Source organism: Phyllobates terribilis, unplaced genomic scaffold, assembly GCF_046119375.1.
Source record: "Phyllobates terribilis strain yellow unplaced genomic scaffold, ASM4611937v1 Scaffold_8__6_contigs__length_399053987, whole genome shotgun sequence".
In the NCBI taxonomy this organism is placed as follows: Eukaryota; Metazoa; Chordata; class Amphibia; order Anura; family Dendrobatidae; genus Phyllobates; species Phyllobates terribilis.
Genome location: NW_027362768.1, coordinates 121,343,183 through 121,415,271, shown reverse-complemented (window position 1 = coordinate 121,415,271; position 72,089 = coordinate 121,343,183).

Here is a 72,089-nt window from a genome sequence, read left to right as displayed (position 1 = left end):
CTGCAACCAACTGCAGGGCGACTGTCTGTCACTTCTGACACACCCGTGACATAGTGCTCCAAGCCTGCACAGAGGTACATAGAACTATCATTGGTGACTCTCTGGAGAAACTGAGAAATTTTAACTACCAAGCAAGGGTGTGTCAATCAGCAGCAGAAGGTGGAGGTTGCTGCTGGGTCCTAAAGGAAAAAGGATTTAATTATACTACAGAGATGAAAGGATCAAGAAGGTTCTGCAATGCGAAGCGCAGTGACCTTCTATACCCAGAGCCAGAGCGACTGTCTGTCATATCTGACACACTCGTGACACAGGGGTGCTGAAGGAAGAAGAGGCTGCCCACACTGCTGTCCCCCATGTTATTCTGATCTAATACTGGAGATACTCAAAATGCTGAGGTAAGAATAAACTGCTCTTCTCCCTGTCTATCTAATCTAATACTGGAGATACCAGGGGTGCTGAGTTGAGAAGAAACTGCTCAGTCTGCTGTCCATGCTGTCTAGCCTGTCTATCTAATGTATTACTGGAGATACCAAGAGTGCGGAGGTAAGAAAAGGCCACTCATACTCCTGTCCAACCAGTCTATCTAATCTAATACTGGAGATACCAGGAGTATTGAAGTAAGAAGAGGCTGCTCACATTGCTGTACACCCTGTCTATCTGATATAAAACTGGAGATACCAGTGTGTTGAGGTAAGAAGAGGCTGCTCACACTGCTGTCCACCCTTTCTATCTTATTCTTATCTAATACTAGAGATTCCATGGTGCTGAGGTAAGAAGGGGCTGCTCACACTGCTGTCCACCCTGTCTTTCTCAATGCTGAGTGACTGCTGTGACAAGGAGATAGCCTTACCTGTGACCTTTACTATCAAACTATCTCCTTGTCACAGCAGCAGAGTTTCTTATTGCACTTGTCCTATTAACATTCTAGGACAGATTTCTGCCAGTGTAACAATACGGCAAACAATTTAATGCACTATAGTGATTACTTCCCTAGACAAAACAAGTATGATCCTTTTCTACTTGCTTCTGTAGAAATCCCCACTATCCTTTCAGGTCTGACAGAGTAGGAATACACTCCATTGGCCAGGTATATGGAAGCATCTAGTTGTTGGCTTTGGTTTTTTTTTTCAAATATAGTGGAAATGACGGAGGGTCAGCACAATATAAAGTTCTGAAAAATATACTTTAGATTGTTAATTTTTGAAAAATGAAAGTAATTATTAAACTAACAGGGCCTCTTTAAAGTGAATTTGCAGTCAAAATATTATGTAAAGTCTAAACTGCCCCCATACACAATAGGTAATAGTCAACTGAATCAGCGGTTGGCTGATGGTTTGGCCACCAACTATCTCTTCCAGTTACCCCATACACAGAAGCGCTTGGCTGACTGTGCCTATCAGGGAGCTCCTGCCAGAGTCTTCCGGTGGCAGCTAATTTTCTGGCCAACAGGATTGGTGGTCTGAAATCAGACATGCCAAATCCTTCTCTCACTTCACATCACCTGTTTCGGGAGTGTCAGGAGCCCCCCATACACATACACATGATGGTCAAAAGAAGCGCAACACATGCGACTGGATGTCTCCATTCACATTACAGGTCTGCAGATCTAATTTACATTACCGCAACTCAGGTGCAGAAATAGTGAAATACAGAAGACAGCAAAGGATGCAATTCTTTATTCCGGGCAGTAGCCATTTGGGGATTTTAAAGCTAGTATTGATTTCAATGGGAGTTGTGTAAATCATTGTGCTACGAGTTCCCTAATGGCAGCTAAAAATGTTAAAATGTATGAAATATACAACAGAGGACTATTATTTAATATGGCTGTGTGAAGTTAGAAGAATTCCAACCAATATAAATACATGTTATAAAGTAGACCTGTTTAGATGAAATGCAATTACACTTTTGCCTATAACCAACCTGGACCCCTGCAGATAATACTGTTAACTCCGGCATTAGATATTAACCTTGAACCCACCCTGGACCTCTAGATATTAGCCCATTATCGCCCCAGAGCACCGCACATATTACCGTTAGCTCTTTTAATGTTGAAGAGACCACCAAAGGTATTAGATATTAACCCATAAACCTCCAAAGATATGAGATTTTATCAGAAAAATCCCAATGTAAAATCGGCAATGCATTACATGTAAAAGTTTGACAAAATGAGTATAATGGGGACTGGGTATGTTGTCATCTAAACAACAGTTTTAAAACCTTTTTTTTAAAAAAATAATCCTTCATTTGCCCTTGATTATCACTAATCTTTTAGGTTTGAAAAGCACAATAGTACACTCAAGAAGCTACTATATCACAGCGTAGTGATAATACACAGCATGATGTCACAGCAGAGAGATAATACACACAGTAACGTCACAGCCGAGAGATAATACACCCAGTGATGTCATGGCAGAGAGATAATACACACAGTGATGTCACAGTACAGAGATAATACACACAGTGATGTCACAGCAGAGAGATAATACACACAGCGATGTCACAGCAGAGATGTCACAGCAGAGAGATAATACACCCAGTGATGTCACAGCAGAGAGATAATACACACAGTGATGTCACAGCAGAGAGATAATACACACAGTGATGTCACAGCAAAGAGATAATACACACAGTGATGTCACAGCAGAGATAATACACCCAGTGATGTCACAGCACAGAGATAATACACACAGTGATATCACAGCAGAGAGATAATACACCCAGTGATGTCACAGCAGAGAGATAATACACACAGTGATGTTACAGCAGAGAAATAATACACACAGCGATGTCATAGTACAGAGATAATACACCCAGTGATGTCACAGCAGAGAGATAATACACCCAGTGATGTCACAGCAGAGAGATAATACACACAGCGATGTTACAGCAGAGATTACACATACAGTGATGTCACAGCAGAGAAATAATACACACAGCGATGTCACAGCAGAGATAATACACCCAGTAATGTCACAGCAGAGAAATAATACACACAGCGATGTCACAGCAGAGAGATAATACACACAGTGATGTCACAGCAGAGAGATAATACACACAACGATGTCACAGCATAGTGATAATACACCCAGTGATGTCACAGCAGAGATAATACACACAGCGATGTCACAGCACATAGATAATACACACAGTGATGTCACAGCAGAGAGATAATACACACAACGATGTCACAGCTGAGAGATAATACACACACCGATGTCAGAGCATAGTGATAATACACACAGTGATGTCACAGCAGAGAGATAATACACACACCGATGTCAGAGCATAGTGATAATACATACAGTGATGTCACAGCACAGAGATAATACACACAACGATGTCACAGCTGAGAGATAATACACACACCGATGTCAGAGCATAGTGATAATACACACAGTGATGTCACAGCAGAGAGATAATACACACAACAATGTCACAGCAGAGAGATTATACACCCAGTGATATCACAGCACATAGATAATACACACAGTGATGTCACAGCAGAGAGATAATACACACAGTGATATCACAGCACATAGATAATACACACAGTGATGTCACAGCAGAAAGATAATACACACACTGATGTCACAGCAGAGAGATTATACACCCAGTGATGTCACAGCAGATAAATAATGCACACAGTGATGTCACAGCATAGTGATAATATGCACAGTGATATCACAGCAGAGAGATAATACAGTAATGTCACAGCAGAGAGATACTGCACACAGCAATGTCACAGCAGAGATGATGCACCCAGTGATGTCACAGCAGAGAGATAATACACAGTGATATCACAGCATAGTGATAATACACATAGCGATGTCACAGCATAGAGATAATACACACATCAATGTCACATCAGAGAAATAATACACACAGTGATGTCACAGCAGAGAGATAATACACATAGCGATGTCACAGCGGAGAGATAATACACCCAGTGATGTCACAGCAGAGAGATAATACACCCAGTGATGTCACAGCAGAGATAATACACCCAGTGATGTCACAGCAGAAAGATAATACACACACCGATGTCACAGCAGAGAGATTATACACCCAGTGATGTCACAGCAGATAAATAATGCACACAGTGATGTCACAGCATAGTGATAATATGCACAGTGATATCACAGCAGAGAGATAATACAGTAATGTCACAGCAGAGAAATAATGCACACAGTGATGTCACAGCAGAGAGATACTGCACACAGCAATGTCACAGCAGAGATGATGCACCCAGTGATGTCACAGCAGAGAGATAATACACAGTGATATCACAGCATAGTGATAATACACATAGCGATGTCACAGCATAGAGATAATACACACATCAATGTCACATCAGAGAAATAATACACACAGTGATGTCACAGCAGAGAGATAATACACACAGCGATGTCACAGCGGAGAAATAATACACCCAGTGATGTCACAGCAGAGAGATAATACACCCAGTGATGTCACAGCAGAGATAATACACCCAGTGATGTTACAGCAGAGAAATAATACACACAGCAATGTCACAGCATAGTGATAATACACACAGCGATGTCACAGCAGAGAGATAATACACCCAGTGATGTCACAGCAGAGAGATAATACACACAGCAATGTCACAGCATAGTGATAATACACACAGCGATGTCACAGCAGAGAGATAATACACACAACGATGTCACAGCATAGTGATAATACACCCAGTGATGTCACAGCAGAGAGATAATACACACAGCGATGTCACAGCACATAGATAATACACACAGTGATGTCACAGCAGAGAGATAATACACACACCGATATCACAGCAGAGAGATAATACACCCAGAGATGTCACAGCACATAAATAATGCACACAGTGATGTCACAGCATAGTGATAATATACACAGTGATATCACAGCAGAAAGATAATACAGTAATGTCACAGCAGAGAAATAATGCACACAGTGATGTCACAGCAGAGAGATACTGCACACAGCAATGTCACAGCAGAGATGATACACCCAGTGATGTCACAGTAGAGAGATAATATACACAGTGATATCACAGCAGAAAGATAATACAGTAATGTCACAGCAGAGAAATAATGCACACAGTGATGTCACAGCAGAGAGATACTGCACACAGCAATGTCACAGCAGAGATGATACACCCAGTGATGTCACAGTAGAGAGATAATACACAGTGATGTCACAGCATAGTGATAATACACACAGTGATGTCACAGCAGAGAGATAATACACAGTGATGTCACAGCATAGTGATAATACACACAGTGATGCCACAACAGAGAGATAATACACCCAGTGATGTCACAGCAGAGAGATAATACACCCAGTGATGTCACAGATGAGAGATAATACACCCAGTGATGTCACAGATGAGAGATAATACACACAGTGATGTCACAGTACAGAGGTGATGCACACTGTGATGTCACAGTACAGAGGTAATGCACATAATGATGCCACAGTACAGAGGTAATGCACACTGTGATGTCACAGTACAGGGATAATACACACAGTGATGTCACAGTACAGAAGTAATACACATAATGATGCCACAGTACAGAGGTAATGCGCACTGTGATGTCACAGTACAGAGGTAATGCACACTGTAATGTCACAGTACAGACAGAAATAATTCACACTGTAATGTCACAGTACAGAGGTAATGCACATAATGATGCCACAGTACAGAGGTAATGCACACTGTAATGTCACAGTACAGAGGTAATGCACACTGTAATGTCACAGTACAGAGGTAATGCACACTGTGATGTCACAATACAGAGATAATACACACAGTGATGTCATAACATAGAAATACTACACAGAAATGTGATGTATCACACAAAGAGCAAAAGAAGTAACCACTGGGTTCCATATCAAAACTGGGACCCATTGACTTTTCCATGACCTCATTCATCATCCATAATCACCATTTATTGTAACTTACCTCTGAGGTGATTTGGACGCCTTAGTTGTTGCACATAGAAGTTGTTCCGCCCTCTACCATGGTAATTGCTCACATGCATTTTTTTTGCTGTGCAGCAGACGAGCACATTCAGTCTGTAGCTTTACAAACACTAAAGCCAGAAATGTAATCGTTTGGGAATGTGAAAGTCTAATAAATAAATAACATACAATAACATGCTAACAAATAAATACATATAATAACATGATAATAAATAAATAAATAACATACAATATCATGCTAATAAATAAATAACATACAATAACATGCTAATAAATAAATAACATACAATATCATGATAAGAAATAAATAACATACAATATCATGCTAATAAATAAATAACATACAATAACATGCTAATAAATAAATAAATAACATACAATAACATGCTAATAAATAAATAAATAACATACAATATCATGCTAATAAATAAATAAATAACATACAATAACAGGCTAATAAATAAATAAATAACATACAATAACATGCTAATAAATAAATAAATAACATACAATAACATGCTAATAAATAAATAACATACAATATCATGCTAATAAATAAATAACATATAATAACATGCTAATGAATAAATAACATACAATAGCATGATAATAAATAAATAACATACCATAGGATTATAATAAATAAATAATAATGAAAGCTGAACTTTGCATTTACAAAGTGACATCAGAAAGAATGCTTTTCTGAATGTTACTAAAAAAAAGCCGCACGTCTTTTCCTGAAATTTGTTAAACAATAAAAATATTTTACAATTTAAAGACTCCTGGCGCCCCATTTGCCTTATTCTGCCCCCTAGAAACAGCACCTTATATGAACCTTGATTTTCTGCTTCTTTGTGAACCCTTTGGATTATCTTTATAAACTGACCCTAGAGGGTCCCAGGACCGATCTGCAGCCCCACTACCACATAGTGTTATTGTGTGCGCTGAATCCCATCAGTTGAGTATCGGCAATTCTCCACCCAAGTTGCAGTAATCCACAGCGAGTGCCCGATGCTGCGCTCTCTTCCATTTTTATTATCAGAAGCCCCATTCTCACGTGGCTGCCCGACACACTCTGTATTCAGAGATTTCAGCTCCTCTCTTTCTTATTATCAGACTTTTCATATTTACTTTGCCCTTAGCAGGAGAAATTGTGTATTGTATATCAATATGTGGAGATCTCTAGTGAGGTTAGCGGAGGTCAATATGTTCAGAATCCACAGAAATTACTGCCACTGGTTGAGGTAAAAGGTGTGTTTTGCAGAGGTGTCATGATCCCTTTAAGTCAAACAATACATTGAATGCTGCGGTAACACACAGTAACAAGCCTGCAGGTACAATAGTCTATTGTCTGCAGTATTCAGCCAGATAAAGTGAGTAATGTTCCGCAGAGAATACAATGAGACTCACTAACAAAGTAAAGGTACATACTTTTTCTTTAAGTATCAATGAGACTTTTTTTTTTATCCTGAGCTCACTTTGAAAAAAGCTTTTAAGCTGCTGGAGTATATTCATATCCTTGAGTATAGTATTCTGTCAAAGCTTCTCTTTCCTTTCCCCCATTCACTGCCTGTAGAAATAAAGTTTTTACAGAGCATGTAAACGAAGTGGAAAAAGAACGACCTTTCATCATTGTCTAGGTTTTTTTTTTCTTTCTCCCTTAGGCTCATGATTTTGCGTAAGAAACAAACACAACTTATATATTTCTGCTGGCAGAGTATTCCTGGCTGAACTGTCTCCTGTTGTGTGCTTTAGGACTAAAACCCCCTCTGTATAAAAGTTTTCCGCACATTCAACTAATAAAACATAAGTTTAAGACTTCTATTTACATACAGCAATGAGTCTCGGGGAAAAGGTTTAGAATACAAACCGTTCAGTGAGTTTTATGCTCAGTTATGGGTACGGAATATATATACAGTATATATATCTATATAAATGGGTATATAAAGACATGTTCTCAGATTTTGGATGACTATTCCAATACATATTCAGCATTCAACCTTTTTTCTGATTAGGGCATACAGAACTGAAATTTTACTAGAACTGGAAAGTGCCTATTGTTGGATTATTAAAGAAGCACTCCTCCTCCCATCAAAGTTTTTATCCTATTAATATATTGCAGTCATCATATTATACAGCACTGTGTACTTACAATTGCTCATTTTGCCCTTCTACCCAGATAATTCTTCTCTTTTCCCTGCATTTATCATCCCCTTTTCAACTCCTGACCCAGCTGCTCCTATCTTCCCCATGTCAGGGACTTTTGCAGTGACTCATGACTCATGGAGGGAAAATAGACTTCCTGTTTCTACATAGAGCTTAGAAGGATTCAGCTAGTCAGTTTTTAATCACATGATGTCATAGATCTAATGCAATAGAAAAGGATTAGGGACTGACACACCCGTGACAGTCCCTAGTCTATTGTGCCCCATGTCGTTCTCATAGTCTACTATGGTAATAAATACGTGTAAAGTTTCCCGAACAATATAAAACTTTTTCTTTCTCTCCAAACTTTTTCATTCTTTTTCAGAATTTTTTTTCTTTAGTCATATTCTGTGAATAGCTAACATTATTTTGTTTCAAAAGGGGTATTTTAGAAAGATTGCTTCCCTTCAATTGTTTAAAAACAGCAGACAATTTCATATATATTACAGATTCTGCCAGGGTAAGGGCTCTTATCAGCATTTTTGTAAATGTTAGAAATCCTCACTTGACCTAGAATGTTACGATTCAAAGTTGCGATAGCCTCTATGCAATCTTTAGGTGATAAAGGAATAGACAAAAGCGGACATAATTGTAATAACTATTCAGGTGACATATAAGCAGGAATGTACAATATCTCTATGTCTGGTAAATGACTTAATAAGCTCCTTAAATGCAGATGGAGCTCATATTAATTAGATGAATGACACACTCAAAAGTCTACCATATGGCACGTCATATGTAATTTTCAGATACACAACTGTGCTTGTAAGAGGGTTGAGAAAAGACTCCGTCAACCTCAAACACAAAAAAGACTCAAACATTACGTGGACTGTACTGTTGTTCCCAGGACCACTATAATATTTATCATGCAAAAAATAGAAAAAATGTCAATTCAGCTCACCACTTATGTGTTGGAGATAAGTATCCCAGGAGACTTCAGGGTAGACCGTCTGTGGTCTTGGTGTGGTGCACGGAGTATGCACTGCTCTGGCTTCCAGGTCAAATAGCTCTCTCAATAGTCTAAAAGGGATGTTCTCCAGCACCAAAGGGAAGTATTTTAAACCTAGCCTTTAAAGGGGTTATCTACTATTTGGATAACCCATTCTTGATCTAAATGTTTGGCCCCGATAAAATAAAAAGCCTATACTCACCTCCGTGATAGCGCCATTCCCGTGGTGTTGGCACTCGCTCTCCCCGGGGTTCTCGTGCGGTTGTTGTGACACATGACCCCAGCTGGCGTCACTGTCTCCGCCATTGGACAAATCGAACACAAAGAGGAAGTCCGGGCTGCAGCTGATCTCAGACTTCCTCTTCATGTTCAATTCGACAGGAGGTGGGGACAGCGAAGCTAGCGCTGACTGGGCACCGGTGTCACGTGTCAAAGCAACAGCATGGGAGCCCCAGGGAGAGCAAACAGCGCGGCACGGGAGGTGAGTACAAACTTTTTTATTTTATTGGGGCCTAGTGTGGGGTATGACAAGGAGTTGTCCAAGTAGTGGACAACTTCTTTAATCATATAGGATAAAAAATGGGAGAATGAGCACATATATATATATAAAAAAAAATAAAAAATGCTTACGTGTTTTGGGTAGAAAACCCCTGCGAGGATCAAAGGTTTTTCTACCCGAAACGTGTAAGCATACATTTTTTTTATAGGTGCACATTCTCCCACATATAAAAAGTAATCCTTAATCGTTATGATTAAGGTTTTTTCTCCCGAAACACGTAAGCATTTTTTTAAATATGTGAACATTCTCCAAATTTTATTACACTATATGATTAAAGGCTACATTCAACTACTAAAACATGTATTGTTTGCCATGGGTCACCATTAATCATGTTGTAGTGGAGATGTCACCATATAAGTGATTTTGTGGTTATGCAAATGCCACATCTTTTCTCATTTAAGAGCCATTATAGGCCATATGATGTAATTTTGTGTTTGCTGTGTACCACTAGCAAATATAGTTGCTAGAGAATGTTATGCCCTTTCAGTTAGGTATGGTGTGTTAGATTTGCAATAAATGTATGACCTGAGTGCATGATAGGTCCTATAAGAGATTATTATATGGGAAATACTCCCCAGATCAAGAAGTGCCTTTCACAGGGTGTTGCTGGGTAGTGGTTTTATTGCCTGAGGTTCCAGTAGTAGGAACAAGGATTTTGCGCTGTCAGTAAAAGAGCTAATGTGCACTGAGTTGGTACTGACATGACTGAGTCATGGGTCAGCATGGAGTCAGCACCACAAGCAACCTTAATCCCTCCTGGTAGCATTTTTCAGAGCATATAAGATAGTGCTTTTCTATCATTATAAGTCAGACCCATGCAGACAATCAGAAGTAGAAGCTGTACAGCATGGAGCAATGCCTGCACTATAGATAGCTGGCAGGTAGGGGTGAGTAACCATTTATTAATAGGGAGTGCCATCCTAGGGCTTAGTAAGGGTCTCAGAGGAGGATAAAGATGATCCAGTCAAAGCTGGTTTTAGTAATGTTTGTCCATAATGGCAGAGACCTCTCCACTTGTATTGTAATTATCATTATTAGGCTATGTTCACATGGCAGTATTTTGGTCAGTATTTCACATCAGTATTTGTGAGCTAAAACCAGAAGTGGGTCAAAGCAGCAGAAGTGGTGAACATGTTACTATTATACTTTTTCTCTAATTGTTCCGGTCCTGGTTTTGGCTTACAAATACTGATGTCAAATACTGAGCAAAATACCGCCATGTGAATGTAGCCTTAGATAAGTAAGGTATACTGCAGCAGAATCATGTCTCCCTGCTCTACCGCAGATCTTAACTACATAGTTAAGAGTGGCAGTAGCTTTTGGCTGATTCATTAATTTCTTCTTTTTTAAAAGTTGTAAAATATTAGCGGAAAATATGTTAAAGAGTATATAGGCAAGAATAAAGAGCATGTTTGAGTTTGCACAAAATGTATGAATTACTGTATGTGTTCCACTCTGAAAAATTTGTCTTACAAAATGTCAAGGAATACTACAAGACAAAAGAAAAAAGAAAAGTGGCTTAAAAAAACCCAAAACCTGTAAATAATGAATGATGAATGGGGGGGGTCATAATGTTTTGGGAAGATACCCTTTTGTTGTTTGCTGGCCTATTGACTAATATAGGCACACTGTAAATGCTCGTCGTAAAATAGTGTAAATTGAGCTTTAGTTTATGTAGAAGAGAGAAAAATGTTATACTTGAAAATACAATATAATATTTGAAAGAGTGACGGCTCTTCCTAGCCACCCGCCGTGCGTGGGTTGGTAGAAAAAGTAAACTAATATGTAAAATATTTAATCAACTTTCTCTTGGGAACGAGCTGAGGAACATGTTCTGAGGTTAATGAAGACCTTTGTGTTGCTGTACACCTGGATTTTCTTCTTTATGCACAGTATAATAGGTAGCGACACTTTTAAATGATATGCTTCACAAGATGTAGTGTATTTAACGTATTTTTAGAACAAGAAGAATTGCTTTACATAATGAGAAGATACTTAAGCTCCATGCTGTTTTTTAGATGAAATAATTGTCCCTACCCGTGATCTTGCTGAAGAGTAAGTATGGGCTCAGATAAAAATGATATGGTTTCCTAGATACTGCATTTCTTTGGGCCATACTTTGCCATTTTAGTCACATGCAAATTAATATGACAAGGTCAGATATGAAGTCTGTTCTATCAATGTAGGCGGGAGAATATCAGGGAATATATAAAAAGCCCGGTCTGGGTCAAATGCTTTACACCTGCTTCTGATAATCGCATCGTGTGACAATTTACAGCCTGTGGTGACTAATTTTCAAAACTAGGAATAAACTTTATTTTTGTAATTAACGGCACAACACGATATAAACAAGTAAAATATTAGAAAAAAAATATTAGAAATTGACTCAAGGACTTTTAACTGGAAAAGTAACACACACAACGACAAGTAATAAAACTGATGCATATGGTCCCTACAGGCCCCCAAAAATCCACGGGAACTAATATGATCTGCAATTTCATCAAGCCAAAAATTCACATATGTGTTTTTGAATCCTAGACTGAAAACTAGACCTCCTAACTGGACCTCGCCATGTTATACATAGCACTATACACTGCCCATGTGATAAACCATGGGGAAAAATAATGGCAGGGGTGTTGAATCCTAACAGGCATGGTCGCAGAAGCAGAATCCATCAGCAATAAAAGCTTAAAGCTAGGGCTACATGGCGACTTTCACTGTGACACCTGTTGTGCGGCAAAAGTTCGCTATGTGCTGTTGCTACATCACAATGTAACACTAGTGAATGGGGTCATATTATGAAACTGAGGGTTCATGCAATCCCAGCAAGCAAGTTACAAAACATCCAACCAGGTACAATTTTTTGCAACTTGCTTGTTGCGGTAACCTCAAGATCATCATGGGACCCTATTCACTTGTATTGCACAGAAACACTTAGCTAATCTTTGGCCGTGTGACATGTGTCACTGCCAAAGTTGACATGTAGTCCGGCCTGAAGGTTGCACTCAGTTGGGCACAGACACTTTAACAATGTTATTTCCTTAACGACTTATGGTGTACATTTTTGTCATTGGTCGATAATGTATGAAGCAGGCTCAGGAGCTGAACCTGCTTCAACCACTCAGACGCCGGCTGTGTTACATCGCTGGCATTGGCATATAACTACAACGGTCAGAGTGTGCTCCAAACCCTGTAGTTTAACCACCTAAATGCAGCGGTAAATCTCTGACAGTGGCATTTAAATTACATCAATGCCGATGCGTGCGGAGAAGGAACCGAAGAATTTTCATGGCCTCTGGTGGCTAAAGTCCTTGGGTTTCATAGTAAAACCACTATTTCCCTATATACTGCACTCTATAATATATGTGATCGAATGAAAATAAAAAAATATAAAAATTTTAATCATCCTGCCTTTTTTACCAATTAAAAATAAAGAAATGAAAAAATAAACCTATTTGGTATCATCGTGCCCGAAAAAGTCCAGTCTATCAGAATATTAAATTATTGAAACCATATATGAAATTCTGAAAAGAAATGAAGAATCAAAACTCCAGAGTTGCGCTATTTTTCCTCACTTATCAAAAAAATGACTGTAAAAACCGATCAAAATGATATCAATAAAAATATCAGCTCAATGGGCAAAGAACAAGCCGTCATACAGCACTGTGGACGGAAAAATAAAAAAGCCACGGGTCTCAGAAAATGGCGACAAATTTCAGAATTTTTTTCACCACTAATATAACAAAAAAGTTGGACAAGTTTGGTATGACCATAATCGTTAATCACACTGACCTGAAGAATTATGTTGCCAGGTGACTTTTATCGCACAATAAACAGCATAAAAGCAAAACCCAAAAATCAATGCAGAATTTTTTTTCCTTACAATTTCACCCCACTTGGAATTTTTTTCCCATTTATTAGTAAATTATATGGTAAAATTAATTATGTCAATTAAAACTGAAACGTGTCATCTTTGTCAATGATAAAATCAAAAAGTTATGTCTCTTGAAAGAAGGGGAAGTAAAAAAACAAAAGTGCAAAAACTAAAAATTCCTGGGTTGGTAACTGGTTAAACTTCAAAGAAGTTCAGCTTACAGAGCGTTAACAATTGGAGTTTGCTGGCTCTCTTGGGAAGTTGTGCAATAGGAAAACCAGAATTCATGGCAAAAGTTGCACTAGAAACAAGTTACTGGTGCAACAGACTGTTGTTGTCACAAGGAATGTGGAAACGAGGTCATGGCAGTCACAGTCTCCTGCAAGAAGACCTATTCATCTGGTGGTACATTAATGATAATATACATTTTATTTAAATAGCACAAACATATTCCGCAGCACTTTACAATAAAGTGGGGACATGTACAAACAAAAAAGACATCACAAAGTAACACATAGTTCATCAGATACAGGAGAAGTGGGGGTCCTGCTCACAAGCTACAATCTATAAGGAAATAGGGGGGACACAATAGGTAGAACGTGCTTGTCATGTATGGTCCAGCCATCATTATAATAAATACAGCATTTCAAATGAAGCTGCATGATCCAATCATCAGCCAGTATCTGTCTAAGTGATGTTACCAAGTGTTATTGGGTGCAAGGAGGATGTGGAGACAGATGAATAGAAGGGACCAGATTCTCAGGAAAATTTACAAAGAGAAAACAGGGTAGAGTTAGGTTAGGGAAGTGAGGTGATAGACCTGTCTAAAGAGATGTGTTTTCAAAGCACGCTTAAAAATGTGGGGCTAGTTATTAATCAGATCATCTGGGCTAGTGCATTCCAAAAAACTGGTGCAGCACGAGAGAAGTCTTGGAGATGGAATTGGGAGGCTCGGATTATGGAGGTTGTTAGTCTTACTGTAGATCAGTTGCGGAACGGAGAGCATGGGTAGGGTGATAGACAGAGATGAGGGAGGAGATATAGAGTGGTGCAGAACTGTGGAGGACTTTGTGGGTGAGGGAGATAAGTTTGTATTGTATTATGTACCGAATAGTCAACCAGTGCAATGACTGGCACAAGCAATGACTGGTGAAGTGGCTGGACAGAAAAACAACTTTGGCTGCTGCATTCAGAACAGATTGGAGAGGAGAAAGTGTGGTTAGAGGGAGACTGATCAGTAAAGAGTTGCAGTGGTCCAGATGAGAATGAATAAGAGCAACAGTAAGAGTTTTTGCAGTTTCAAAGGTAGTAGGATCATATGCCAGTCAGTAATGGGTGGTGCAGTTGAAGGTCTCTGTGCCATGCAGAAGTAGTGCTGTTGCTTCAAAAGCATCCAGAAACTATTAGAAGTAACATAAGCACAGGAGACAGGAAGTGTTGTGCTCCAGAAGTGTGGCGCCCCTGCAGGTCCAGTTGCCACAAAGGTACTGCATCTGAGCCAGAGGTGTGGTACCCCACTCTCAGGTAAGGAGGGAGCACCACCCGGAACCCACACACTCACACCCAACGCTACACCACTCCTGAGGGAAGGTCCAGATAGCTCCTAAGGGAGAGCACAGACCTGGTCCCTGTCAGGAGGGTGGAGCTAAGTAGAGGAGGTGGGTGGAGGAAGTAGCTCAGGGGAGCACTGAGAGAACAGTATAAAAGGCAGGGTGGAAACATCTAGAGGGAGTCTGGTCCTAGGAGTGAGAGAGGAAGGGAGGACCATGGAGGAATACGGCCCAGTAACAGGGGCCCAGTGGGAGAGTGAGGAGAGAACACCGGAGCAGTGAGAGGGGCTCCAGAAATAGAAGGGATCCTAGGGGCACGGCGAGTGCCACTCGTGCGCCCGAGCTCACGCTGATTGTGGAGGGATTAAGGCCACAGTAGGGGACCAGCCCCAGACTAGTGGAGTACTTTAAGGCTCAGCTAGAAAACCAGAGGTGCGGTATCTTCATGTGCAGTAGCCACAATCCACACATAATCGCTGAAAAGGTGGCCATATAGGACCAAGGGGACAGACCGGACGTCGCCCAACAGGGCCCGCGGCCACTGGCTCGGGACACTGTATGTGAGGCGCAGGGCAGGATGGCGAGAGCCAGCACAGAGAAAGACGACTTGGAGAGGTACATAGAAAGGGGTCCCGTTCAAGTGCACCCAAATTAACTGAGAGTTGGCTGGATCACTTCCCCAGAGGACACAGGATGACATGGGCGATTACAATCTGGCCATTGTAACCTGGAGCAGCATGACAACTGTGAGTAAACACTTGAAGACTGCACCCCACTGTGTCCTTGACTAATTGCTGCGCCACCTGCCATGCACTACGCCAGCAACATCTACTTCAGCAATCATCATATACTGCCCTGGGGCCTAGCTCTGCCCGTGGAGAGCTGCACTATCTCAGCTGCGTCACCATCAGCCGAAGTGGATCGCCACCGCAGCGGCGGCCCGTTATAGCCGCATACCACGGGTGGCATCACAAACTTTATCCCCAAACACTTTATTTCCCCAATTGACTCTTTCACTTTTTTTTAATTGACTGCCCTGGGCCACGGACCGGGTCACTGCCACCTTGACTACCCCAATATTAAAGGACCTGCCCGGCTACCGAGTACCCCACGGCCCAAGGGGGCGTGTCAGAAGCATCCAGCAACTAGAGGGGTTAACACAGTCACAAGAGACAGGGAATGTTTAGCAGAGCCCCAGGGGGATTGTGGGGGAGTTGTTTACTGTTCTGGCTGGAGCCATAGAGAAAGGTGGTGTGTGATCTGTATCTGACAGAAGACAAGGAAACAGAATTCAGGTCAGGAGGGGAAGCTAAACACAGGTCAGATAGACTCCCTGAACTAACAGTGCAGAGTATTATCGGACAGAAAGATAAGGACTGGAAGGAATCCTGTCATAGGGATCATCTCCCTCATCAGACGCCCCCTCTCCATCTCCATGCAGGATAAAGAATGCTGTGTACTATTGTGTCTTTGTGAAGGAAAAGCCTGTGGTTGTGTATGCATTAAAACTGTGCTGTACTGTGCAACTGGATAAACTGTGTACTACTGTGCTGCGAAGGAGATTGTACTGTTGTTACTGGAGCCTGTTGCTCAAAGAGACACTTAAATTGCACTGGCCGTGCCTCATTAAATGTTACTGTTCTACCGTTTCTGAGGACTCTTGTCAGATGTGTCTGGTCAGCAATTGAATCTATCATGTGCCCAGGAGAAGCTGCAGCCAATGGTCGCCCTGATAACGGTTCCCCCAGGATTCCAACAAATTCATGTAACCGGTCTCGCCCCTATCTGAACTTAGGCGGCGTATGTGTAACATCTCTCCTGGAGATCCATGTGCACATGACATAATAGTGCATCAGTTTTCTTTTTTTGCTGGGTTACTCCCAGGAGACCTGACAACGTCTAGAAGAATTGGGCACAGAATAAAGATGTATGCTTTACTCAGAATCTGCCAGCAACCAACCTGTATAGATAAAGTCCCGAATTCCTAACCCAGCACAACATCTATGAGCCACCAGTATTTTACAACGCATCCACAGAGTACCCACATGACTCTATTCCCCCCATTAGAATATTATCCTACCGCCATTGTGCTGGACTCAATCAGGAGGCTTCAGCGTTGACCCACAACTCGTCCTACCGTGGTCACTCAGGAAAGCCTCCACCAGGTCACAAAACTATAGTTCAAGGCACAAAACACACAAAATAAACTTGGTATACCCCTGCCCTCAGATAAACTCTTACACCCACATACACTGCCCAAATGTTATAGCACTCAGCGTCATGGCTTTAACTCAAATAATAGATTTAAACTAGGCCACCTGTGTTTTGAATTGTGATCAAGGTCTCTGGGAATTTACCTGGGAAAATGTATTCATATACAGTATATCTGTATGAACAGTACTGTGCAAAAGTTTAAGGCAGATACTTATCCATTATGCAATACCATCGGGGAATTTATTCTACAGCAGAACAATGACCCCAAACATACAGCCAATGTCATGTATATTCTGTGTAAAGAAAAACAAGGCGTCATGGAAGTGATGATATGGCCACCGCAGAGCCCTGATCTCAATATCATTGAGTCTCTCTGGGATTATACGAGGAGACAAAAGGATGGCCGATAGCTAGAAGATCTGTGGCTATTTCTCCAAGATGTTTGGAACAACCTTCCTGCTGAGTTCCTTCAAAAACTATATGCAAGAGTGCCTAGAAGAATTGATGCTTTGATGCTGCTTTGAAGACAAAGGGCGGTCACAATAAATATTGAATATTCTTTTTTGGTAGATCGGCTCACTCGGTTGCTTAATGAGGTAGTCAAAGGAATGCTTTTCGACATATTCAGTCTTGTTGGCCTAAATAAACAGCGTACATTACAGTCCATATAACTGCAGGGTCCGCCCTCGCAGAACTCAGGGTTCATCTCTATTAACCAAGAGCCCAGCTCTTTAGGTCAGCTCTCCTTCAGAGCACACAGAACAATCATTAAGTCTAGAGGCTTCATTTTTATCTCCTGGACCACACCCTAGGGTGGAGATATGGTGAACAGCCTTCCCGCCCAACTCTTTAGCTGTTCACAATAAACTTTGCCCTGTGATGAGTGATTAAAACCTCTCAGCACATAACTTAACATGCTGGAGCAAGCTTCCAGGTTTATATCACTGAAGTGAAACATATCTCCCCATCCAGCACATTACCAGTGACCCTCTTCCAATGTATTATACATATATGTCATGACTGTAGAAAAAGATATGGACCAAAAATCACACATTGATCTTTTGCAGCTCAGCAAAAATATACAAAACTAAACATGAGGTTCTTAGTTTAACATTCTGACCAGACTGTATGAAGTCCACTACCACATCATGGCAAACCTCTCAGTGGGTCCTTGATTTATACATATACAGATATATCTCAATGTCCGGGGCCGGTCAATGTATTTCTGATATTCTGATAATTAGATATGGTCATACTGTAGAAAATAAGTAAGCATAAAATTCCAAGGTTTCAGCTCACCAATATACCAACATACATTAATTAGATGGTATCAATTTTGCACTTATAAATATAAATTATATTAATTAAAATAGCTAATTATGATACCAGAGCAACAGAGATGAGCATATAATGAATATTTTAGGCCCGCTTCTCTATCCTTGCATACCTGTTTGCAGTATTGCATTAAAAGAATCTGAAAACTGAGCCAATTATCATAATCTGTGGAAGCTTAACAGAAACATGTTCTACATCAGACAGTTAAAAGGTTTTTTTACGCCATTAGGAGCATGGTAATGCTCTTAATAATGTCTCTGCTTGCTTTGTAAAGTCTCTCGCTCAAGTAAAAAATTCTTTTATCTCCTTATTACATTATGCAAAAAAAAAGAAAAAAAAAACCTTGAACTGAAAAAAGTTATTTGTAGGAGCATTTAAAGGAGAGCATCAATCAGTTCACAAAAAAATGAGCAAATTTTCACGGAATCGTTTTTAAAAGGATAAATGGCAGTTTCATTTTATGGGAACAAAGACGCCAACATAAAAGCGGTGTTATTCTACAGACACACTGAGCAATTCAATAAATAAATTGTATACATGTAATGAGGAAAGCTTAATAATTTTCACACAGCTTTTGTGTCACTATCAGTAGTTCTTTACAGCAGGATTACCTAGTAGGGCGCCAACCTGTTCCTTTCAGCCCATGTATAGTCTCATCTGTCTCCATAATAGTGAGCTAGCTCAATGTTCATATTTCTTTGGGAATTTTTCTATGAATATTTTAATAGGTGCTATTAAAGAGGCTTCTTAGAGATTATTATGTCACTGTACTTTTTGTGTTATAATCATTTTTTTTTTTGGGGAAAAAAAAGGAATAATGTAATCTATTGTGATGGTCCATAGGAAGACAAGGCAAGTAGATAATGCCAAGGTTCCAGAAGATTATAGGGTCATGTTTACTTTCTCTAACATGATAATCAATGCTGGAAGGAATAAAATTTGGATGCAAAAAAAAAAGATTCACTGCCTTTATTTCAAGAACATCGGCAATGTTCATAAGTGTATGAACGGGCGATCCGAGGGGGGCTGTCCCCATTCCTGTATAATGAGTCCAACAAGAGAAAAGAGCAGAGGTAGAAGGAATACACTACACAAACTACCATAATAATAATAAAAAATAAGCATTACTCAAAACAGCGCATACATTATACATCATACATACAAACACAGTGCAAAAGTTCAAATGAAACCAATGGGCTACGACCTGATAAGTGCCCTGCCCAAGATACCCACCCCACCAAACACGTACAATAAGAAAAAGACTTGGACCCCCTAAAGTTGTATAGTTAAAGAGGTTGCCCACTACTTTTACATTGATGGCCTATCCTTAGGATAGGTCATCAATGACTGATCGGCCGGGGTCCGACACTCTGCACACCCGCTGATCAGCTGTTATTGGTGTCCGCGGCCCAGAAGGGCTTGCTTGCGGAGCTGGCCATCTACTTGTGGTGGCCGGGGCTTGGTACTGCACATCCGCCTCCCATTCCAATCAATAGAAGGCAGATGTGTAGTACCCTGCGGCGGCCACTACAAGTAGACGGCCAGCTTCGCAAGTAAGTACTTCCGGTCGGCGGCTGCCACCGCCAGCACCGATAACAGATGAGCAGGGCTGTGCATGACCTATCCTAAGGCTAGGCCATCATTGTAAAAGTAGTGGGCAACCTCTTTAATAAGATAGCAAAAAAGAGCACACAAGTATGTCTGAGGAATAACAGCAAGTGAATGCAAAAATGAAGCCAATGCCATACAACCAGACTAAGATGTCTCCAGTCGTGGAGGTGAAGGTGTCACCCCACATGTTATGCCACGACAGTGGCTGACTTGATGATACATTTTTTTAAGAACATAGGCAATGTACATAAGCTAGGCTATTCCTGATGAAGGAGAACAAGCTTCTCGGGAATGTGTTGGATTTTTGGTGTATGCTACGTACAGGGTTGCCAACTTGATTTTTCATATTTTTTCTAGACAGTTTCTCAAAAAATTTTCATGCACAGATTATATGACCATAATAAATCATAAAGATTATAAGCGATATATGTCCACAGACCATAAATCCTATATGCAGACATCAGCTGCATTCACTGTGAACTTTAAAAGGGTGATAAATACAGTCATAACATCTGTACAAGTTTCTCCAGTTACAAAAAAATCCCGGACACATCAATTTTTTTTTTACAGGAAAAAAAGTGCCCTAGTTTTACGGACAGTCTAGGAATTTATTGATGGTTGACAACCATCCATTTTTGAAAGGATAACACTTGTGGAAAGTGCCACCAGCTGGGGCACCATCCACATGCATTATGTGGACTTATATGGTGGATTACAAATATTGGAAACCGTCACCAACCATAGTCCATTTGGACACTTACAGGTTGGTTAATCCTTGGTTTCATGTGTTTATTAACTTTATGTGCATAACATTATATTAACCTGTATTGTCAATTTACGCAAATAGTTTTTTAACTAGATATATTTGCAATTCTCTGGTAAAATGAGAATACTTTTCAGCTGCAGGTAATACAAATAGGTGTATATTGTTAGTAGCACCATTGGATAAAATATAAATGTTTTTAATGTTCATAAGCTTGTAAACAGTTGCTCTGACAGGGACTGTCCCTCTGCATAATGTATCTTTGAACTGTGGATCGCCAGTGCAGTAACTGGCGGCCTCTGCCTTATGTCATGTTACCTTGTGCATGATGATATGTGCTATTTCATGCTATTTTATTGCAAGCACTTCACTTTAAATACAGTTATATGAAAAAGTTTGGGCACCCCTATTAATCTTAAGCTTAATGTTTTATAAAAATTGTTGTTTTTACAACAGCTATTTCAGTTTGATATATGTAATAACTGTTGGACACAGTAATGTTTCTGCCTTGAAATGAGGTTTAGTGTACTAACAGAAAATGTGCAATCTGCATTCAAACAAAATTTGACAGGTGCATAAGTAAAAAAAAAAAAGCGACATTAATATTTAGTAGATCCTCCTTTTGCAAAAATAACAGCCTCTAGTCGCTTCCTGTAGGTTTTAATGAGTTCCTGGATCCTGGATGAAGGTATTTTTGACCATTCCTCTTTACAAAACAATTCCAGCTCAGTTAAGTTTGATGGTCGCCGAGCATGGGCAGCCCTCTTCAAATGATCCCACAGATGTTCAATGATATTCAGGTCTGGGGACTGGGATGGCCATTCCAGAACATTGTAATTGTTCCTCTGCATGAATGCCTGAGTAGATTTGAAGCGGTGTTTTGGATCATTGTCTTGCTGAAAGATCCATCCCCTGCGTAACTTCAACTTTGTCACTGATTCTTGAACATTATTGTCAAGAATCTGCTGATACTGAGTGGAATCCATGCGTCCCTCAACTTTAACAAGATTCCCGGTGCCGGCATTGGCCACACAGCCCCAAAGCATGATGGAACCTCCACCAAATTTTACTGTGGGTAGCAAGTGTTTTTCTTGGAATGCTGTGTTTTTTTGCCGCCATGCATAACGCCTTTTTGTATGACCAAACAACTCAATCTTGGTTTCATCAGTCCACAGGACCTTCTTCCAAAAAGAAATTGGCTTCTCCAAATGTGCTTTTGCATACTTCAGCCGACTCTGTTTGTGGCATGCTTGCAGAAACGGCTTCTTTTGCATCACTTTCCCATACAGCTTCTCCTTGTGCAAAGTGTGTTGTATAGTTGACTGATGCACAGTGACACCATCTGCAGCAAGTTGATGCTGCAGCTCTCTGGAGGTGGTCTGAGGATTGTCCTTGACTGATCTCACCATTCTTCTTCTGTAACTGGCTGGTAACTGGCAGGTAACAGGCAACGGGACCTGAGGGCTGAAACAGAGTAGTGAACAGTGCAACAACATTGCTCGGGCACCTCCATTTTGGAGGAGGTGCCTTATATATGGTGAAGTCCTCCGGCCATTGGCTGGGGACTCCTTAGGACGGCGCGCGCGGCCCCTTTAAGAGGGGGGGAGCGCGCGCGCGCGCCCTAAGCACCGTGGCCGGGAAGGAGCGCGCGCTGCCAGCAGAGCGGGAGGAGGACGCCGGGCTCGGAGCGGAGAGGTGAGGGGAACAGCGTCCCTGCCTAGCAGGGGGCAGGGACGCTGACACTACAGTACCCCCCCCTTTAGGCCCCCCCTTTTTTAGGCCAGACAGAAATTTAGCAAGGATGAGAGGGGCATGGATGTTCTCCCGGGGCTCCGACGTTCTCTCCTCAGGACCAAACCCCTTCCAATCTACTAGAAAAAAGGTCTTTCCTCTTACCCTTTTGGTGGCCAGAATGTTCTCTACCTCAAACTCGTCTTCAGCAGAAACCGGAGCAGGAGGCGTACCTGTAGACTTGGAAAAAGAGTTAAGTACCACGGGTTTGAGGAGAGATACATGGAAGGAGTTAGGGATCCGTAGGTTGGCCGGGAGTTTCAATTTATAGGCCATCGGGTTGATCTGACTGATAACCTCCAGAGGACCGATGAACCGAGGCCCTAACTTATAGGAAGGAATCTTGAGCCGGACATACTTGGACGAGAGCCAGACTTTATCCCCAGGACGGAATTGTGGAGGATCCAGACGTTTTTTGTCAGCGTGTCTTTTCATCCGCTCGGACGACTGAAGGAGTGCGGATCGGGTACTCTCCCAAATGGAGGAAAATTTGTTAACGAGAGATTCCGCAGCCGGATTATCCACCGAGGTGGAGACGGGAAATGGGATCCGAGGATGCTGACCGAAGACTACAAAAAACGGGGATTTGGAGGAAGATTCGCTCTCGTGGTTATTGTACGAGAATTCAGCCCATGGCAGGAGATCCACCCAGTCAGAATGGTGGGCATTAACGAAGTGCTGGAGGTAACTGGTCAGGTTCTGATTGATCCGCTCCACTTGACCATTAGACTGTGGGTGGTAAGCGGAGGAGAAGTCCAGGGTGACGTCTAGCAGTTTACAAGTGGCTCTCCAGAAGCGTGAGGTGAACTGTACCCCACGATCCGACACGATGTGGAGGGGCAGGCCATGAAGACGAAAGATGTGGCGGATAAAATCTTTAGCCAGCTCGGGTGCAGACGGGAGGCCTGGCAGGGGAACGAAATGAGCCATCTTGGAAAAGCGGTCAGCGACCACCCAAATGACCGTACAACCAGCAGAGACGGGGAGATCAGTTATGAAGTCCATAGCTATATGCTGCCAGGGGGCAGCAGGTACAGGAAGCGGAAGGAGGCGACCGGCTGGCAGATGTCTCGGAACCTTGTTGCGGGCGCAGGACACACAGGCAGAAACAAAGTCAATTACGTCCTTGTGCAGGGTAGGCCACCAGTAGTGCCGGGTAATAAGCTGGAGGGTCTTTTTCTGACCGGCGTGGCCAGCTAGTTTAGACGAGTGACCCCAGTGTAGGATCTTCTCCCGATCAGGTACTGATACGAACGTCTTACCGGGAGGGAGACGATTTAGACTCACGGGAGCCACCTGCATTACTCTGGCGGGATCGATGATGTGTTTAGGTTCCTCCTCGAGATCAGACACCAGAAAGGATCGGGACAAGACGTCCGCCTTGATGTTTTTGTCAGCCGGGCGAAAATGAAGAACAAAATCAAAGCGAGCAAAAAACAAGGACCACCGGGCTTGGCGCGGGTTAAGTCTCTGGGCATGCTGGAGGTAAGCCAAGTTCTTGTGGTCAGTGTAAATTATTACCGGGTGAAGAGCCCCTTCGAGCAGGTAACGCCACTCCTCCAATGCCAGCTTGATGGCCAATAACTCTCGATCTCCTATGGAATAGTTGCGCTCCGAAGGGGAGAAGAGTTTGGAGAAGAAGCCACAAGTTACCATTCTCCCGGAACACGATTTTTGGATAAGTACCGCTCCGGCTCCAGAGGAGGAGGCGTCAACTTCCAGGAAGAACTGCTTGTTGCCATCTGGGCGATGCAGCACCGAGGCGGAAGAGAAGGCCTGTTTTAAGGAAAGAAAGGCCTCCTCTGCTTCGGGCGGCCACTCTTTGGGATTAGTGCCCTTACGGGTGAGCGCAGAAATTGGGGCAGTCCGGGAAGAGAAGTGCGGTATGAAGAGGCGGTAGTAGTTGGCGAAGCCCAGGAACCGCTGAATGGCCTTCAACCCCTCCGGTCGAGGCCACTTCTCGATGGCAGACAGTTTCTCAGGATCCATTCGTAGGCCGGTCTGAGAAATTATGTAGCCCAAAAACTGAAGCGAGGTCTGCTCAAAAAGGCACTTCTCATATTTAGCGAAGAGGTGGTTCTGCCTGAGCCTGAGCAGGACCTGACGAACATCCCTCCGGTGAGTCTGGAGATCCGGAGAGAAGACCAAGATGTCGTCCAGGTACACCACCACGCAGGAGTAGAGAAGGTCCCGGAAGATGTCATTGACCAACTCTTGAAAGACGGCGGGAGCGTTACAGAGACCGAAGGGCATTACCAGATATTCATAGTGGCCGTCCCGGGTGTTGAATGCCGTCTTCCATTCATCCCCCTGACGGATACGGACCAGGTTGTACGCCCCACGAAGGTCCAGTTTGGTGAAGATTCTAGCCCCCCTCAGACGATCAAATAATTCCGGAATGAGCGGAAGGGGGTACTTATTCTTCACCGTGATCTGGTTTAGGCCTCTATAGTCTATGCAGGGACGGAGAGAGCCGTCCTTCTTTTTAACGAAGAAGAAGCCTGCTTCCGCCGGGGAGGTAAATTTCCGGATAAATCCCCGGGCCAGGTTCTCCTCAATATATTCGGACATAGACCGGGTCTCAGCAGCGGACAATGGGTAAATACGCCCACGGGGAGGAGTAGTACCGGGTAACAGGTCGATAGGGCAGTCGTATGGTCTATGAGGGGGTAGTGTCTCTGCCTCCTTTTTATTAAAGACATCAGCATATGACCAATAAGGAATCGGAAGTCCAGGTAGATTAGCTGGGGTAGGAGAAGGACGGACGGGATGGACGGGAACCAAACAAGTCTTATGGCAGTCCTGTCCCCAGCGAAGGACTTCTCCGGCCTGCCAGTCAAGCACGGGTGCATGTCTCTGGAGCCAAGGTAGGCCTAGCAAGAGGGCATGAGAGAGTCCAGGCAGAACATGAAAGGAGATCAGGGTCGGTCCGGGCTGGCGGGATACCGGGAAATTTCCCGGTGGGCCCCGCCCCTGCTGCAGAGTAGAGGGGGGAGAAGAAAACAAAAAAAAATCCTGCGGTTTTAAGGGGCACGGGCCCTTTAAAAGCGCAGGCACAGTGTATGCAGGGACGCGCGCACGCAGCGTTCATTACCTGAACCACCGCGGCGCACGTCCCAGTGAAGCAGCTGAAGCTGCGTGTCTCCCTTCGCCGGCCGGCGTATGACGTCATCGTCATGCGCCTGCTGTGAATGAGGGTCGCAACTCAGGAGAAGGAGGACACCGCACGGGATCGCAGGAAGGTAAGAGGTGTGTGTGTGTGTAATGGTCTGGACACACAAGGCGGGGGCCAGCAGGACACACAAGGGGGGGCCCAGCTGGACAGACCCACAAGGGGGGGGCCCAGCTGGACAGACACACAAGGGGGGGCCCAGCTGGACAGACACACAAGGGGGGGCCAAGTTGGACAGACACACAAGGGGGGGGCCCAGCTGGACAGACACACAAGGGGGGGCCCAGCTGGACAGACACACAAGGGGGGGCCCAGCTGGACAGACACACAAGGGGGGGCCAAGCTGGACAGACACACAAGGGGGGGGCCCAGCTGGACAGACACACAAGGGGGGGCCCAGCTGGACAGACACACAAGGGGGGGCCCAGCTGGACAGACACACAAGGGGGGGCCCAGCTGGACAGACACACAAGGGGGGCCCAGCTGGACAGACACACAAGGGGGGGCCCAGCTGGACAGACACACAAGGGGGGCCCAGCTGGATGGACACACAAGGGGGGCCCAGCTGGATGGACACACAAGGGGGGCCCAGCTGGACGGACACACGAGGGGGGGCCCAGCTGGACGGACACACGAGGGGGGGCCCAGCTGGACGGACACACGAGGGGGGGCCCAGCTGGACGGACACACGAGGGGGGGCCCAGCTGGACGGACACACGAGGGGGGGCCCAGCTGGATGGACACACGAGGGGGGGCCCAGCTGGACACACGAGGGGGGGCCCAGCTGGACACACGAGGGGGGGCCAAGCTGGACACACGAGGGGGGGCCAAGCTGGACACACGAGGGGGGAACCCTGGCTGGACACGCAAGGGGGGGGCCCTGGCTGGACACGCAAGGGGGGGAGCCTTGGCTGGACACGCAAGGGGGGAGCCCTGGCTGGACACGCAAGGGAGGGGAGCCCTGGCTGGACACACAAGGGGGAGCCCTGGCAGGACACACAAGGGGGAACCAAGGTGGACCCAGGCAAAGGGGGGTGGGCAGGATGGGTATATGGGGGGCAGGCTGGACACATGGAGGCCAGGATGGATATATGGGGGGCAGGATGGATATATGGGGGGGGCAGGATGGATATATGGGGGGGCAAGATGGATATATGGAGGCCAGGATGGATATATGGGGGGGGGCAAGCTGGACTTATGGAGGCCAGGATGGATATATGGGGGGGGCAGGCTGAACACATGGAGGCCAGGATGGATATATGGGGGGGGCTAGGATGAATATGTGGGGGGGGGCGGGCTCGATACACATGGGCTAGCATAAATATATGGAGGGGCACGCTGGATATATGGGGGGTGTCAGGATGGATATATGCAGGGGGTAAGGGCAGTATGGATATATGAGGGGAGAGGCTGGACACATGGAGGCCAGGATGAATATGTAGAGGGCAGGCTGGACACATGGAGGATATATGGGGGGGACATATGGGGGCGCAGGCTGGAAACATGGAGGCAAGGATGGATATGTGGGGGGGCAGACTGGCACATGGGGGGGCTAGGATGGGTATATGGGAGGGGGCAGGCTCGATACACATGTGCTAGGATAAATATATGGAGGGGTCACACTAGACAAATGGTGGCCAGAAGGGACATATGGGGATGCCTGGCTAGACAAGGGACTTAATTACTGTTTGGGAGCCAGATTGAGGAACATACTTTATTAGTTTATGGTGACCAGTGGGGAACATTATTACTTTAGATTCCAATTATTATTACATTATTACTTCTGTAATATAATTTACTTTTTAGGAAATTGTTTTCCATGGGATGGGACAAAAGAGAGGTCCTGTTACTGTGCAGGACGGCACTATGTTGCTTTTTTTCTTCAACTGGTGTAGTGTAGAGGTCGGGGGGGGGGAAGTGGGAATATTCTCTAGAAGAGATCAGTTATTAATAACTGTGTGTTATTTTCTGCAGAGATGATTCCTGGCTGGAAGAAGTGATGGCTGTCTGTGCCAGATGAAGAAGAAAAGCGAAGATGAAGGACTTCACCTAGAGACATCACTGGTGAGTCAGTGTATTACATGTACACTTACACTACACACGTGGTCAAAATTGTTGGTACTCCTCGTTTAATGAAAGAAAAACCCACAATGGTCACAGAAATAACTTCAATCTGATAAATTACAAATTTTTGAAAATGAAGAGATGAAGGTCAGACATTGATTTTCTGCTTCCACAGAATTTAAAAAAAAATTAACCTCATGAAATCGGCCTGGACAGAAATGATGGTTCTTCTTCTTAACTTAATATTTTGTTGAACCTTTTGAGGCAATCACTGCAATCAAACGATTCCTGTAACTGTCAATGAGACTTCTGCGCCTCTCGACAGGTATTTTGGCCGACTCCTCATGAGCAAACTGCTCCAGTTGTCTCGTGTTTGAAGGTTGCCTTTTCCAGAATGTTTCAGCTCTTTCCAAAGATGCTCCATAGGATTTAGGTCAGGGCTCATAGAAGCCACTTCAGAATAGTCCAATGTTTTCCTCTTAGCCATTCTTGGGTGTTTTTAGCTGTGTGTTTTGGGTCATTATCCTGTTGCTAGACCTGCGACTGAGACCAAGCTTTCTGACACTGGGCAGCACATTTCTCTCTAGAATCCCTTGATAGTCTTGAGATTTCATTGTACCCTGCACAGATTCAAGACACCCTGTGCCAGGTGCAGCAAAGCAGCCCCAGAACATAACAGAGCCTCCACCATGTTTCACAGTAGGGACAGTGTTCTTTTCTTGATATGCTTCATTTTTCCATCTGTGAACATAGAGCTGATGTGCCTTGCCAAAAACTTCAATTTTTGTCTCATCTGTCCATAGTACATTCTCCCAGAAGCTTTGTGGCTTGTCAACATGTAGTTTGGCAAATTCCAGTCTGGCTTTTTTACTATTTTTTTTTTCAACAATGGTGTTCTCCTTGGTCGTCTTACATGAAGTTCACTTTGGTTCAAACAACGGTGGATAGTACGATCTGACACTGATGTTCCTTGAGCTTGAAGTTCACCTTTAATCTCTTTAGAAGTTATTCTGGGCTCTTTTGTTACCATTCATATTATCCGTCTCTTTGATTTGTCATCAATTTTCCTCCTGCACCCACGTCCAGGGAGGTTGGCTACAGTCCCATGGATCTTAAATTTCTGAATAATATGTGCACCTGTAGTCACAGAAACATCAAGCTACTTGGAGATGGTCTTATAACCTTTACCTTTTAACATGCTTTTCTATAATTTTCTTTCTAATCTCCTGAGACAGCTCTTTCCTTTGCTTCTTCTGGTCCATGTTGAGTGTGGTACACACCATGTCACCAAACAACACAGTGAGTATCTGTAGCCCTATATACAAGCACAGTGAGTATCTGTAGCCCTATATACAAGCACAGTGAGTATCTGTAACCCTATATACAGGCACAGTGAATATCTGTAACCCTATATACAGGCACAGTGAGTATCTGTAACTCTATATACAGGCACAGTGAGTATCTGTAACCCTATATACAGGCACAGTGAGTATCTGTAGCCCTATATACAGGCACAGTGAGTATCTGCAGCCCTATATATAGCACAGTGAGTATCTGTAGCCCTATATACAGGCCCACTGACTGATTACAAGATTGTAGACACCTGTGATGCTAATTAGTGGACACAACTTTATTTAACATGTCCCTTTTGTCACATTATTTTCAGGGGTACCATCATTTCTGTCCAGGCCTATTTCATGAGTTTAATTTTTTTTTAAATTCAGTGGAAGCAGAAAAGCAATGTCTGACTTTCATTTGTTCATTTTCATAGATTTTTAATTTATTATTACTTTTGTCAGATTCAAGTTATTTCTGTGACCATTGTGGGTTTTTCTTTCATTAAACGAGGGGTACCAACAATTCTGACCACGTGTGTATATAGTATATACAGAACTCCTGTGTATGTCACTGGTGATCACTATATTATGTATACACTATATACAGAGCTTCTGTGTATAATGTCACTTGTGACCACTGTATTACCTGTGCACTATATACAGAGCTCCAGTGTATAATGTCACTGGTGATCACTGTATTACCTGTACACTGACACTATATACAGAGCTCCTGTGTATAATGTCACTGGTGATCCCTGTATTACCTGTACACTATACACTATATACAGAGCTCCTGTGTATAATGTCACTGGTGACCACTGTATTACCTGTACACTATATACAGAGCTCCTATGTATAATGTCACTGGTGACCACTGTATTATCTGTACACTATATACAGAGCTCCTGTGTATAATGTCACTGGTGACCACTGTATTACCTGTGCAATATATACAGAGCTCCTGTGTATAATGTCACTGGTGACCACTGTATTACCTGTACACTATATACAGAGCTCCTGTGTATAATGTCACTGGTGACCACTGTATTATCTGTACACTATATACAGAGCTCCTGTGTATAATGTCACTGGTGACCACTGTATTACCTGTGCACTATACACTATGTACAGAGCTCCTGTGTATAATGTCACTGGTGACCACTGTCTTACCTGTACACTATATACAGAGCTCCTGTGTATAATGTCACTGGTGACCACTGTAATACCTGTACACTAAATACAGAGCTCCAGTGTATAATGTCACTGGTGATCACTGTATTACCTGTACACTGACACTCTATACAGAGCTCCTGTGTATAATGTCACTGGTGAACCCTGTATTACCTGTACACTGACACTATATACTGAGCTCCAGTGTATAATGTCACTGGTGGTCACTGTATTAAGTGTACACTGTACACTATATCCAGAGCTCCCGTGTATAATGTCACTGGTGATCCCTGTATTACCTGTACACTGACACTATATACAGAGCTCCTGTGTATAATGTCACTGGTGATCCCTGTATTACCTGTACACTGACACTATATACAGAGCTCCTGTGTATAATGTCACTGGTGGTAATAACAGTGTTGTTAGTATTGTGGTTTGTATTCATGATCAGTATTGTAGTATTTGGTCACTTTGGGGTGGTAATATGTGGTCTGGTCATGGTGTGGCCGTATTTGTTCCTTGTATGTAGTATTATTCGGTCACTATGTGGTGGTAATATGTGATCTAGTCATGGTGTGGCGATATTTGTCTCTTTTGTATGTGGTATTATTGGTGTTGATATAGTGGACTGTGTTGTGTATGGCAGTCATTTTGTTCTTGCTGATATTAACTAGGAAAAGATTTTTTTCCATTAGGCCACAGCCCCACCATCAGTGTTCGGTCAGTATTTTTTCTCAGGAGTAGCTGCCAAAACCAGGAGTGGGTGATAAATACAGAATTGGTGACTTGTTTCTATTATACCTTTTCTCTGATTGTTCCTCACCTGGTTTTGGCTCCCACTCCTGAGAAAAAATACTGACCAAATACTGATAGTGGGGCCGCAGCCTTAGAGATTAAATACTTGGACCAGAGCGGCAGAGATGCACTTACAGGGGTTCTCTGGTGAAAACAAGTAATCACCTCTCCACAGGATCAGTGATGATATTGATTGGTGGGGGTCTGACTGCTGGGACACAATCGGCAGAATGTGGAGCTTTTCTCCCCATTAGACTGGAGCGGCATGTGAGATGCGACCACTCATCCAGTCATTCCCTCAGTGACTGTGAGCGCTGCTCTTTTTTGGAAGCTGCATTTTAAAATGGGGATAAGTGTCCTGTCAGGGATGAAACTTCCCCATTCTTCTGATAGGCGCGTTTTCCAATGTTCGGACCCAAACGATCAATAAGTGATCACCGATCCTGTGGATCCCATGGATCGGTGATAACTTGTTTTAACCAAAGAAGCCCTTTAATGCAAACTACCGTAATTGTACATCCCAGTTATAGTGGTGCACAGTAGATGTGCAGGAGCCGCCAGTCAATGCTCCACTATAACAGGGATAGCGGATAACAGATATTTGCATATGGCTGTAGGTGGGCCCCTAGAGTCAGTTCTCCCTGTGGGCCCCAGACACCCCAGTCCGACCCTGAAGGAGATACTCTCAGAATGCAGCATTCCCACCTGCAGAGTAATGGATTCGGTGATGAGCTGGATGGGACGTGGTAAGAGCCCCCCATCCACGGCAGCGACAGATAAGGGTACAGCCAGAGGTTTGGTGGGGATGCGGTATTTCTCTACCAGGACTGTGAAATAAGATTCCCGGCTGCTCCAGAGTCAAGTTGGGCTAGTTCGAAATAACGGTTCTCCCCGCAGACGATTGAGACTGACAACAGCAGAGATGGAGAGGATTTATTCTTGTCTAGGACGACCTCTCTGAGCGATCCTAGACACAGGCGTTTCCCGACCTCTCCGGGCAGGTACGGATGCGGTGCTCCTTACTGCCACAGTAGAAGCAGCTCCCCTCGGCACGGCGTAAGTCTTGACGGGTTTTGACCATCTTGGTCTGGTCGACCTGCATACGCTCAGGAGAGTGTGCCTGGGGAGAAACGGAGGGAATAACGGGTTTCTGGAAGATGGGAGCTAGACGTGGAAACCTTCTCTCACGAGAGACCTCTTTGGCGCGCTCCTGGAACCGTAGGTCAATCCGGGTGGCAAGAGTTATTAAGTCGTCGAGAGTGGTAGGAATGTCCCGACCGGCGAGTTCATCTTTAATACGGCCGGACAGACCCTCCCAGAAGACAGACACCAGAGCGTCGTTATCCCAGGCCAGCTCCGAGGCAAGGGTACGGAACCGTATGGCATATTGGCCCACGGTGAGATCTCCCTGACGGAGGCGTAGCAGAGACGATGCGGATGAGGTCTTCCGTCCGGGTTCATCGAAGACTTTCCGGAAAGCCGTGAGAAAGGCTGACAAGTCGGACACCAGAGGGTCTCCTCTCTCCCATAGAGGATTCAGCCAAGCCAGAGCCTCCCCCGTGAGGTGGGACATGATAAAAGCCACTTTGGACTGGTCGGAGATAAACTGGTGGGACAAGAGTTCGAAGTGCAGGGTGCACTGGTTTATGAAGCCCCGAGCTTGAGCGGGGTCGCCTCCGTAGCGAGGAGGTGCGGAAAGCCGGGGTCCAGGACAGGATACCATGGTATTGGTGGGCAGCGGCGCTGCCGGGTTGCGAGTCATGACACTAGCGGTGGTTGCTGGTGGAGCAGTCAGAGTGTCCAGGCGAGAGTTGACATTCCGCAGGTGACCCAGGATGGACTCCTGTTGGGACCTCTGACGGGACAGTTCATGACATAGGTCCGAGAGCGAGGGAGCCTGGGTACCACCGGGTTCCATGGCCCGAGCAAACTGTAACGGGTCTGGGAGGCGGAACCTCTGAGCAACTATACAAGGGGGCGATCCTTGTAAGGAAGCGGGTGGTGACCAGGGAAGACGGGCAGGTAGTCACAGCAGGTGACCGGGACAGTCTCTGGGTAAACGGGCAGGAGGTCACGGCAAGTGACCGGGACAGTCTCTGGGTAAACGGGCAGGAGGTCACAGCAAGTGACCGGGGCAGTCTCTGGGTATAGGGTTGGTACGACCTGTGACGGCTGAGCCTCCAGGTAAGCTAGCAGGCGGATGGCAGGTGTGTGCTCCCAGGTGAGCAGGCGAGAGTCTCTGGATAAGCAGGTGGTCACAGCATGTGACGGCGGAGCCTCCAGGTAGGCTAACAGGCGGATGGCAGGTGTGTGCTCCCAGGTGAGCAGGCGAGAGTCTCTGGATAAGCAGGTGGTCACAGCATGTGACGGCGGAGCCTCCAGGCAGGCTAACTGGCAGGTAGCAGATGAGTGCTCCCAGGTGAGCAGGCAAGAGTCTCTGGACTGGCAGATGGTCACAGCACGTGACGGCGGAGCCTCCAGGTAGGCTAACAGACAGGTAGCAGGTGAGCGCTCCCAGGTGAGCGGGCAAGCTGGTCCATAGACAGACTGACAGGTGTCGGAAGGCAGACCGTCGGACCTCAGGCTAGCAAGCAGGAAAGCGGATGACAGGCAGGAATCAGGCAGCAAACTGGCAGGAAACTGGCAGGTAACTGGCAGGTAACTGGCAGGTAACTGGCAGGTAACAGGCAACTTGACCTGAGGGCTGAAGCAGAGTAGTGAACAGTGCAACAACATTGCTCGGGCACCTCCATTTTGGAGGAGGTGCCTTATATATGGTGAAGTCCTCCGGCCATTGGCCGGGGACTCCTTAGGACGGCGCGCGTGGCCCCTTTAAGAGGGGGGGAGCGCGCGCGCGCGTGCGCCCTAAGCACCGTGGCCGGGAAGGAGCGCGCGCTGCCAGCAGAGCGGGAGGAGGACGCCGGACTCGGAGCGGAGAGGTGAGGGGAACAGCGTCCCTGCCTAGCAGGGGGCAGGGACGCCGACGCTACATCTTCTCTGCCTTTCTGATGTTTTTCTTGGCCTGCCACTTCTGGCCTTAACAAGAACTGTCCCTGTGTTCTTCCATTTCCTTACTATGTTCCTCACAGTGGAAACTGACAGGTTAAATCTCTGAGACAGCTTTTTGTATCCTTCCCCTGAACAACTATGTTGAATAATCTTTGTTTTCAGATCATTTGACAGTTGTTTTGAGGAGCACATGATGCCACTCTTCAGAGGAGATTCAAACAGGAGAACAGCTTGCAAGTGGCCACTTTAAGTAGCTTTTCTCATGATTGCATACACCTGGCTATGAAGTTCAAAGCTCAATGAGGTTACAAAACCAAAAAAAGTGCTTTAGTAAGTCAGTTTAAAGTAGGTAGGAGTATTTAAAACAAGAAAATGATAAGGGTGCCCATACTTATGCACCTGTCAAATTTTGTTTGAATGCAGATTGCACATTTTCTGTTAGTACAATAAACCTCATTTCAAGGCAGAAACATTACTGTGTCCAACAGTTATTACATATATCAAACTGAAATAGCTGTTGCAAAAACACCAATTTTTATAAAACATTTAGCTTAAGATTAATAGGGGTGCCCAAACTTTTTCATATAACTGTATGTATTCATGGTGTATTTCATGTACTTTGCTTCTAAGGTTGTCATACATGGGTAGTAATGGGTATACAAGTTGGTTCATTTTGAGGTCACATGTGCAGACATTGAGTGTTGGGTCACATGTTCTCTGTTCAAGGTGAGACAACTTAGTGCAGATCATATGGGACCACCAGACAATGAGCTAGCTACAGTATGTTGGGTTGGGTATCACACTGCTAAGGCACATTTGTCATGAGTTAAAAGCAGTGAAGAGAATCCATGGTAGGCGTTGGGCCGACTGAGAAGAGATCCAACAAGGTGGCTTTAGATCGCTTTGTGCCTGGTAAAGTGAATGGTCAATTAAGAGAATTCAGCAGCACATTGCAAGGGCTAAGATATATGTAAACATAGAATATATGAAACCTGAACTTCATTATTGCTATATAGAATATACTTATAAAAATGAAGGTACTTAGCGCATAAATTGGCTAATTCATGAGAGTCCAATAGCCACGACAGGACGACCTTCTTTGATGGGAGCCTGACCTAATCTAATGCCTCTCTTGGGCAAAAATCATAACAATTTAAAGGGCAGGTAGGATCCAGCACTGATCAAAACTGTGCTGTCATATTCTTTTATTTGTATGTTATGCAGTCGTGGCAGCTTGCACGTGTTCACAGTTGCTTTATTCTGTTCAGAATTGATGGTCAGTTTTTTGTTTTTTTTGTAGTATACTATTGGAGGTGGTGACTGCCTCCTTTTCTGACTGCATACTCCTCCTATAAGCCTAAAAGGCTATTTTTAATTAGTGCTAGATCTTACCTGCCCTTTAAATTTGTAGGCTTTTAGCCCGGGAGAGGCATGATATTAGGTTAGGGTCCCATCAAAGAAGGGCACATTGTTGCAGCTGATAGGCTATCATGAATTGGCCAATTTACGCGCCAATTATCTTCATTTTAATGAGTATATTCTATATAGCAGTAATGCAGTTCATATTTCATATATTCAATGTTAGCACATACAGAGTGCTGCTGTATTCTTTTGTTTGTATATTATGCAGTCATGGCAGCTTGCACCTATTCACATTTGCTTTATTCTGTTCAGAGGTGCTGATGAGTTTTTGGGGTTTTCTTTAGAGTGAATGGTGTGTGAATGGAGGTAACCCTAGATCTTGCAAGTGATAGGCTACAAGTCAAGACACTTGTTAAAGAAAGTGACCTGAGACAGTGACCCAGTCAGCTTGCTGAGCCCTATAAGCACCTGTCATAATAATAATAATAAGAAGAAGAATCTTTATTTATATAGCAACAACATATTCCGCAGCGCTTTACAATTCAGAGGTTCATATACTACAGTCATAAGTAACATAGCTAAAGATAATACAATAATTAAAGCAAAAATAATAACGATCCTGCTCGTAAGAGCTTACCATCTGCAATGAGGTGGGGGTGACACAAAGTACAGGGGATTATTTACAATGAAGGTCCAGCTATCTTGAGGGGATGAGGGATAGATAAAGGCTGCATGAGCTCATCACCAGCCAGGATTTGTAGTGCTTTTGGTTGTGGTGGAGTTTGGTGGATACTTATGTTTGGAGAAATAATGAATGGGCTATAAAAATATAAAAGGACTTCGATTAGGGAACGTGAAAGGCCTCCCTAAACAGGTGTGTTTTTAGGGAGCGCCTAAAACTGTGTAAGTTGTGGTTCATCCTAAGTTCTTGGGGTAGAGCATTCCAAAGAATAGGTGCAGCTCGGGAGAAGTCTCGGAGCCATGAGTGGGAGGTACAGATTAGTGCGGACGTTAATCGAAAGTTGCTTGCGGAGCGTAGAGAATGGGTAGTCTGATAAACAGAAAATGAGGAAGGAGATGTAGGAGGGTGCCGCGCTGTGGAGAGCTTTGTGGGTGAGAACAAGCAATTTAAATTGGATCCTATAATGTATGGGCAGCCAGTGAAATGACTGGCACAGAGCGGAAGCGTCCGAATAACGATTAGCCAGATACATGACCCTGGCTGCTGCATTAAGGAGGAACTAGAGAGGGGAAAGTTGAGTGAGGGAGAGGCCAATTAATAGAGAGTTACAGTAGTCAAGGCTGGAGTGGATCAGGGCAACAGTGAGGGTTTTTGTTGTTTTCACGGTGAGACAGGGGTGGATTCTAGAGATGTTCTTCAGGTGCAAGTGACAAGAGCGGGCAAGAGATTGTATATGGAAGGTGAAGGAAAGATTGGTGTGTGAGCCAGGTCTCTTTTACTCTGTGTTTAGAGGTTCTGAGAGTGAGGGGAGCTACTTGGTCCAGGGTGCTTCTGAGAGTGTCATTGTATTGATTTACAGCCAGTTCAGGACTGGAAAAAAAGGAGATTGGGCACAGTGATGTGTGAAGGGAGTCTGTAAGTGTATGAGGGTTAATAACTTGTAGATTTCTAAATGTGTGATAGGTAGGAAAGTGCTGGGGTGGGCAAGGATTTGTGAGCGTGAAGGAGAGGATGTTGTGGTCAGAGAGGGGAAGAGGTGAGTTATCTAGGTAGAGGATTGAGCAAAGCCGGACAAAGACCAGATCAAGGGTGTTTCCATCTTTTTGTGTCTCAGAGGTTGAAAGCTGTGAGAGGCAAAGAGAAGTGGTTAAAGATAGAAGCTGGGATGCGGATGGGGAGGTGGGGCTGTTTATGGGGACGTTGAAGTTCCCCCGGATAAGGGTTTGTAAATCTGAGGAAATGAAGTGCGGCCGCCAGGAAAAAAAATGGTCAAGGAACTGGTTGGGTGAGCCTGGGGGACAGTGTACAACCGCTACTCTGAGGAATAGGGGATAGAAGATCCTAATGGTGTGGACCTCAAAAGAAGGAAATGAGAGTGATGGAACTGGGGGGATGACCTGGAAAGAGCATTGTGGGGACAGGAGTAATCCGAATCCACCACCAAGTCTGTTTTCAGGTCTCAGGGAATGAGAAAAATGCAAGCCGCCATGAGAAATAGCTGCAGGGGAGACAGTGTCAGAATCCTGAATCCAGGTTTCAGTGAGGGCCAGCAGATTGAGAGAGTTGGTCAGAAAGTAGCTGTGCAGGAAAGGAAGCTTGTTGCATACAGACCGTGGATTCCACAGTGCACAATTGAAAGAGGGAGATGAAGGAGTACAACTGATGTTAATAAGGTTAGCAGGGTTTCGATGTGAGGTGGGGGAGGTATTGATGTTGGTGGAGGGTGGACCGGGATTAGAAGACATATCCCCTGAAATAAGTAGTAGCAGTAAAAAGAGAAAGACCAAATAGTTTTTGGATTTGTGACATGGTTCATTGTGCAATATCTTTGGATAAGATAGAGTGAGATTTTTCAGGAAATTAAAAAGAGCATGGGAGCTGTACAAGGGAGAGGGCAGGAGAGAGGGGCAGATGTGGATGAGTGGTGATGGAGCGGGGATGGGGCGGTGAATGTGGATGAAAAAAGCTCACAGGAATATGGACGCAGGAATAAAGTATACAGTTAGAAGAGAGTACAAAGTATGGGTTACCTGACTCCTGCCCTGAATAACTGTCATTGAAATGACTGTCAGAGACACTTGTCGAATAGGACACTTTGCTGAAGAGGACACGTGCATGCACCCCTTACGATGCATCTAGATTTATAGGAAAAACTATAGCATCATGTGAGAGGGATTGTGGGAGCTGCTTATGGATAAATTAACAGCTGGTCACCACACCAGGGGGTGGAGAGCTGATCAAAGACACAGACCTAACACCCTATGCCTGACACAGTATAACATCTTCCATTAGATAAAGTCTACAATGATGGAAGGACAGACATATATCAGTAAATGTTGAATAAAATGTAGCAGATAACATAGCACAAATACAGCAAGAAAAGACATTATACATTAAATTGTTTCAAGATGAGAATGCAGCAGATAACATAGATACAGTTAGCAGAGATGTTACACCATAAAATTGTTTCAAGATGTCATGAGTTACATTGTGAACTGTTCCAAGAGCTTCTGTTAATACTTTTGTCTACTATTTAATTGCAATTTAAAAAAATAATTACAAAATTATTCTATATTTTAATTTCTTATTTTAATGTCTGATAACATCTTATTTTTCCATGATTCTATGTATCTGACTCCGATCTATAAGAGTGCGCTGCTCAGTATTGTAGGCAATAAAACTTTGAATCAATTATAAGCAGGGAAGGAACACATCCTACTGCACTCCAGAGAAAGCATTAGTTTGCTACAGGAACCTTAATGGGAAGAGCACATCTGTGCACATTGCCATTGAATAGGAATAAAAAGGATGTTGCCATAGCGACAGGCCTGTCGTACAGAACATATACTACCTGTGAGATACTGTGCATCCGATGTGGCAAGTCACTGGGGTTTAAAATACATATAATGTAAATGGGATTCAGATAAGGAAGGATATAATAGGAAAAATTCCCTATGAAATGTGATATAGAGGCCTGACTTAAAGAGGACTTGTCACTTGCCATAAATATGTATTTTTTTTACCTGATATAAAGGATACTGTTCTCCTGAATCTGGAATAATTTTTACTTTGTTCCTGCGCCTCTCCATCCCTGAGATATGGCCACTTCTTCCCCGTATGTAAATCTAGTCTTGTTACAAGTGGGTGTGGTCCTTCCTTAACTCTTCATGGGAGGCTTCTTGAGGACCACACCTGGTTGGATAAATACTACTAGATTTATATACAGGGAAAAGGAGGCTATAGCTCAGGAATGGAGAGACAAAGAAACAAAAGAAAAACATCACAGATTCAGGAGAACAATGCCTTTTACACTGTTTACACCAGATAAAAAAATACATACAGTACTGTGCAAACACTTTAGGCAAGTGTGGAAAAAATGCTGTAAAGTAAAAAACTTTAAAAAAAATTAGAAACGTTAATACCATATTTTGTAGATTATAAGACGCAGCGGATTATAATACGCACCCCAAATGTTGTGGTGGAAAATAGGATTTTGTTTTTCAAATAAAATGGTGCGCCTTATAATCTGTTTTAATGGTAGCTCACCTGGGTGGCGGCGGCATTGGAGCGAGGGCACAGGAGCCAGGGTCACTGCTTTAGGAGATCGGCGGCGGCAAGCAGGAGTGGAGCGATGCTGCGGGCCTCGTCCTCTCAGAAGGGTCGCTGATTCAGGAGTTCGGCGGCAGGAGTGGAACGATGCTGTGGACCCTGTCCTCTCAATAGAGATCGGCAGTAAGTGGAGGTCCCTCTTCCTTACATATCCCTGCTGCGGGCTTCGGGAAAATGGCCGCTGGAGGCAGCGCATGAGCAGCTTGAGATCTCGTCTCCCGAGATCTCAATCTGTGCATTCTCCGCCTCTGGTGGCCATCTTCCCAAAGCCCACCGCAGGGATATGTACGAGAGATGAGACCTCCACAGACATCTGCTGAAAGGACGGGGGCCCGCAGCATTGCCCCACTCCCGTCGCCGCTGACCTCCTGAAGCTGTGACTCCGCTCCACCGCCACCGCCCGCCAGGTAAAAATACAAAAATATAGTACCTTCAGATTATACGACGCACCCACTTTTTTTTCCTGCCAAATTTTGGAAAAAAAGTACATCTTATAATCTGAAAAATACAGTAGTTTATTTTTATCAATAAGTAAAATGCAAAGTGAATGAACAAAAGAGAAATCTAAATCCCATCAATATTTAGTGTGGCCAACCTTTTCCTTCAGAACAGCATCAAAGCATCAATTCTTCTAGATACACTTGCATACAGTTTTTGTGGGAACTCAGCAGGGAGGTTGTTCCAAACATCTTGGAGAACTAACCACAGATCTTCTGTGGATATAGGCTTTCACAAATCCTTCTGTTTCTTCATGTAATCCCAGACATTCTCGATGATGTTGAAGTATGGGATTTGTGGGGGCCATATTATTACTTCGAGGACTCCTTGTTCTTCTTTACACTAAAAATAGTTTTAAAGGGGTTGTCCAGGATTTGGGCTCAAGACTGCAGTCACTCTATGTCACTGCTGATTTGTGAATCATCACAGTATTCACCGGTATTGGCGCTGAGAGCGGGCAGTCATGTGACCGGAAGTATATGATTTGCACATTCCGACTAGATGTGTCTCAATATGCTTGCAGTAAGCGAGGCTGCGCACCTACAGTCGGCACGTGACCACATGTATGCAAATCACATACTTGCGGTTACGTGCCCACCACTCCCAGCGCCACCACCAGAGAATCCTCACAATGCACAGTGTGCGTGCTGTGAGGACTCACAAGTTTGCAGTCACATAGAGTGACTGCACAGTTGTAGCTTAAGGATGGACAACCTCTTCAAAAAGACATAATGTACACATACCCGAATAGTAACTGAAGTGTGTCCCTACTATCTGTACCCTTTGCTGCGCTTACTGGTGTAGTAGTGGGGAACGACGTAGCCTTCCTTTGACACTGAAAGAGTTAAAAGAAAATGTTCCCATAGTTAGATCTCTCTGAGCTGCCGTTAGGTCCAATTAAAGGGTTAGCTGTGATAATCCTGCCTGTAGAGTAGAGGGGGAACTTAGTGCCATGATCAAGCTTAGAGTGTGTATAAAGCTTGTTTCTGATATAATTCCTTGTGGGCTGTAGTATTGGTAACCAGCCACAAGATGCCACTGTCCTGGGTGCAGATGCCAGGTTGAGTCTGCCAGCAGTATTGCAGACAGTGAAGGGGTTAATGGTGTGTGATGACTGCCCACAGAGGGTGGGCACATTAGGAAAATCTCTGCTTAGTGTCCAGAAGCAGGAAGTGATGAGTCAGTTAGAGTTTGGGCAGAGAACTGTATGGGCAGCCTAAGTATAGTGGCTGCTAGGGCAGATGGGAGCCCCATACCCCAGACAGTGGGATCACCAGAGCGAAGATTCCCTATGCAAGAGTCCCATTAGCTGGCTGGAGAAACTCAACAGAGGTATTGAGAACCCGGGGCATATTCTGTCTGCAGGCTGCAGAAGAAGCTAGGACTCAAGGCTAGGACGTGGGGAGAACTAGGATTCAGATATACTGTTGCTGGTGAGGAAGATTCTCTAGGGTTAGAGAATAGAGCCACAGAGATGCTTCACTTAAAGAGGGAACCAGGGCTGAAGTTGTTTCCAGCACCTGTGAGAGAGATGACAACCCGTTGGGCCTTATCCATTTTATCTGCTTGTAAACATTGTACATATTCCTCTTCTCCAAGTAAAGTCCCAGTTATGGTTAAGAACCTCGTGTCCTCTGAATTTATTGCTGCCCTGGTCCCAGAAGAGAAATGCCTGGAGACAGCCATGACCGGATGGTCAGAAGTAAGTGGAAAGCACCACATACACCGCAGCACATCAGAGATAGGACACACCTTGTCTGCACGGTGCCAGAGCAAGCAGTGGCCACAGCTCGCCCATGACTACTGGGGCCCCTTACACTGGAACCACCTTTATCGGGGAAAACAATATTAACTGGCTGTCATTTTCACACTCAAAACTTTTTCTCAGCATAGTCTATGCACTCAAAACCGTATTTATGTGACACACAGAATATTTCTGACAGTTTCTCACATAATTTTACTCCGACTTAATTGACATTACGCAGAAATCCCATACACTCTGCATGTCATTGAGGAAAAGAAAATGCACTTTATAGGCAAGTTTCAGAAAATGGTGACGTATATGCAATGGATCACATTAATTACTTGCCAAGTACAGCAATCAGACTTCGAAAATTGTAATAACATTTCACTTATTGAATTGTATATTAATCTTCAAGATAATGAAATAGTCATTTTATGAGATCCTTGTGTCCATTTAGAATACAAATTTCAACATTTCAAAGGCATGTGGATTGTTCCTATAATAAAGACAGAGCCCCTGCTGAAATAATAATGATAATAATAAGCATTTTTTATTTTCCTTGTACGACTAATGGTGGAAATGTCAATGATTTTGTTTCATCTCATACGCTGTTCAATGATTTCTGATGTTTATGTTGATTTATGGCTGGTTTGAATAGCCCGACTCATTAATATGTGAATACCTGATGCTCATTAACGCATGAACATGCAAATGGACTGAATAAATTATAAATACCTAATACTTAATTTCGCTCATGCAAAAAAAGGCTGTCGGAACATATGCAGGTTTTGATATGTTTTTTTTAATGCAATTTTAAAAACCAAAACCTGGTGTGAATTAAAAAGAGAACAAAATTCATTCTTTAAAACCTACAGATTCTTTTTAAAGGCATTAAAATGTTAATGTGCAAAATTATTAATTTGTTTATTTTATTCAGAGCAATAAAATTGCTTTTAATTGGTTCCTATCTTTCTTTATATTGCCATAAAGGTGTTGCATTTGTTTTTGCACATCAATAATCTATGGCCGCTGGACAGGAGTCCTGAGAACCTTCTCTTACCTAACGGCATCCCCGCCTCCTCCTTTGATATTGTGATGTTGCACCAGGCCGGCTAATCAAATAAAAAGAAGAACCACGTATGTAGGGAGGTAGGAGGCGATTCTCCAGGGTTCCCAGATCACCGGCATGTCCAATGGACTTTAGTCCTGCGAATCAACTTGCACCAACTCTACTCTATAAGTATGTGCGATGACTCACAATTATCATAATTGCAGATTGTTTCCCATACATATGAAACTATAATTTTTGAAGATCACTGTACCCCAATGACCTAAAATGCATTGGGTGATTTGCTATGACAGTTGAACAACCTTTTCTATAAAGGAAGCTTCCTAATGATCAGTTGAACTGAAGTCTAAGGCCCCAATTCACCAAGACTGGCATTTTCATTTAATTTGCGCTGGAGTAAAATGCGGCAAATTTATTAAGAAGCATGTGCATGTTAATGAATTTGGTGCATCCTTCAGATGCCATGCCCCAATGCAAGGAATGTTACTCCAGGGGCTGGAGTAAATTTCTGTGTTCATATATGACACTTTTTTGACTTGAATGATGATACATTTATCGGATAGATTTGGCTATGCATCCTCCAAAGCTGGCTGGGATGGCATAAGAATGCAAAAATGGAGCAATATTTAAAACAGTTTCAAGCCAGGAAATTATCATAGCCTGCTTGAAGACTTGGCTCCTAAGTGTCACATCTCCACCAAGACTTGCTCCTACAACATCTGCTACTGTCACCAGGTGATGCAGTATTCGTTTTGTGAGTGGCGCGCTGGTGATAGAAGAGACGTTTGAACCAGAAGCTCTGGACGGCACAGGCTCTGTCCAGCCACTTAGATTAGGCTGGGACCTGCAGTGCCATCCAGTAGTGATGAGCGAGCACTAAAATGCTCAGGTACTCGTTGCTCGGGTCGAGCAAATTGGAATACTCGGGTGCTCGACCTGAGCAACGAGCCCAATGTAAGTTGTAATGCAGCGGCTTGCGGCATTACTGTAATGGTCCAGGGTGTGTACTGGCTGACCATGTACCTCTACCTCAGAAGGACTGATCACTGTACCATCATCATTACAGGTCCTGTGTGCACTGAAGCATATATAAATCCTGGTGCTTTTGAAACAGTGTGTGAAAGGTGTGAGACCTGTTCCCTGTGTGTGGGACACCGTTAGCCTGGAGAGGCTTAGTGAGGCCTAGAGAGGCCTGGTGAAGCCTGGAGAGTCCTGAAAGGCAGAGGCTGGATCCTTGTGTGTAAGAGATGCCAGTAGCCTAGGAGGGCAAGAGGCTTGAAAGACAAGAGTCCTGAAAGGCAAAGGCTGGATCCATGTGTGTAAGAGATGCCAGTAGCCTTGGAGGGCAAGAGGCTTGGAAGACAAGAGTCCTGAAAGGCAGAGGCTGGATCCCTGTGTGTGTAAGAGATGCCAGTAGCCTTGGAAGGTACAAGGGCTGGAGACCCCCATCTGGGAAGCTGTAAAGCCACAGCTGTGGCAGAACAAATCTGATGGAAATCGCTAGACCCGGCAAAAGGTAAAAGCGGTGCGTCATATGGACATTGATATAGTTACTTTGCTGAAGGCTGTAACTGAAGCCAAGTGGGCCTGTCTGCCACTTGAAAGGCTCTTGGATGTTATGTGTGTAAACATGCCAGTTAGCCACTGAGATGGACTATGTTATAAGCAGTTATGAAGTGTAATAAACTGCTGGATTTCATGTTACTGGAAAACGTTGCATGTGTGCTTTAATTGACCCGGTGAAGCGAGTGTCCCCCAGCATGATGACTAGCGCTGCCTTACTTGTGGTTGGAGAATGCGGGCAACTGCAACCCGGTTGCTAGGGGCAACTGCAGCTCGGTTGCTAGGGGCAACTGCAGCCTGGTTGCTAGGGGTAACGGCACAGAACGACGAGTGTGGATACAAGCATCTTGCTGTGGCTCGGCGGAGTCAGGAAGATTAAAGCATCTTGCTGTAACTCGATGGGGTTCCGAAAATTGTCCTCGCACTCAAACCTGGTTTGCTGTGGCTAGGCGGGGTCACGAAAATTAAAGCATCTGGCTGTAACTCGGCGGGGTTACGAAAATTGTCCTTGCACTCAAACCTGGTTTGCTGTGACTTGGTGGGGCCACGAAAATTTTCCGGGGAGAGCGGTGTGAAGTGTCTAGTGTGAATAGTGTACCGCGATGGCCATGAATGGTGCAGTATCTCCAGATGGAATGGAGAAGGGGTTAGATGACTGGCTGCAAACCTCCTGCAGAAAAATGGAGTGTCCTGAAGAAATGCAGGAGCAGATAAAGATGGCTGTGAAGGGAGCAGCAAATGAGACTGAAGCTATTGAGCGATTAAAGTGCCTGTTAAAATCGCAGCAGCAGGCATTTGAGAAACAACAGCAAGTATTTGAGAAACGACAACAGGTTGTGGTGCAGGAAGGGCAGGAGCTGTTGTCCCTTTACAGAAAGGCGGCAGCGGACCATTCTGTGAGTTCTGCTGGGGCGCCGATATTGTCCCAGAGTGCCCGGGGAGGTGGTACGAGATGTTGTGAACTGGGTCTTAAGACTATTGCTGATTTTTTTTGTAAAATCCCTCTACAGGTGTGGGTGTCCAAAAGGGGGCAGAGTCTCAAAAGGGGGCGGATTTTCAAAAGAGCATGGAATATAGAAAACCAAAATTTGTTACTGGTTGTGGGTTGGTACCGCCTAAAAATGACAATTTGACCGTTGATAACGGGGTAGCTCCAGTAGAAGGGGTTGACGTCAAGGTGGGAGGTGACTTGTTGGTCCACAACACCATGGGGAGTGACACAGACCCCACAACTGACGGTGACGCTATGAAAGTAGAAAGAGAGTTCAGTCAGGAGGGGCTAGATGAGGGGAGAAAGTCCCCCTCTCGTCGTCGACGGCGCAAGGGCCACAAAAAGGTTGCTCCTGTAGTCTTTGCTGAAAGTGAAAATGAAGAAAATGAAATGCTGTGTGCCTTTGTTCCAAGTGTTGATCCTCCTTTAGAGGCAGAAGAGGAGGTGACGTTGCCAGTAATAACCACCGGTAAAGTATCAGACAACAATGAAGAGTTGGATACAGTTCTGCAGATTCGTTACAAGCAGGATGATCTACTGGGACAGAAGGATCAGGAACCGACAGCCCTGAAAGAGGAGGGGGCCAATCCTGACCAAGAGCTGGAGCCTGTCAGGCAGCAGTATCAGAGTGACGAGCAGCAACTAAGGAAAAACCTGGAGAACGGGTCCTCAGACCAGCTGAGCCTGGAGTCTGAACATTAGAAAATAAACCAGGCTGTAAGGAACTGCAGCGAGAACTGGAAGAAAGTAGCGAGGAAGTTAACCAATGGAAGGAAATGTTCCAGGAAATTAAGGAGGACCGCCGCAAAACCAAGGAGGAGGTTTTTCAATTGGAGATTGACAAAGCGGAGTGTGAAGATGAGTTGTGCGAGGTGAAAGATCATTTCACCCTGGTACAGTTAGAGCTGTACCAAGTGACGAAAGAGCTGTGTGAATCCAAGAAGGATTATGGTGAACTCAGTGGGGAACTGCAACACATTAAGAGAGACTATGAGAATCTCCTCAAGGTTAAGGAAAAACTAGAGGATGATAAGGCGGATGCAGACCACATGTGCCAAGTGGTTGAGACCACTCTGCAGGACACCCGTGATGAAAATGATGATCTCCGCAGAAAGACCCTAGGTCTGGAAGCTCAGGTGAAGGAGCTGCAGAAGTTCTGTGATAATCTCCAGAGGGCAGAGACGTGCCTTAAGGAAAGAATCAGGAAGATGGAAGCTGAGCGGAAAAAGATGGAGGAGTCTATCAGAGAAGCCCTAGACCAGGGTCAGGAGTTGGTCACTGGAGATGGGAGGTATGAAACAAATCCCTCCTCAAATAATGCGAGCTCGGATGATTCGGTGGATATAAGAGCCGAGATCAAGGAGCTCAAGGAGACGGTACAAGCCCATTGGAAGCAAGAGAAGCTTGAGAGACTGGCTGTTGAGAGCCGAGTGGGCACATTGGAGACAGAGAGGTCTGAGAGAACTCTACTGTTAAAGGAGCAGTTGAAGCAGGAAGAGCTTCAGCGATGGGCTGCTGAGAGGCGAGTAGCTGAGCTAGAGGAAGAAGTTTTTGAGCTCAAAGGTTGCCTGGCAAAGTATCACTCAGTGAACGAGGCCTCCTTGGAGAAGGAAAAGGGCAAACAAGTTGCACTTACTCCTTTATACCATGAGAAGGTGGACCTGAGGAGAGCTGAGAGAGTGTTACCAGAAGATAAGTATGAAATGGAAGTGGTCAAGATGAAAATTCTTGAATTTGTAGCTGTGAGTCAGCTCAGGGCAAGCATACAGGGTGATGAAGCTGAAAGTCAGTTGTCCCTGAAACCTGAGCCAGTTGATCGTCTAGAAACCACTGGTGAGACACTAACGTCTCGGTACAAGTGCCTCGTAGATGTACCCGAGGATTTGAGAGAAGAATGCACCAGTGAGTCCGTGCATGAAGATTTTAAGAAGGCCGTGGGAGCCTGTAAGGTGTACTCGACCTCAGACGCTAAACAGCTGTTGGTCCTGTCCACAACCGAAGTCACAGTGAAGAGGGTGGCTATCCTAAGTGACATGCACTGGCGATGTATTCGCACAAAGCGGTTTGTCCGGTTGAAGATGGAACAAGCCATTAGACAACTGGAATTTATGAGAAAAGCTCAAAGTCTGCTTGAAGAGGTCATCCGGGTGCCTCACGCTCTGGTAAGAAAGCTCATTGGGAGAAATGGCCGAACCATGCAAATGATGGTAAAGAAGTCTGGTGTGATGAAAGTAAGCAGTCCATGTGATCGTCAGAACTGGATACCAGATGAAGATGGCATGGTGTCATTCTCCGCTGTAGGAACGGAAGAAAGTCTTGCATATCTACGCATGCTGATGGAGTACCGAGTGACCTACCTGTTAGAGGTAAAACAGTTGAATCTCGCTAGACTGCAAGTGGAAAGACAGAATCGCCTGAGCAGCAGAAGATGGCAGCCGTCTAGAAATTGTGAGACCAGACAGAGAAAGGGCCCTTCAAATAATAGAATGGCTACAGTGGAAGTTAGAGACTTTCCAAAATGTCTTGAGGATAGTGGGCGTGGGTTTAGAGGTAGTGAGACCTCCAGTAACTCAGGTCTGAGTGGCCCATACAACCGACCCAATAGAGTACGGAACAGTACGGAGTCAACCGGACCTTAGATACCAGGGCATGTGAGTCACACTGCTGTATTGATCGCTGGGAGCGGGGTAGGTCTGACAAGGTTACGACTGACCGCTGGGAGCGGGGGAGGTCTGACAAGGTTACGAATGACCGCTGGGAGTGGGGGAGGCCTGACAAGGTTACGACTTACCGCTGGGAGCGGGGGAGGTCTGACAAGGTTACGACCCGGAAATGTGACTTGACGAAGTCAGTGACAATGACAAATGGTAGGTCCCTAAGGAATGGGCTAATGTCGATGACAAATGTTCCAGGGGCTGAGCAGCACAATTGTCAAGTACATGGTCTCTGTGTGAACGGTGGGTTATAATGTGATTGTGTATATTGTGTGTTCAACCCCACAAGTTTGAACAGAGGGGGGGATATGTAATGCAGCGGCTTGCGGCATTACTGTAATGGTCCAGGGTGTGTTTTGGCTGACCATGTACCTCTCCCTCAGAAGGACTGATCACATGACTGTGACATCACTACAGGTCCTGTGTGCACTGAAGGACTGATCACATGACTGTGACATCATTACAGGTCCTGTGTGCACTGAAGGATATATAAATCCTGGTGCTTTTAAAACAGTGTGTGAAAGGCATGAGGCCTGTTCCCTGTGTGTGGGACACCGTTAGCCTGGAGAGACTTAGTGAGGCCTAGAGAGGCCTGGTGAAGCCTGGAGAGTCCTGAAAGGCAGAGGCTGGATCCTTGTGTGTAAGAGATGCCAGTAGCCTTGGAGGGCAAGAGGCTTGGACGATAAGAGTCTTGAAAGGCAGAGGCTGGATCCTTGTGTGTAAGAGATGCCAGTAGCCTTGGAGGGCAAGAGGCTTGGAAGATAAGAGTCCTGAAAGGCAGAGGCTGGATCCCTGTGTGTGTAAGAGATGCCAGTAGCCTTGGAAGGTACAAAGGCTGGAGACCCCCATCTGGGAAGCCGTAAAGCCACAGCTGTGGCAGAACAAATCTGATGGAAACCGCTAGACCCGGCAAAAGGTAAAATCAGTGCGTCATATGGACATTGATATAGTTACTTTGCTGAAGGCTGTAACTGGAGCCAAGTGGGCCTGTCTGTCACTTGAAAGGCTCTTGGATGTTATGTGTGTAAACATGCCGGTGAGCGACTGAGATGGACTATGTTATAAGCAGTTATGAAGTGTGATAAACTGCTGGATTTCATGTTACTGGAAAACGTTGCATGTGTGCTTTAATTGACCCGGTGAAGCGAGAGCTCCCCAGCATGATGATGTTAGAACCTTCCTGTTAGTTTTTTCTATCTTGTGTTTTGTGGTCACGTGACCATCTGCCTATATATTCCAGCTCCGCCCTTCTGGCTTTGCTGGACTTCAGTGTTGTTTGACTGTCTCTCTAGCCAGGTGCTTCGGTGCCTATCTCTGTCTAGTTCGCTTGGTCCTCTTGGACCTCTAGTACTTTTTGTCTGTTTGTCTTTTGTGTTCTGCAGCAACTTCTGTTAGGAGGTGTCCCTTTTTTGTCCCAGTCCTTAGTACTTTTAGGGACCCCCTCCCTTATTTCTATAGGTCTCCGTTCAGACTAGCTGAGGACAAAGGCGGGTCTGTTCACAAGGAACTGGCAGCCTGCTACATCGTAGGGATTCAGCAGAGTCTTACTATAGGGACAGCTTTCCCCTATCTTTCCTTAGTTCTTGTTGCAGATCATAACAATAAGTTCAGCCCAAAAAACTTAAAGGAAAGAAATTCGGGGATCAGTATGGTTTCCGTCCAGGATTTGGCTCAACGCCTGCAGGGATTGTCTCTGGAGGTGGCCGAGCTTCAGCAACACGTGAGTAGCTGTCCTGGAGCACATTTTGTCGAACCGAAGGTAGGACTGCCTGATGTTTTTTATGGTAAACAGCAAGATTTTTTTTCCTTTAAAAATGCTTGTTTGTTATATTTTCGTTTGAGACCAAGATCCTCTGGGAATGAATCACAGCGCATTGGTTTTATTATGTCACTTTTGCGCAAAGAACCACAGGGTTGGGCCTTTTCTCTCCAGCCTAATGATCCGTGTTTAAGTTCTGTTGAAGACATTTTTTCTGCTACGGGGCTATTATATGACGATCCTGATCGAATCTCATCTGCTGAATCAGAACTTAGACGTTTGAATCAGGGGTCAGATGATGTTGAAAATTATTGCACACACTTCAGGAGATGGGCCTCAGAAGTTAAATGGAATGATTTGGCGCTGAGATGTTTATTTCTTGCTGGTCTGAGTGAAAGGGTTAAGGATTTGCTAATTGCATTCCCTGCACCTGAGACTCTGCAGGAAGCTATGCAGTTAGCTGTTCGTGTCGACAGGAGACTGAAGTCAAGGGTGAATGATGTAAAAGCTCCTGTAACTTCAGGTCCTAGTTCCCAGAAATTCTGCTCTGACAGCGGAGAACCAATGGAGGTGGGGGCAATGTCACTCCGCTCTCAGGAAAGAGACCGGAGATTCGCCGAGGGTTTATGTCTTTATTGTGGTAAAGCTGATCATTTGATTAAGTATTGTGAGCGTTGTTTAAGTAAAGAAAAAAAAAAGGTCAGTTACGCCCGTATAGCTTGTTTACGCTCTGCAGGAGTATTTCTTTCTGGGAGTACTACTCTGCAGGGAGATTTGATTGAATTTCAGGTATTTGTGGATTGTGGTTCAACACTTAATGTGATTGATAAAGGTTTTTTTGGAAAACCTTAAATTGAAATCCAAACCTTTGTCATCACCTATTTCTGTGGTTGCAATTGATAACACTCCTTTGAAATGTATTACTCACAAGACTGCTGCATTTTCCCTCACTATCAATGGAGTTCACCAAGAAATTTTGGACCTCGTTCTTTTGGATAATTTGCCCTTTCCAGTTGTTCTAGGATTGCCTTGGTTAAAACTGCACAATCCTTTATTGGACTGGTCTTCTAATGTGATTAAGTCTTGGAGTCCTAAGTGCTATGATAAATGTTGTAATGGTCGCATTGCGGCTGTGGAAAAAGGAGAATTACCTGTACCTATTCAGGATTTTTGGAGGTTTTTTTCGGAGGAGGAGTCGCAAGTTTTACCTCTTCATAGGGATTATGATTGCGCCATTGAGTTTGTTCTTGGTGCTACTTTTCCCAAAAGTAGCTTGTCTGACTATCCCTGAAAGAAAGGCTTTGGAGGAATACATAGAGACTAGCCTGGCTGCTGGTCACATTAGACCTTCTAAGTCGCCTGTGGCAGTTGGATTCTTCTTTGTTAATAAAAAGGACTGCGGTTTACGTCCATGTCTGGATTTTCGTGAAATTAATAAGATTACCATACGCAATTCCTACCCATTGCCATTAATTCCTGACTTGTTTAACCAGTTAATCGGAGCCAAGTGGTTCTCCAAAATTGATCTCCGGGGGGCATACAATTTGTTACGAGTGAAGGAGGGTGATGAATGGAAAACTGCTTTTAACACTCCGGTAGGTCATTTTGAGAATCTGGTGATGCCTTTTGGTCTTACCAATGCACCTGCATTTTTTCAGAACCTTATTAATGACATCCTGAGACCTTTGATTGGTAAGAATGTGGTTGTGTATTTGGATGACATTTTGATTTATTCGCCAGATCTGGAGTCCCATTGGCAGTTTTACGTGAAGTTTTGCAGTTATTGAGTGATAATTCACTCTTTGCTAAACTGGAGAAATGTGAGTTCGCTGTGCAGAAAATTAGTTTTTTGGGCTACATTGTCTCCAGCGAGGGCTTTGAGATGGACCCTGTGAAGGTTCCGGCTGTTCAGGAATGGCCTAGGCCTATTGGTTTGAAATCTATACAGAGATTTTTGGGTTTTGCTAATTATTACAGGAAATTCATTAAGAATTTTTCTATAATTGTTAAACCTCTTACCGATCTCACCAAGAAAGGTGCGAATACGGCCCAGTGGACTACTGAGGCCATTGAAGCGTTTGAGTATCTCAAAGAGAGGTTCAGTTCTGCCCCTATCCTTATGCAGCCTGATGAGACCAAGCCTTTTTTGGTCGAGGTCGATGCTTCATCGGTGGGGGTCGGAGCAGTTTTGTCTCAGGAGAACAAGGGTGGAGTACATCCTTGTGCCTTCTTTTCGAGGAAATTTTCGTAAACCGAACTGAAATATGATGTTGGAAATCGAGAGTTGCTGGCTATTAAACTTGTGTTTGAACATTGGCGTCATTTTTTGGAAGGCGCTAGATTTCCTATTCAGGTCTTCACAGATCATAAGAATTTGATCTATCTGGATGCTGCCAAGCGCTTGAATGCCCGTCAAGCTAGGTGGGCACTTCTTTTTTCTCGGTTTCATTTTTCTGTTACCTATATCCCTGGTACTAAGAATGTTAAAGCCGATGCTTTATCTCGCAGCTTCTCTCCTACGGTCGGTACCGAGGAGGAGGAGAGCATTTTACAGAAAGGAGTTGTGGTGGCGGCTTTGGACTTCGTTTTGGAGAATGGGATTCTGAAAGCTCAAGATGATGCTCCATTTAACACTCCCCATGGGAGGTTGTTCGTGCCTAGAGCCTTTAGGAGAGATTTGTTTGTGGAGTGTCATGAGTCTCGGTTGGCAGGTCATCCAGGAATTTCGGAAACTAAGAGACTTATCAGTCGCAATTTTTGGTAGCCTGGATGGCAGAAAGAAGTCATCGAGTGGGTGCATCTATGTACTGTGTGTGCTAGATCAAAGGCTTCACATAATCCTGCTGCGGGGTTGCTTTGCCCTCTGGAAGTTCCTAGTGTGCCTTGGACGCATCTCACAATTGATGTTATTTTTGATCTTCCTTTGTCCGAGGGTTTTACTGTCATCTGGGTGGTCGTGGACCGTTTTAATAAGATGTGTCACTTGGTTCTGTTCATTAAGTTGCCCTGCACCAAGACACTCGCTAAGGCGTTTGTTAAGGAGATTGTCAAACTCCATGGCGTTCCCACAGATATTGTTTTTGATAGAGGACCTCAGTTTGTGGCTCGCTTTTGGCGTGCTTTTTGTGACAGGTTGGGAGTCCATTTGTCATTTTTGTCTGGTTATCATCCTGAGTCTAATGGACAGACTGAAAGAAAGAACCAGGATGTTGAACAGTTTTTGCGTTGTTTTGTGGCAGACAATCAAGAGGTGTAGTCTGAGTTTCTGCCTATCGCAGAATTTGCTCTTAACAATCATACATCCTCTTCTGCTGCGTGTTCTCCTTTCTTTTGTTGTACTGGGAGACATCCGTCTTTTGGTTCGTTCTCCAAATTAGGGTCGGCGGTGCCGGAGGAGGAGAATTTTTCCGGTGATTTGGAGAGAGTTTGGACTAATGTACATTGCAACCTTCAAGAGGCTAATAAGAAGTCCAAGAAGTATTTTGACAGGAAACGTAAAGAGATTTTGTTTACTGTGGGTGATATGGTTTGGTTGTCCTTGAAGAACCTGCGGTTGAGGATTCCCTCTAAAAAACTGGGTCCTAAGTTTGTGGGTCCATTTAAAGTGCTTCAGGTTGTTAACCCGTCCGCTGTTAGGTAGGATGTCCCTACTTCCTGGAAGATTAATCCTGTGTTTCATGTTTCCTTGTTGAAAAAGGCTGACGTATCTGATAGGGACGCCACTGTCACAGTTCCCCCTGTGGTGGAAGACGGCGAATTTGAAATTTCTCGTTTCTTGAATTCTAGATGGCATAGAGGGAGATTACAGTATCTTGTCTCCTGGAAGGGTTTCGGTCCCGAAGACAACTCCTGGGTAAGGACGGATGATGTCTCTGCTCCTAGGCTTGTTAAAGCTTTCCACAGGAGGTTTCCGGATAGGCCTGGGCCTGGAGGATCCGGAAGATCCTCATAAAAGAGGGGGTACTGTTAGAACCTTCCTGTTAGTTTTTTCTATCTTGTGTTTTGCGGTCACGTGACCATCTGCCTATATATTCCAGCTCCGCCCTTCTGGCTTTGCTGGACTTCAGTGTTGTTTGACTGTCTCTCTAGCCAGGTGCTTTGGTGTCTATCTCAGTCTAGTTCGCTTGGTCCTCTTGGACCTCTAGTACTTTTTGTCTGTTTGTCTTTTGTGTTCTGCAGCAACTTCTGTTAGGAGGTGTCCCTTTTTTGTCCCAGTCCTTAGTACTTTTAGGGACCCCTCCCTTATTTCTACAGGTCTCCGTTCAGACTAGCCGAGGACAAAGGCGGGTCTGTTCACAAGGAACTGGCAGCCTGCTACATCATTGGGATTCAGCTTAGTCTTACTTTAGGGACAGCTTTCCCCTATCTTTCCTTAGTTCTTGTTGCAGATCATAACAGATGACTGGCGGCTCCCCCCGGCGGTCTGCAGAGGGCCTAAAAATTGCCCAAATCGATGGGAACAGTGCTCAGATGACATGGGGACAGCATGGGGAAGACCCCTGGAAGCATTTCTGACTCCCAGGTCACTTCTGTCAACAACGTTGTCAGAGGTATTATGCCAGTTTTACGAACTCACAATAAAACATACCAAAACAAAACCAAAATGGATTTTCCTGGGAAATATGTTAAGGAACATCCTTTCCATGACATGTACAATGTATATAAAGCAAAATAAATAACCAAAAACAAAAATACTCCTCCACACCTTGGGCTATGTTCACACGTAGCGTTTTTGATGAATTTTTGCACTTTTGCATTGCTTTCAACCAAGACAAATGTATTCACCAGGAAATTTCATTTTAACATTTTACAACCTTATCTGGCCATGTGGTTTGTGACACATCATCAGACACATGCATATAGTGCTGAAAGTCATGGGAACAGCAAGGGTAAGACCTCTGGAAGCATCTCTGACTCCCGGTCACTGCCTAAAAGTATGCCCATCATAAGTGATCCTTGGCACATGCGAAGATGCCTCCCACCATGAATCTGTCGTCGCAGACTTGCAACAATCACTGTCCACGTCCTTGTCTGAACTGTAGCATTCAGTTGTCCCTACCCCATTCCTTGGAATGCAAGCGGAAGTATGCAGCCAGCCAAACACCCACCCACCCACAGGCTGCAATACTATACTGCCAAATTTTTAACAGCTGCTTGCACTTGAAATGTAGCCTTTTAGGCTCGTGGAGGCGGAAGCTTTTCATAACCTCATGCCGGCAGCAGCCTGGTGTCCATACTCGGTCCCCAGCCGCCACTATATTTCCTGGTATCGCCTCCGCCTTCCACAAGCACGGGTCCCACAACATTACCCGTGCTCTCCCCAGTGCTCTTACTGGGAAGGGCCACCTAACCAGAAACACATGGACAGGTGAATGTGGCCAGGGACGGTACAGAGCCAGTCCACAACTTTTTTTGCTGACAGTTGTATTTAGCTCGTGAAAGGACTGGCATAGAGGGAAACCCTATCTACCCTGCGTGTCATTTCTCACAGGAAGTCCTGTAAAGCTACTTTCACTTGAAATATGGCCTTTTAGGCTCATGGAGGTGGAAGCTTTTCACAACCACATGCCTCATGCCTCGTGTCCATACTCGGCCCCCAGCCGTCACTATTTCTCCCGGTGTTGTCTCCGTCTTCTACAAGCTCGGGTCCCTGAACATTACTGCTGGTACTTTTCTGTGGGAATTTGCTTGCTTCCTACCAGCCTGGAATATTTCCAGCAAACTATGGTATGACGCCAAGGTATTAGCACTGCCCCCAGTACCAGTAGCAAAGTCATCCCCAATTTCCTTCTCAGGAATTTTATTTGGCAGACTGAGTGGCTGCCCAAATACATTTTCTCACAAAGGAGCTGAAGATAGAGTGGCAGTAGGTACAAGTTTCTCCAGCCTGTTAGATATTAGAGGTTGAACGGCAGCACATTGGATCAGTGGTTAGCACTGAAGACTTGCAGTGCTGGGATCCTGGGTTCAAATCCCAGCAAGGACAACATCTGCAAGGACCTTGTATGTTCTCCCCATGTTTGCGTGTGTTTCCTCCTCAGTAAAAAAGCAGCCATAGAGTGTCCGGGAACCTTTCCACACACTTTTCTTAGCCGGGACTGCTTCTTGGCAGGGTTGGACGGTCCCACCAGAGAATCCTCTGGTGTGCCTTGGCTTCTACCTCAGGAGAGTTCATGATAGCGCTAACTTTGCAGCTGCTATGGGGCTCTTCAGCGGGGGAGAAAGGTTAGCCTTCCGAATCAAATCCTCTGGTGGGTACAATGTTTTTCAATCTGAAACAGCTTCTCATTGGGATTTGTATTTCACCACAGCCATATTCTTTAGCTCGGTGAAAGGACTGGCATAGAGGGAAACCGTATCTACCCCGGCTGTCATTTCTCCATCACCAGGTTCCGCCCATTGTCACACACGACCATGCCTGGCTGTATGTTCAGGGTGAGAGCCACAGATCAGGCTGCTGTGTTACAGCTTTCAACAACTCTGCAGCGCTGGGTGGTTTGTCAATTGAGCATTAAGCATGTTATCTTCAGCACAGCCTGTTGCCGCTTGGCCAAGGCAGTGCTGCAGTGCTGTCAGCTTGTGACTCATGTGGTCATTTCGGAGATGGAGGAGGAGGTGCATGAGCTGAACAATGTGATTACATTGTTGTTAAATTGGTGACGTTGTTTTTTATACTAAAGAAACATCCTATTGTTTTGTTTTTTTTACTTTTTATTTAAGACAAATGCATTCACCGGGAAATGTCATTTTAATATTTTACAACCTTATCTGGCAATGTAGTGTGTGACACATCATCAGACACATCCTGTTTTATTTATGATGGAGGGACTCTGAAAGTCATAAAGCCTATTTTTATAGGGACATCAGACGGCCCTTACTATTCTTAAAAGGCCAGCAGTCGGCCCTAGCTATTGTTAGAGAGCCATGAGCCGGCTATGCTTTGTTGTTCCCATTATTAACAAGTGGGTCTCCTATACTGTTATTGCGCATCCAGTGACTGCAAGGGCTGCCAAAAATTTGGACGCAACCCAATACCCCTTTGAAGAGACATAGAGGAGGGTCTCAGTAAAAAAAAAGTTCCTATTATAAAGGAGCGGGTCTCCTATAGTGGTAATGCCCATGCTGTGACTTCAAGGGCTGCCAAAATTTGGGAAAAACCCCACTAAGAGTTTAAAGACACATAGAGCAGGGTCACAGTAACAAGGTACGACATGTTCCCATTAGAAAGGAGAGGATCTGCTATACAGTTTTAGGGTATGCAGTGAGTCCAACGGCTGACCAATTTTAGTAAAAACACCACTAAGAATTTAAAGACACATGGAGCAGGGATACAGTAACAAGGTACGACATGTTCCCATTAGAAAGGAGAAGGTCTGCTATACAGTTATAGGGTATGCAGTGAGTCGAACGGCTGACCAATTTCAGTAAAAACACCACTAAGAATTTAAAGACACATGGAGCAGGGCCACAGTAACAAGGTACGACATGCTCCCATTAGAAAGGAGAGGGTCTGCTATACAGTTATAGGGTATGCAGTGAGTCCAACGGCTGACAATTTTAGGAAAAACTCCACTAAGAATTTAAAGCCACATGGAGCAGGGCCACAGTAACAAGTACGACATGTTCCCATTAGAAAGGAGAGAGTCTGCTATGCAGTTATAGGGTATGCAGTGAGTCCAATGGCTGACAATTTTAGGAAAAACCCCACTAAGAATTTAAAGACACACAGAGCAGAGCCACAGTAACGACAAATTCCCATTAGAAAGGAGAGAGTCTCCCATAGTGTTGGGCTATGCAGTGAATGCAAGGGCTGCCAAAAATTTGGAGGCACTTCAATGCCCCTTGGAAGAGACGTGGAGGAGGGCCTCATAAAAAAATGTTCCCATTAGAAAGGAGCGGGCCTCCTATACTTGTAATGCCCATGCACTAAGTGTATGGGCTGACAAACATTTACCCCTGGGGCGTATACATGAACATACTGTTTAAAAATTTTTTTAGGGTCATCATAAACACCCTTTACAAAAATTAGGTGGGTGTTGCATCACGGACCACGGTCACCCTGGTGATATGGTGGTGGAGGATGAGGAGAAGGAGGAGTGACTCGCCCCCTGGGCCGTGGGGCACGCGGAACCGGGCGATAGGGAGACGCTGGGAGTAGTAGTGGCGGCCCGGTCCCGCGGCTCAGGGTGGTCAGGCCAATGGTAGTCTGCTACGTGCTTCAGATAATGTCCGACTACGCCACCCGTGGATTGCGGTTATTAGGAACCGCCGCTGCAAGGCAGTCCGCTGGGGCTGATGATGAATGCAGCTGGGATGGTGTGACTCCCCACGGGAAGAGTGCGGCCCCAGGGCAGTGTAGTGGATGATGGGAGTGATGGTGGTGAAGGTCCCAGTACCGGTAGTGCCGGAGGAGCGAAGGAGCACACGGACAACAAGTTACAGTCCAGGGTCTTTACTCACAGTTCGTTTGTTCCGGGTCACTTCCGTCGGCAGTGACTGCCCGAGCCGTGCTGCGTCCACCAGGTGTGGGGCTCGGTCAACTCCCAAGCAGTCAAGAGCATGGCATAGGACCCCCTTTAATCCTTTCTCTGGCCTGCCTCACCAGTGACCCACTTTTGTCCAGCTGCCGCGGACTTGTGCGGTTAAACGTGGGCCCCGTCCTCCGCTGTCCTATATGGTGCCTTCCTAGCAGATTTGATGAGGTGTCGCACCAATAGATGATCACGACGACCGGTCTTTGGCTGAGGGTTGTTTCTCCTCCACCAACTTGGGATCCGGTACCCTTAATCTGCCTGACCCTGCACCCTGGATTCTCGTGGGTTCTTAGGGTCCCTTCCACCTTCTTGTTCCTGAGCCCTTCTGTTTCTCTGTCTCTCCTTCTCTTTCTCTGTTCCTTTCTGTTCCTTTCTGTTCCGTTCTCTTGGAGCTGAGATGAGCCAAAATCCCAGCTCCCCTTCACCTCTTCCTCGGCCTCTCACTAGGCCCTCCTGGAGTAGAGCTCCTACAGAGCCTCTACTCCCTGTCTTCTCCTCTGGCTGAACTGACCCAGAACTAAGATGGTGCCCACCTTTTATACCTCCCTCTGACCATGAGCCCAGGTGACCAGCAACCAATGGGCTCCTACCTACGCTCAGGACCCAACCCCTATCTGCTCCTACATCACTGGGTATTCCTCCCCCCTCCCCACTCCAGCCAGGTACATGGTCTGTCGTACCTGCATTTCTGTCTAATGGGAGTACCGTTGAGCTGTCCCTCGGAGATGGGGTGAGTGTGCTGTATGCAGCTAACTGAGCCCTGGTCCATACTCCATCCTTACCTGGGAGTGGAATATCACACCTCTGGTCTGAGGTGCAATACTCCTGTAGCGGCCGAACCCTCGGGGCGCTACAGGAGGACAAGCGCAAATAGCCAAAATCAGGAAGCGTATACCCATGTGTGGGTGTGAAAAGATGCATTGTCAATACACCTCCCAAGAAAAGACACTGGATTTGAGTTTATATTACGCTGCTATCATTTGGTCGTGTTGAGAAGTCTGGCCCAATCCAGCCCTTGTTCATTTTTATAAGAGTCAGCCTGTCAGCATTTTCAGTTAACAGGCGGATGCGCATCAGTTATAATTCCACCAGCGGCACTAAAAACCCGCTCTGATAAAATGCTGGCGGCAGGGCAGGCCAGGACCTTCAAGGCATAGAGAGCCAGTTCATTCCACGTATCCAGCTCGGATACCCAATAATTATAAGGCACAGCGGAATCACGGAGGACATTGGTACGGACTGCTAGGTACTCCCTCAGCATGTTCCCAAACTTTGCACTCCTTGTGAGAGTACCCTGCTCCTCAGGGCCTGTCCAATGGGAGGGTCTGAGAAAACTCTCCCAGAACTTTGACAGTGTTCCCCTGCCTCTGCTGGATTGAAGTTGTGTCTCTCTCGTCTGTACTCCTTGGTTGTCAAAGGAAGTGTGCCCTCTGCCACCAGCGTTTTCAGATGGGAATTTTTTTAATAGTTCTGCAACAAGGGCCTTCTGGTACAGCCCCATTTTTGTAGACCTGTCCGCCTCAGGTATAAGAGATATAAAGTTCTCCTTGTAGCGTGGGTCTAGAAGTGTCACCAACCAATAATGACTGTCACCCAAAATTTTGAGAACGCGTGGGTCATGGGAAAGGCAGCGTAACATAAACTCGGCCATGCGTGCCAGACTACTAACAGGCAAGACTTCCGTGTCCTCACCAAGAGGATGACTGATCATGCTCTCCTCCTCCTCCTCTGCCTCCTCTCTGTCCTCTGGCCATCCACGCTGAACAGATGATATGACAGCTATGCAGGTAGTACCGTCTATAGTGCATGAAACTAGCTCCTGTCCTTCCTCCTCCTCCTCCTCATCCTCTTCCTCATTGTCACCCAATACATGTTGGGATGAGATGAGGCTTGGCTGTGTGTAATCACCCTGTATGGTTCCTTGCTCCATCTCATCGTGCTCCGCCTGCAATGCATCCTCTTTGTTTGTGAGCCTAGGGCGTTTCAGAAGACAGAGAAGCGAGATGGTGACGCTAATTATGGCGTCATCGCTGCTCACCATCTTGGTGGAGTCCTCAAAGTTTTGGAGGATTGTACATATGTCTGACATCCATGTCCACTCCTGAGGTCTTATGTGTGGAGTCTGAACTGAATACCGACGACCTTGTTTATGCTGGTACTCAACAACTGCCTTCTTCTGCTCACAAATCCTTCCCAACATCTGCAGTGTAGAGTTCCAACGCGTGGGGACATCACACACCAGTCTGTGAGCTGGAAGCTGCAAACACTGCTGAAACACTGCAAGGGCGGCGGAAGCTGTAGCTGACTGTCTAAAATGGGCACACAGGCGGCGTACTTTAACAAGCAGATCCGGCAGCTCCGGGTAGTATTTGAGTAACCTCTGAACCATGAGGTTAAGCACATGGGCCAGGCATGGTACGTGTGTGACCTCGCCTCACCTCAGAGCCGCCACCAGGTTCCGGCCATTGTCACACATGACCATGCCTGGCTGTAGGTTCAGCAGTGTGAGCCATAGATCTGCCTGCTCTTTCAGAGCTGTCCACAACTCTTCAGCATTGTGTGGTTTTTCACCTAAGCATATTAGCTTCAGCACAGCCTGTTGCCGCTTGACTGAGGCAGTGCTGCAGTGCTTCCAGCTTGTGACTGATGTGGTCATTTCGGAGATGGAGGATGAAAAGGAGGAGGAGGCTGAGGAGGATGAGGTGCAGGAGCTGTAGACCGTGGGGGCAACCCTGATTGACCTAGGACCTGCAATCCTTGGCGTCGGGAGGACGTGTTCCATCCCAAGGTCCGACTGGGTCCCGGCTTCCACTATGTTAACCCAGTGTGCTGTCAGCGAGATGTACCGTCCCTGCTCACAAGCACTTGTCCACGTGTCCGTGGTTAGGTGGACTTTACCGGTAACTGCGTTGTTGAGAGCACGGCTAATGTTTTGGGACACATGCTTGTGTAATGCGGGGATGGCACACCGGGAGAAATAGTTGCGGCTGGGGACTGAGTACCGAGGGACGGCCGCTGCCATCAGGTTGCAGAATGCTTCCGTCTCCACAAGCCTAAAAGGCAACATTTCGAGCGCAAGCAGTCATGAAATGTGAGAATTTAGTAGTGTGGCCTGTGGGTCGTTGGCTGCATATTTGCGCTTGCGTTCCAAGGACTGGGGTATGGACAACTGAACGCTGCGCTGGGACAAGGACATGGACGTGCTTCCTGATGCTGCTACTTGAGCGTGCGCAACGACAGGTGCAGGGCAGGAGGCATCTTTGCATGCACCATGGACAGGGGATTGGCTTGCTTGCACAACAGCGGAAGAAGCAATGGTGCCACCCGCAGACACTGTTCCTGGACCCTGGGGTTCGGCCCACAAAGTCGGGTGCTTTGCTGCTATGTGCCTGATCATGCTGGTGGTGGTCAGGCTGGTCGTTTTGCCACCCCTGCTGATGCTGGCCTGGCTGGTGTTGCAAATGGCCTTTTTGGGGTTATCGTCAGAGTCTTTAAAAAACAACCAGACTCGGGAAGACCTAACAGTTGTACTGGCAACTTCCTTCGTATTGGTGTTACGGGGAACGGTTGCCTGCCTTCTGTCTGCGGCCACCACACTGCTTCTTCCTGCCTGTTGGGGTGCTCTGCCTCCCTCCCCCTGTGTGCTGCTGTCCTCGCTCTGCATGTCCTTCTGCCAGGTTGGGTCAGTTACTATATCATCCACCACCTCGTCTTCCACTTCCTCCTCCTGACTTTCTGGCAATTGTGTCTCATCATCGTCCACCTCTTGTGACACTTTCCCACCGTCGCCTTCATGTGGCCGTGGCTGCTCAAATATTTGGGTATCGCTACACGCGATCTCCTCTTTCCCCGCTTCAAGTGGACCGGGCGAGAGGCCCGAATCTATAAATGGAAAAGTGAACAGCTCTTCAGTGTGTCCAAGTGTGGGATCAGTTCTCTCTGGGAACTCGGCATGGTGGGAGGAAGGAGGATCAGGGTGAGGAATATGCAGTCCAGACTCACGGCTACTGAGACTTGACCGTGTGGCTAAGTGACTGGAAGCATTTTCCGCTATCCAACCAACAATCTTTTGACACTGCTCTGGGTTCAATAGTGGTGTGCTGTGGTCCCCTAGAAATTGGGACAGGAAGGTCAGGCGAGAAGATGCGGGTGTTTGTTGTGGCACAATTTCGGCTTGCCCACAGCCTTGTCCTCAGCCTCTGCATGCAACATTACTATCATATGCAGTTCCCCTTTCCTTGCCACGTGCCTTGCCCATTTTAAATGGAGGACAGTATCTTCCACGCTCACTACAAATGACTGAGTTTGGAGCGAATTTATATGTGATCCGTGTGGCGGAGAAAGCACAGTTTTAAATACCTGGCCTGTAGGTAAGTAGTTTGAACAGCAATCTGGTGTCAATTGCTTCACTGACACACTGAATTTTTTTTTTAATGGAGGCCAGAAATGGCAGTATTTTCTGAAAACGTATATGTGATCCGTGTGACGGAGAAAACACAGTTTTAAATAGATGGATTTTTAGCGCTGTAATATGGAAAGGACCTGGCTGTATTCTGCAGTGCCAACAAGCAAATGGCGCAGAAAAACCATGTTCTCTGGATTGCTTTTTAAGCAAATAATGAGGATTAAGATGCAAAAAAAAATATTCCTGGCCCCTGAGACCTGGGCCTATTTCCAGAAATATCTAACAACAGCAGCCGACAGAACTGGACTGGAGTGCTATGTGCACTGCAGTCTGCTATATACACTGCCTGCCTATATACACTGCCTGCCTGATATCTCTGCAGATGGATTAGTTAGTCCTCAAAAGGATTGTTTGTTAAGATGGATATGTGTGTGTCACCCTGACCTGGATGCCACAAGTGTAATTAAAGCTGTGTCTGAGAGCAAGGGGGAGGTTCTCTAGTCAGGGGAACATTAGCATGCAATGCCTCCTGTCTCAGGCCAGTAGGGGGAGCTGGCTGCCCCTTTAAAAGCTGGTACTGGGGGCAGGGTTAGGGATAACCGGATGACCTGTCTCAGGACTGAGACTTGTCTCAGCAGAGCAGGGACAGACAGTTGCACTGCACCTAAGAGGAAGTGTGGCAGGAGGAGAGCCACAAGCCAGAGACAAGAGGCAAGGAGAGCCTGTCTTGGCAGAGAAAAGACTTAATTTTACCAGACTTTGGTGTCTGAGGCTGGGAGGATTCCACATCCCCCAGCAGAGAACCAGTCCGCAAGGGACTGTACATTCCTTGGCCTAAGAAGCCTGGAGGCCCTGCCACAACCGAAGGGACCAGTAAAGCTGTACAAGGCTGGGAGCAGAAAGGAACCCACGTCGCAGGCCATACAGGCGAGAAAACACGGAAAGCTCGGAAACGTGGGCTGTTACCCTATGACGAGGAGATAGCCAGAAGGAGCACAGAAAGCACGGTAGGCCTACACCCTCACCCTGACCAGGGCCAATTTCCCCGTTGCTCTCAGACATCCAGGTCCCCTCCTAGCCGGGACTGTTTATGGGTCAGTTTACCTGTTTCAGTAAAGACCCTGGACTGCAACCTGTTGTCTGTGTGCTCCTTGCTCCTCCAGCACTATCAGCACTGGGATTCTCACTACCATCACTCCCACCATCCACTACACTGCCCTGGGGCCGCACTCTTCCCGTGGGGAGTCACACCATCCCAGCTGCACACCTCATCAGCCCCAGCGGTCTGCCTTGCAGCGGCGGTACCTAATGACCGCAAATCCACGGGTGGCGTAGTCGGACATTATCAATAGCACATAACGGACTACCACTGGCCTGACCACCCTGAGCCACGGAACCGGGTTGCCACTACTACTCCCATCGTTCCCCCACTGCCCGGATCCGAGTGCCCCACGGCCCAGGGGGCGAGTCAGCTTTGGCGTAGTCGGCAGGATTTCGTGCCCGCAACCACCGGGTACTGCGTGCCTGAAAAAGACTTTTGTAACTTACCTGTGGCGAAGTTTCCCGCCGTCCGGAGTCGTTTCCCGCCATCCGGAGCCGATTCCCGCCATCAGACGCCATCTTGGACCGTTTCCCGCCGTCTTCTGCCGCCATCCGCAGCTGCTTCCCGCCATCGGACGCCATCTTCAGGACGCCGCGCGGGAAGAAGAGGGGCATGGACGTCCAAACCGCGCGAGATCCGAAGCTCCGCCCCACGCACCGACGCTGCGCAAGGTCCTGGAAGGGAGAGAGAGCGACGCTGACGTCATCAGGACGCGACGCCAGGTCCTCGTCCATAGCAGCAGCAGCGGAGCCGCGGCCTACAGAAGAGGATCGTCGGAAGGTAGGCCACGCTTAACTAGGGGGGAGAAAGATGTCGGACACAGAGGCCCCCACTACCACCAACGCAGCTGCAGCAGCGGTGATGCCATTTTCCCTGCCCTACATCCCTGGAGCGGCCTGGCTGCCCAAATACTCAGGGGAGCCCCAAGCCCTAACTGACTTCAAGGAAAGGCTATACAGTTTGTTCCACGTTTACCCCCTGACAGAGGAACAGAAGGTCAGCATATTAACAGGGCAGTTAACTGGCGCAGCCCAGCGGGAGGTAAAATCATGGCCCACTGATGAGAAAAGGACTGTGAAGGGTATTCTGGCCCGGCTGCGGGGTACCTTTGACACACGTACCTCCGCTGAGATTAAAATGAGGTTCTATGGATGTAAGCAGCGGGCACAGGACAGCATCAGAGACTATGCCCTAAATCTGCAGGAAGCCCTGAGGGCTATTCAACAAACTGACCCTGGCAGTGTGCAGGAAACGGATAAGCTGCTAACAGAACAATTCATAGAAGGTCTGCTGTCTAGCGCCCACAGGGCCCAACTGCGCCTCATGTTCTTTCAGAACCCCGACCTGACCTTTGCCCAATTTAAGGACAGGGCCATAAGGGTGCTCCGTGAATCTGCAACCAGTGGCGCTATAAACCCCCGGCGCCCTGCTCTCACCTACCACCAGGAGGGGACGCCCTCCTCTATGGACCCCGTGGGGGCTGATGCACAAGCCCTGAACCAAGCCCCGTCGAAAGACCTGCACCACCAAGTCCAGGAGCTGACCAGGAGCGTCGCGGCGTTGACCAGGACCGTCCAGGCGTTGCAAGTGGACCCACCAAGACCCATCGAGCTGGCTTCGAGTCCGGAGGATGTCCCGTGGCGTCGACAGAGGAGGATCCCGTCGTTCCGAGGGAGGCCCACAGACCGCTACGCAGAGGATGGACAGCCCATTTGCCGTCGATGCAACCAGCCCGGACACATTTCCAGGTACTGTAATTTAAACGGGTCCAACCTGGGGCAGAGGGCCAACCCCCAGGCATAAGATCACCAGGCCCTTACAATTGGCGTAATAAGTACGTTGGGGGGCGCCCGGTTTTACCCGTGGTGCTGGACGGTATCCCCATGAGCGCCTTGCTGGATACTGGGTCGCAAGTAACCACAATCCCTTATGTACTTTTTAAGCAGTATTGGACTGATGCTGATATCACACGGTATCCAGACAGTAACTTGAGCATCATCGCCAGTAATGGCTTACCCGTGCCGCAGATGGGGTTAAAGGAGATGACCATTAAAATTGGTAAAGTTGAACTGCCGGCACAGGGAGTGATTATTGTGGACATTGACCGTCATGAAAGTCACCCTAAAATAACTGTGGGTACTAACATAATTGAAAATTGTCTTTCAGAGGTAATTGTAATTCTACAACAGGTGGCGGTGAATGCTAGAGTCCTCAACAAGGAGATAAAAGCCCTGATGAGACGGCAGCAGGTAGAACTGTCTGGTGGTGAGATCGGTAGCGTAAGACTGAGTGACCCATTCCCCATTTCCATGCCTCCTAAAAGTGAAATGATGATCTGGTGTCGGACTGCAATCGGGTTGAGAGGTAGAGACTACCAAGCCATGGTAGAACCTGTGTACTTGGACAGCAGGCCCACCATTTTGACAGCCCGGGGGGTGGTTGATGTCCGTCATGGGAGGGTGCCCGTCCGCATCCGCAACATTGGGGAGAGGGAAGTACACTTACCCAGGTACGCTACACTCGCCAAACTGTTTGTCGTCGAACACAAAGCTATCAGGGCCGTGGAACCCTTGCCTCCATCTCCTCAGGTGGAGGGTAATGGCTCCCAGAAACAAAAGGAGGACTGGTGCCAGAAACTCCACGTGGGTGCTGACTCCACTCCCCTGCACCAAAAACAAGGAGTCTACCAGGTGGTACAGGAGTACGAGAGAGTCTTTAGTAAGCACCCGCTAGACTTCGGCAGAGTAAAAGGGATAGAACACCACATCCCCACAGGGAGCCACCCACCGATAAAAGAAAGACACTGACCTGTACCCCCTGCACATTATCAGAACGCAAAGGGCATGCTAAGAGAAATGAAGGAAGCTGGGGTCATTAGAGATAGCTGTAGCCCCTGGGCAGCCCCCTTGGTTCTGGTGAAAAAGAAAGACGGCACCATGAGAATGTGCGTGGACTATAGACAAATCAACCGTATTACCCACAAAGACGCATATCCGCTGCCTAGAATAGAAGAGTCTTTAGCCGCACTAAAATCTGCTAACTTCTTTTCTACTTTGGACCTTACTAGCGGGTACTGGCAGGTTCCTGTGGCAGAGGCTGACAAGGAGAAGACCGCCTTCACCACCCCGATGGGACTGAGCGAATTCAACTGTATGCCTTTCGGGCTCTGCAACGCACCAGGGACCTTCCAGCGGCTGATGGAATGCTGTCTAGGGCACCGAAACTTCGAGACGGTCCTCCTTTACCTGGACGACGTGATCGTCTATTCGAAGACCTACGAGGACCATCTCAAGCACCAGGCCGAGGTGTTCGAAGCCCTGGCAGGCTATGGCCTGAAGGTAAAACCATCGAAGTGTCACCTGCTGAAACCAAAGGTCCAGTACCTAGGGCACGTGGTAAGCGCGGAAGGAGTGGCCCCCGACCCTGACAAGGTCACGGCAATCAAGAGCTGGCCAAGCCCCTCGAACATCAAAGAGGTGAGACAGTTTCTCGGGTTGGTAGGCTACTACCGAAGGTTCATCCCCGGGTTCACTAAAATGGCAGCTCCTATGCAGGACCTCCTGATCGGACAGTCCAAGTCCAGGAGTCAAAAGCCACCCTTCAAGTGGGATAAACCGGAAGAGGAGTCCTTCCGCCAGCTAAAGATGGCCCTCACGGGGGATGAGATCCTGGCCTACCCTGATTACGGCCAGCCTTTCATTCTCCACACAGATGCCAGTAATGTGGGACTGGGAGCCGTGCTGTCCCAAAACCAACAGGGCAGAGAACAGGTGATCGCATACGCCAGTCGGAAGCTGAGGCCCACCGAGAGGAACCCGGAGAATTACAGCTCCTTCAAGCTAGAATTCTTGGCAGTGGTGTGGGCCGTGACGGAATGCTTCAAGCATTACCTGGCCTCCGCAAAGTTCACCGTGTACACGGACAATAACCCGTTGACACACCTGGACAATGCAAGACTGGGTGCTCTAGAACAGCGGTGGATGGCCCGTCTCTCCAACTATGACTTCGTGATCAAGTACCGGGCCGGCAAAACCAATGCCAACGCTGACGCCCTATCGAGGATGCCTCACTTACCTGAAGGTGACGAAGACCCAGAAGAGCTGGAGGAGGTAGAACTCCCCGCGTTCCACCGGTATGGAGCCGCTCAACACTCTCACCGCGTGAAGGAGGAGGATCTAACAACTGTGATGATGAATCCCCTACCTCACTACAGCTGGGCCGAGACCCAAGATAGTGACCCTGCAGTCCGCCTGGTGAAAGATCTGCTGACCCGGGAAGACGCCCGCCTAGATCCAGATGCCCCAGAGGAAGCCAAGCAGCTATGGAAGGAGAAGAGCAAGCTGTTCCTCTACGAAGGCAAGTTGTGCAGAAGGATTGTTAACCACCGGACGCACGAGCTGACCTGGCAAGTCGTGGTCCCAAGGCGAGATGCAGCTATGGTCCTGGGGGCTTACCATGACAGAGCGGGACACTTCGGTTGGAAGAAACTGGAGTTCCTGCTAAGAGGAAGGTTCTTTTGGGTCGGCATGAGAGGAGCTGTAGAAAAGTGGTGCAGAGACTGTGGCCCTTGTCACCTGAGGAGGAAGGACCGCACCAGCCAGAAGACACCCTTGAGGCCCATCGTCACCACGCAGCCTCTTGAGCTGGTAGCTCTGGACCACGTCAAATTGGCTCCAAGCCGGTCTGGATACATCTATGCCCTGACAATCGTGGACCACTATTCCCGTTTTCTAGTGGTGGTCCCGGTAAAGGACTTGACAGCCCAAACAGCGGCCCGAGCCTTCCAGCAATATTTCTGCCGTCCACACGGGTATCCGGAACAGGTCCTGACAGACCAGGGTCCAGCGTTCGAGGCTGAAATCTTCCAGGAGTTCTGCAACCTCTATGGCTGTAAGAAAATACGGACAACGCCTTACCACCCCCAAACCAACGGGATGTGTGAGAAGATGAACAATGTAGTCATTGATCTCCTGAAGACATTGCCCCTGGAGGAACGCAGCCTGTGGCCAGAAAAATTGCCGGACCTGGTAGACATGTACAACAACATCCCGGTGAACGCTACAAACTGCACCCCGGCTTACCTGATGCGAGCTAGACCAGGTAAGCTGCCCGTAGACCTGGAGATGGGAGTCCTAATACCTGAGGACACCTCCCCGGATGCGGACTGGGATACGGAAAGGCAACTGCAGTACAAGAAGGTACAGGAGAGTGTGGAGAAGCAAGAAAGACTCTTCAATCAACACGCCCCTGCTGGTCCCCTAGAACCTGGTGAGCAAGTCCTAAAGCGAAAAAGAAGGCTACATAAGTTGGACGACCAGTGGGAAAGGGAACCCTACACCGTACTGCAGTCTGACCACGACAACCCAAAGGTGTGCGTAATCACCAAGGACGGAGGAGAAACCACTAGTGTCGTCTCCAGGGACCACCTCAAAAGATGCCCCGAGCAACTCCGTAGTCCAGAAGAGGATCAGAGTGACCTTGAACCCGCAGAGGACAAGGAAGAAATGATCAGCACCGTTCTCGGAGAGTTCCCTCAGTCCTGGACTCGCATAAATGATGCCATAGTGGTACCTGTCCTGCATTTCCTGCAACCGGCCTAGCAACAACCAACACCAGAGCCGGAAGGTGAAGAGGAGCAAGCGGTTCCAGAGGCAGAAGAGCCTGTACCAGCAGCCCAGGAGAGTCAACCCTCTGCTGACAGTGAGCCTGCCATGCCTGCAGTAAGCCAAAGGACCCGCAGACAGCTGCCTGCCCTACCTGTACACCCAGCTGGTAGCTGTACCCCTAACGCTAGTCGGGAAAGCCAGGTTGGTCCACCACCAGACAGTGGGTTAAGGAGGTCAACCAGGAGCACAAAGGGGCAGATACCCACTCGCTGGAGAATCTAGAGTGTACTAAAATTGTAAATAACCCTGTTGCCAAATGTTGAAATGTTTGCCAAGTTACCTGCATGATTATTAATAGTGTGTTTCAGTTTCTTGCAGCTACCATAAGGACTCAAAGGTTATGGACTTTTTATAACCGGGACCTTGTATGGACTGCGTTCGGAGCTTAACCCAGGAATGAACTAAGACTGTAAAGGACTTGGGGTAGGACAGACCCCCACCTGGTTATGGCTCCCCGTTGTGTTGATGATATGGACACCTGGTCACAGACCACACTGTGACCTTAAGAACTCAATTTGTGCGTCGTCTGTCTATTAATGTTTTATTGTCATGCATATTGTCTTTGTTTATTGTTTAGTCCCGGAGTACTAAATTTCACTAGGGGGGAATGTGTCACCCTGACCTGGATGCCACAAGTGTAATTAAAGCTGTGTCTGAGAGCAAGGGGGAGGTTCTCTAGTCAGGGGAACATTAGCATGCAATGCCTCCTGTCTCAGGCCAGTAGGGGGAGCTGGCTGCCCCTATAAAAGCTGGTACTGGGGGCAGGGTTAGGGAGAACCGGATGACCTGTCTCAGGACTGAGACGTGTCTCAGCAGAGCAGGGACAGACAGTTGCACTGCACCTAAGAGGAAGTGTGGCAGGAGGAGAGCCACAAGCCAGAGACAAGAGGCAAGGAGAGCCTGTCTTGGCAGAGAAAAGACTTAATTTTACCAGACTTTGGTGTCTGAGGCTGGAAGGATTCCACATCCCCCAGCAGAGAACCAGTCCGCAAGGGACTGTACATTCCTTGGCCTAAGAAGCCTGGAGGCCCTGCCACAACCGAAGGGACCAGTAAAGCCGTACAAGGCTGGGAGCAGAAAGGAACCCATGTCGCAGGCCATACACGCGAGAAAACACGGAAAGCTCGGAAACGTGGGCTGTTACCCTATGACGAGGAGATAGCCAGAAGGAGCACAGAAAGCACGGTAGTCCTACACCCTCACCCTGACCAGGGCCAATTTCCCCGTTGCTCTCAGACATCCAGGTCCCCTCCTAGCCGGGACTGTTTATGGGTCAGTTTACCTGTTTCAGTAAAGACCCTGGACTGCAACCTGTTGTCTGTGTGCTCCTTGCTCCTCCAGCACTATCAGCACTGGGATTCTCACTACCATCACTTCCACCATCCACTACACTGCCCTGGGGCCGCACTCTTCCCGTGGGGAGTCACACCATCCCAGCTGCACACCTCATCAGCCCCAGCGGTCTGCCTTGCAGCGGTGGTACCTAATGACCGCAAATCCACGGGTGGCGTAGTCGGACATTATCAATAGCACATAACGGACTACCACTGGCCTGACCACCCTGAGCCACGGAACCGGGTTGCCACTACTACTCCCATCGTTCCCCCACTGCCCGGATCCGAGTGCCCCACGGCCCAGGGGGCGAGTCATGTGTAATGTACGGTTTTTCTCCCTACACTACCTAATACACAAGCAAATCTCTCCCTGACACAGCAGCAGCTCTCCCTACACTGTCTGATCCGAAGTGACTGTGACGAGCACAGCGACGCCAGGTCTGATATATACCTGATGACACTGTGCGGCCAGCCAATCACTGTAATGCCCACAACCAACATGTCTACTACAGTGCATGGCAGGCAACCCCTGCATATTCATTGGCTCTGTAAAGAGCGCCAAACATGCAGGGAGGGGACCCGAGTTCCCGCCTGAGCAACCCGGAAATACTCGCCGAGCGCCGAGCTTGTCGAGCACCATGATGCTCTGGCGAGTACCGAGTAGTGGCGAG